This window comes from Sminthopsis crassicaudata, chromosome 4 (genome assembly GCF_048593235.1).
Source record: "Sminthopsis crassicaudata isolate SCR6 chromosome 4, ASM4859323v1, whole genome shotgun sequence".
Taxonomy (NCBI): domain Eukaryota; kingdom Metazoa; phylum Chordata; class Mammalia; order Dasyuromorphia; family Dasyuridae; genus Sminthopsis; species Sminthopsis crassicaudata.
Window position 1 is genome coordinate 266,032,914 of NC_133620.1, and position 72,089 is coordinate 266,105,002.

The window sequence follows — 72,089 nt, forward strand, 5'->3', positions numbered from 1 at the left end:
ATCACAGATTCATTCTCTCCTAGAAAAATATTCACATTCAACAAAAGTGGTGATTCCAAGCAAGAGTACTACCAGATGGCTTAATTTCAAAACAGTAGAGCACTTCCTCCTAGCAGAAAGCTTGTTGCTAACTTGGAGGGAAAGATAAGCTAATCATGGTTGGCAACAAATGGAGCAGGAAATAAGTAGGCACCTTTCAGAGACTGGGCATATATCACTGTATTTACACATCTATACCAGAAGACTTATAAACATTAAGATTGGCTTGAAAAAAATGATGGGGAAATTCAGAAACTTCTAAAAAATGAATTCCACAACATTTACATGCAGAATAGTTTATCCACTTCTAAGGAGGCAGAAGCATTTAACTTCATGAAAAGTAAAGTATAAGTGAAGTTTAGAGAGATGCAGGATTCTTGGCTCAAAAGGAAGAAAGCAGATGAAAGTCAGTTTTACACTGATAGTAAAGTGCTTTATGATGTCTTGGAGATTAATTATGGTCAAAGCTCTGTGGTGCATCTCAACTTCACACATTAAAGCACATACACACACATTGAGCCACATTACTTAGTAATAAAGATATGATCCTAAAAAGATGGGCTAAACATTTCCATAATGTTCTCAAAAAAATTAAATCAAAGCTAAAGCTATTGATCCTATACCACAGATTTGAAGTCAATTTCTCTCTAGACAAACTTTTAACTAAAGAAGAGGTTTTGAAAGTCTTTTGGCTCCTCACATGTGACAAAGCACCTGGTGGCTATTCCAATTGAGATTTACAGAACAGAGTATCTACTGCTCATTTGAAATTTGATCAAAATTTTTCAGGTTATATGGCAAGAGGAAATTATCCAAGAGTTCAAGAATGCTTCAACTGTCTAGCTCTGTAATAATAAAGGAAATAGACTGTTCTGTGACAATCACAGGGTGGGGTCTCTGCCTTAGTCATTGTAAACAAGGTTCTTAACGGAGTTCTCCTCAATATGCTAATTCTTCACCTGGAAGATGGTCATCTACCTAAGAAATAGTGTTGTTTCAGAAAGGGCTGAGGAATAGTTAATATTGTGTTTCCTGCCAAAATGCCAGGGGGTGAAGAGAGATCTTTGTATAACAATCAATCTGACTGAGACCTTTGATACTATCAGTCATGGAAAATTATGGGAAAATTTGGGTGCCCAGAGAAGTTCAACAATATTGTATGTCAGCATGCTTGAATGAATTCTGGATAAGAGATGATGCTCTTGTTCTTTCCCAGTCACCAATGGAGTAAATCTCAGAACCATATGCTTGCTATCTTTTTTTTTTTTAGCATGATGTTTTCAGTAATGTTGCAGGAAATTTTCAATGAGAATGAAAATGGCATTGAAGTGTGCTACCATACCAATGTATATTTTTTAAATTGAAAAAAAGGCTATAGGCCAAGGCAAAAGTGAAGGAAGAATTGGTGCATTCTTTTTTTATTTTTTTTTATTTTTTTTGCTCCTAAATGATTGTGCACGTAATGAAATCTCTGAAATTGAGATGCAACAAAATATGGATCAATTCTCTGATGCTTGTATTGATTTTGACTTAACCATTAACACCAAGAAAACTGTCTTTCATTAACCAACACCATACCATCTATATGTGGAATCATCAGTTACAACAAATGGAGAAATTTTGAATTATGTGAATAAGTATACATTGTGTACATGTAAATGATGAAGTTGATGCACACATTGCCAGAACTAGCCCAGTATTTGGGAAGCTCTGAAAGAGAAAAGAGGTATTAGACTGCCCACCAAACTGAATGTCTAGAGAGTTACTATACAGATTTCATGGTTGTATGCCTGTGAAGCTTGAACAGTGTATCAGCGCCATGTCAAGAAAATGAATTTCTTCCATTTGAATTACCTTAGAAGATTTTGAAGATCACCTGACAAGATAAGGTATCATGCTCCTTTCTTGAGTTAAATAAATAAATTCCATGTATAATATTCTATTATATAATACTTCAGAGTCGATGGGCTAGCCACATAGTTTGAATGCCAGATGTCATGTCTATTAAAAATATTTTATGGAGAACTCACACAAGACAAGCTCTAATATTAAGGTCAGAAGAAGTGATACAAAGACATTTTCAAGGTCTCTCTGAAGGAGGAATCAGTTTTAAGACATGGGAAACACGGGCAAAGGATTGCCCAGAATGGCATGCCCACATCAAAGGAGGCACTGTTCTCTATAAATAAAGCAGAATTGCAGCCGCTTAAAAGAAATGTACACAAATTAAGAAATTCCAAATGTTCATGTGACTATTTGTGCCTGACTTGTGGCAGAGCCTTCTGAACTCGAATTGGTCTCTTCAGCCACAGTTGGACATATTACATAACAATGTAGTGATATCATTTTGGCCTTCTTTGATATTGAAAGATAACAACAAACAAATGATGTATGTATCAAGGTGGGCTACCTTACCAACAATACATTTTTTTAAAGGCTATTAGCCAAGACTAAAATAAAGAGAGAATTTGGTACATGATTTTTTTTTGTTTTTTGTATGTAGATACAAATCTACATGTAAATACATACATATATACATGCATGTATATGTGTATACATATATACATATATGAATATATATATGGTAAGGTGGAAATAATCTAGGAGAGGAGATGTTAAGAGGACTGAAAAGGGCAGATTAAGATATAGCCAGTGGACAGCCCATTTCTCCATTATATGTATCTAATGTGAAGAGAAGTCAAAGAAGGCTCTCAGAACATAAGGTGGACTTCTGGATGAATTTATTGGAGCACCAGCACAAGGATAATATAGAAATTGAAGACATTGATGGATTCTGATCTAAATTGTTGGAAGAAATACATATATTAATGAGATCATAGGTCTACTAGAATGTAGAAGAGTTTAGTAGGTAGAAAACCATAAATATAGATGCGATATATATATATATATATATGCACATATACATATACATATATATATATGTGTGTGTGTATATATATGTTAAATGTTTCCACGTCATAAAAATGTTTTGAATAGCAAAAAAAATCTATATAGGTGTAAGATGAAATTATCTTTCTGAGGCAGGACTTCTTAAACTTTTTCTACTTGTAACTCCTTTTCATCCAAGAAATTTTTACACTGAATCTGACCTAAGGTATTTCTGGCAGAGTTTGTGCATGAGCAGTGAAAAGTATTGGGTATTTAGAAGGCATAGCTAAGTCGTGTGATACAACATGAGCAAGCATTGCTGAAACACCTCAGATTCAATATGTGTTTGATTTTGCATTAAGACTTGATCATTGCATTCAGTAACCTTTTAGTGTTGCCAAATTGTTTGCAACCTCCCCATTCAGTTATGGGACCTCATATCTGCTGTGCTTATTTAATTTCTGTATCTTGGATCTGCTGAGAGACAAAGTTAGGTAAGTAGGAAAGCAGCCAAATATACCTCTTAATCATCACTGATGCACAGAAATGTTTTTAAAGATGGTAAAGTAGGAACAACTTGGTACTAGTTATTATTTGATTCAGGGCCTAATTCACAGCCCAGTCCACTGCCAGCCATAGCCAGTCATGAGATGAATTAGAAATATCTTTCTGAAAAGGGAAGATTGTGAAGAATGCTGAAACTTAGAAAAAAAATCATTCTCAAAGGAAGAATGTAAGAAAAGCCAAGAAGGAAATCATCTGAATCATCTCAGAAGATGGACAAAATTATAGGCAAAGCTATATCTAACTCTGTGTTACTTTTCATTCTCCAACTAATCCATGTGTTGAGAATGAGCACAATCAATCCCATGCCCATCATTATCATTATCCTTAGCAGATCATTCAGCCTTCTGAAGTTGAACCTCTCTGGAAAGCATTGTCCAGCTGTAGTGAAACTACTTTTAGTGCCCTCTAAGATTCTGTGGACTGAATACAATTAATTTCACAAAGTCATTTTTTACCCATTATAGTTAGATTGTAATGTCAAATATCAAATACTAATCTCCTTTTGTAACTGATGCCAACACTGAACAACCTTGGGCTGTACCTATATTCTTACAATAGAATACAACCAAACTAAAAAAATATGCATATTCTAACTCAACTTGGTTCTTTTGTATTATTCTGGAAGTATTAGGATTCCTTTTTAGAGTTAGTTTTGCTAACTACTTACAGAATTAACTTATTGAGCTAAATTATCTCATTGTTATAAATTTTTCCTGTATAATTGTATACATTAGTTCATTCATTAAATATTTATTAAGTACTTATTATAGGCAAATCACTTCCCTAAGCAGAGAGATATTGAGAGAACACATAATTTACATAATTAAGAAACTTACAGTTGAGTAGAGATGATATATTATGTAAATGATCATCATATAAACAGAATAAAATAAATGCACAAAAGTAGTATAAGCAAAGTTTTATAAGATTAGAGAAAGGAGAGGATAAAGAAATAATCAACTAAACTTCCATGAAAGAAGTTATTTGAGCCTTTAAGCATGGGTAGGTTTTCCAATTTACCTTTCACTCCTGGCTTCCTTGGCTGTGAAGGTCCGGGCTAGCTCCTCTGAAGGGCTCAGAATAAGTCCTTGCTCCATGTTGGGCACCAAAATGTAAAGTTTTTGTCGTCTCTCAATTGGAATCCTTCTCTGGGAAGAGATCTCTTTTCGGTAAAATCTTTTCCTCTGTGAGCAGGTTTCTTAGGAAGCTTCTGGAGCCTCCAGCCAGACTCTTTTCAGATCACCGTCTAAACTCAAACTCCTAGTCAGACTAACTCCAGGCTCAATGCTGTCTCTTTTATCCACCCAGAGAATGGGCATGTGAGAACTCAGGGGCTTGTGGGAAAATTACTTCAACCAATGAATTTGCTCCTTTTAAAGGTTGTGTAAACTCCTTTTCAGAAGTTCAAAGGTGTAAACTCCCCCTAAAGTCCAGAACTAAAGGTGTGAATTCTGAGCTAGAGAATTGCCCAGACAACCTGAGTTCTCACTTTGTAATCCTAACACTTGGCTTTCTTCAATATTCAAATTTCGTAGTCTTCAAGTGGCTTTTTTTCTCTTCCCCACTTCCCCTACATACTTCTCTCTGGGATTACCTTTATCCATACTGTATATATCTTGTATGTACAAAGTTGTTTACATGCTTTCACTCTCTTAGAATGTGAGCTCCCTGAGAGTAGGGTAAAGTTTTTCTCTTTCTCCATATTTCCAGAATTTAGCACAGTGTCTGATATTTATATATATATATATATAAAATCACATTGTTATTATTGAATAAAAATGGGAAGAAATTCTGGTAAAGGAAATTCTGTGAACTAAGTTCTAGACATAAAGAAGAATGGACATGACCTTAAATTCTAGAAGCTTATCATGACATCTTTCCCACTCTAAAACAAGCCTCCTTCCCCTTTATTTAGACCTCAGTGGAAAGAGTTATGGCTTCTACTTCAAATTCCTCAAAATTTTGCCATTTCAAAGACTGTTAGGACTTCTACAAAAGAGGTTATGCAGTAGTTGGTAGAAGAGGAGACAAAGATCAGTGTATTTGGTTTCTCATTCACAAATCTGGGAAAGAATTTGAAAGGAAGTGAAGAAAGACTAAAATTAATGACAAACAAAAGCTTTGAAAATTATTCTGTGATTATTTCAAAATACGATTCTTTTTGTTCAGCAAAATAACTGTATGGATATGTATACATATATTGTATTTAACTTATACTTTAACATATTTAACATGTATTGGTCAAACTGCGATCTGGGGGAGAGGGTGGAGGGAAGGAGGGGAAAAGTTGGAACAAAAGGTTTTGCAATTGTCAATGCTGAAAAATTACCCATGTATATATCTTGTAATTTAAAAAGCTATAATAAAAAATTTAAAAAAGAAAATTATGCTGTTTCAGCTATCATTCTATTTTATTTCCCAAATACCATAGATAATGAAGAGTTGAATTTTTTTGATTATTTACTTGACAAATTACAAAAATTCTCATTGATTCAATTCACTACTAAGAATTCTCATCCCATTGATGTGACCACACCCTTTTCCACCTGCTAAAATAAAATTTTTGCCTTCTTCCCAACTAATCCAACATCAAAATGGAGGTTAAAGCTTTGTCATATAAATGACTTCATTAGAACATGATATCTGAATTGTTGTTACCACAGAATGTTCTGGAAGACAGCATAGACCTAATCACCATGAGACCAAGGCATTAGAACTAAAAAATTTCTTCCCAAAGTGAATCTGGGATGAATTCAGCAATCCCCTTGCACGCCAATACCCCAAGGACTTCAAACATAGTGGAACATGGCTTACAAAGCATAAAAGCAAGGAAAATAGTGCAATGTTTCTGTTACCACAATAAAGGTTTAGAGGATTAAAGCCACCCATAAAACTCCTCACGTTCCATTTTGCCTGAATATTTGGCATAGCCTATTTCAGCTGTTTTACCTCTGAAAACTTGAGTGTTTTAAAGAATATCCTTTGCTTTAGGCCCAACTTACTCCCATATAAACCACAATACCTACCTTTGGCTATGGTTTTTATTAGGTGGATGGAAGGTTAAGATTGAATTTTGTTTGAATTTTGTTTTCAGTTAATAACAAGGAGGCTATAGAAAGAGACCACAGCCTAATGGGGAAAAAAAAAAGAGCAAAAGTTTTGGGAGATGTAGCCTTTCACTGCATTTGAATTTTTCTATGCTACTGTCCTCCACCTGTGAAATAAAGACAATAATGACTACCCTTATGCTCACCTCACAGGGATATTATAAATACCAAAGTAATAAACATTGTACTTAATTTCCTATCCTGAGGCTTACAGGACAGATTTTTCAAAAGTACAGAGACATGTGCTTCTCATGTTTAGGTTTGGGAAGAACATTTGTTTGGATCTTTTTACTAATATAGTAGCTTTATGCTCTGTTACTCTATTAGAATATTTGCCATAGCAATTTGGGAGCAGAGTCTGGAGTAGAGAGGAACAGACTGGAGAAATTGTAGATAAATTGGTTATTCTAATAGATTCCCAGGTTCTAGAAATAATCACCACAAACTTCATTCCTAAATCAGCCTTTCAGTGAGAAAAGAAAATCTAGATTTTTTTTCCTCCTTTATGTGTTGTACAGAAAGAACAAGATCTATAAAATCTGTCAAATAATCCTCTGGAGATGAGATAGAAGTCCAGCCTTTTCAGAAAGATGCGTAAAAATTTTCTTTAATGTATCATGTTAGGGACTCCTTTACTTCTCTCTGTGAATCCAGAAGGAGAAAATTAGGGAAATGAAATTCAATTTAATTCAATTCAACAAAATATTTTATTAAGTACTTACTATGAGTAAAGCATGAGGGGTAGAAAGATGAAAAAATAGGAGACTATACTCTCAAGAATGTTATAATCTAATTGAGGTAAAGGGGGAAAAGTGGTAAATAAATACATAAAAATCCTTGATCTTTTCTGGTCCTGTACTCATTGCTAATCAATTTCAGTCTTCTTGTATTTCTGTGGAAGGTGAGTTTGGAATTTCAGGCTGAAGTAATGACTACTTTTTTATTCTTAGGACATTCATCACAAAGACAATATAGGAATGTTTTAACATCCAAAGGTATGTATGAGATATTTAGAACATTGACTTAAGCCTATTACTTTCATACTTTCCACAATAAGCACTCAATAAATATAAATTGATTGAATGATTACCATATCCAACAGAGGATTATGATTCCTTTCTTAACAGAATTAGTAATGTGTAAAGCACCTTAATAACTCAGAAGAGGACATGTTAGCAGGAAGAAACCAGATGCCACCAAATCCATGCAGTTTCTTGGGGAAGACCCACAGGTCCAAGCTACTGAGTTGGATATTTCCCCTAATGGGCTATTTATTCCTTCGAGACTCCAGCCAGCCAGGAGAATATTTATGCGGCAGTAAAAAACTTTAACAGAAGGCCGTTTGGCTCTAATAGTTTCAGGTATTTTCTACACATCTCTGCTCGCCATGTGTCATGTTGAATTATACTGTGTCCAGTATGTGACAGCAGCAGCCTATAATGGGACCCGTATAAGGCCATTTGAAATGGAATGGAATGACCTGAAAGATGGAATGGATTGAGGAAGGGAGGGGTGGGTAAAAGGGGAGAAGGAAATAGAATTTAAAGGGAAATATTTCTTCTGCATTTGGTTACTTGGATTCCAGAGAACAAATTTAAATTCAGAAGAAATTAAGTCCTTCCCAAATAAAGAGTTCTCAGTAAACTCTGAAAGTATTTGTTTAAAAATCTACTGTATTCCCATTATTTCTGATTTTGCTTCTCTGGCAATCAGATTAAAATCGTGCCTTCATAGTATTCTACATCCCAAATTCAGCGTGAGAAGGAAAGAATTCAATTATTTGTTTCACTTTGGCCTTCTACACTCTAAAGGAGATAAAAATATAAGGAAGTATATACAATTAATATTAAACAAAAGAGAATCACACTTATTTTCATAGATAGCTGGACTTGCAACCATTATTTTGAGCCCTGACACTCTGAAAAGGAGCTACTACAGGAAATTCTCAATTATTCATTCTACTGAAGTAAATGGAGTTTCAGCAAAAATAAATAAATAAATAAATAAATAGCCATTATCATATCACCAAACACTTTAGGGGTACAAAGGATAATATTATCCCAGGTAATACAATTTAGGAATGTGTTCTATGTGTCTATATGTATGTATATATATAAATATGTGCATATATATGAATATATATATATATATTTCAACAAGCTGACAGACCTCTAGTTTTAGAGCTAATGTCTCTTTATGCATTGTTTTCATTTTGCTAATGTGCATTCATTCCAGATGATATAGTAGAGGAGTTCTTAATTTTTGTGTATCATTTGACTTTTTATTGCATTCTAATAAAGCCAATGTCTCCTCAGAATTTTTTTCAAATAAATGAAGAACACTAAATTTCAATTAGAGGTTAGTAATAATAAAGATGTATTTTTTCCATGTAAATTAATAGATTCCCTGATATTTATCCACAAACATTTTAGTGAATCATATTTAAGAAATTCAAATCTAGGGATTCAACTACTTCTTAAGAATAATTTCATTATCTGAATGTCAGAGACTGATGTCATTTGACATGAATAGAGAAGTCTTCCAAGGATTTCTTATTGGAACAAATAAAATGACTTGGCTTTATATCCATTTTTCTTTCACACTGTACCTAGGGCACAAGAACTGCCTACTATGTTCTAGGCAATACACAAATAGGGAAATGATATCCTCAAAAACCTAAATAACAACTTTTTCAACATGTTTCTATTAAAAATTTTAAAATGACATTAAAGTCAGCACATGAGCAAAGGGGAAGGAAATGTTGAAGTAGAACCATACACCAATGAAGATTACCAAATAGTTTTCTAAACAGATATCTAACATTAGAACCTAGGAGATATGCAAAAAACCACAGAGATGTATTATAAATTACCATACTCTTATTGCCATAAATTTGGTAACACAACCCTTTTTTTTTAAATCTTAGATCCTACCATCCTATAGTGTGGTCACCTATAAGTAGAAGAGGGTGAGGGATTGGGTAAGATTCTGTACTATTGTGGCATCATGTAAATCTTCAGGGAAATTTATTATGTCCAGTTCAACTCTATATTGCCCATTATTCTAAAGTCCTTTGCTCCCTTAACTTATGTTCTACTGTTTGTATCTTGCCAAGCCCTATTCTGAATTAATGTCATCATATTTCTCTTCTCCACTTTCTCACATGCAGATAATAAAAGCTGAAGTTGGAAAAAGTCACATAAGCAAGCTGATTAGGCACTCTATAAATGTATGTTATCTAATTTTAGCTGGACTCTCACTGTAAGGCAATTTATTCCTATTCTCAGGTAGTCATTCACTGTATTTTCCTGTATGCAAGTTAATTCTTAATTTCCTCCTTTTAAAATGGGGATGATAATAACACTCAGGGCTGTTGTATGAATCAAAACCTTGCCTGACACATAGTAGGCATTTAATATATGCTTATTCCCTTCAATCTCATTGTCCACAGAAGCTATTCCAAATTATTTTCAAAATTCAATTTTTAAATTGTGGATTTAATAAATAATGAATAAAATGAGCCTTTGGAAATACAAAGTAGAATAGAAAAAGAGGATTATACATGAAACTGTCCATTTTTATCATATAAGCTCATTTTTTCTTTTAAATTAATTCAATATGTAACTTCACTATGAAATTTAAGCTATCATATATTTTTTTCTTATCTTTCACTTCCAAATTTTTAGAAAATACTACTTCACCTCTCAACTCTTAGCAATCTTCACTAAACTAAAATTAGTCTCAAAGTTACCAATTGTTGATAAATATGAACATCTTTTCTCAGTCATCATCTTGTTTAAATTCTGATGCAACTGCCCTAGCTGACTATTCATTGCCTTCCTCATTACTTTCTCTTCTCTGGACTGTCATGGAATTTCTCTCTATTGATTCACCTCTGATCTGTCTAACCATTCCTTATTAGTTTCCTTTCTTTGTTCATTATCCATATCATATCCCCTAACTTTGGTGTAACCTAAGATTTTATCTTAGGCTCTCTTCTCCTTATGCTAGTTCACGAGGTAACCCCATCAGTTCTTATGGACTTAATTATCTCTGTAAAGATTTCAAACTCTTCAAAATATATCCATCCCTGGTCTCTCTAATAAACTTTAAGCCCACATCATTAAATGCTAATTAGAAATTTCAAAGTAGATGTGTCATGTTTCATCATTCCTAATTTTTTACATAAAAATGGTAAAATCCTATAAAGTAAGGATTTTATTTTAACAAATCATGTGCAAAAGTTAGCACCTTATGAACACTGAATGGATAATCAATAAATTATCTTGAAGATAACAATGATCTCAGATTTGGTCTACATAAAATAAGTACTAGTTGTAAAAATGAGAATTATCTACTATAATTGTTGAAGGGTAACATGTATCCTACATTGGTTAGGTAGTTTTACTTAAAAAGGTAATAAAACTGTCCTCAAGTCTTAACAGTGGACTAGCACTTGAATAGTTGGGAAGTTTCAACACTGTATTCTTTCTGATAGTCTTTCTATGTTTTAGTTATAATTTGATCACTGTCAAGAGAAATATTCTAATGCTCTTATGAAAGTATATGTCTTTCCACTAAAACAAAACAAAACAAAACAAAAAAAAAAACACTATAATATGGAATCAGGCCTGGCTTTGAATCCTGGCTCTATTAATTTACAACTTGTGAGACACTTGATTTCTGCAAGTCTCAGTTTCCAAATTTGTAAAATAGAATGAATCACCTCCACGATCTCTTCCAGCTTTGAAAAAAAAATTATGATCTTTTCCTGGTTTTGCCTTGGTATTTTAAGCATCAAAATATAAGCAGTGCAACACATTAATAAGTAAGTAATAAAAAACTGTCCAAGGTCTCTTTGTTCTTTATATTGTCATCTGTAAGAGCAATCATTTTTAAAAGCTTTTACTAGATAGCTTAAACAGAATCATGCCCTAATTAAGCTCCCCCTCTTTTTTCCACCATGAAGAAACACACCAGATGAAGCTATTTGATACTCTATGGTTTGTTCAGCTGTATTAAATGCTACTAACTGCTGACTTTTATCGTTGTTAACAAGTCAAGACCAGACTGAATGTCTTTGAGGATAATTGTTTTTATTCATCTCCCTTCTGTATTGCTAAAATGGCAACAATATGTAAATTAAGGATAGATACAGTTGTTCAAAACCATCAGAAACTTTGCTAGTAATTCAGATGGAAGTCAAGTTAAATTGCTAGGGTTTTGAATATATTTCACAGCTTCGCTTGATGAATGACTTACATACTAAGTATTTGGATTGCTGATTTTTAAAATGGATTCCACATTTCTAAATTAGTACTACTGTTCATTAGCACTTACCTAAATGGAAGAGCAGGTGCAGATCACACTCTTTAAAGTCTCTTCTCATCTTGTGCTAGTCTTAGTCTTTTTATCATTCCACAAAAGTAAACCAGTAAATACCATAAGTTTCCCTGCTATTGATGAAGAAAATAATTTATAACTGAAATCATGGCATATACATATATATATATAAACTAAATCAATTCAGAGAATCTCAGAGTTGGAAGGGGCTTAATTAAGAGAACATTTAATTCAACTTATGCGAGAAAAGAAATCCTCCCTATAATGTTTCTAAAAAGTGATCATCTAAAGGCCTCATTTCTAAAATATATATAGGAAACTGACTCAAATTTATAAGAATACAAGCCATTCTTCAACTGATAAATGGTTAAAGTAATGACATTCGATACAGGACAGAGAGTTGTGGGAATCCCCTTCTGGTATGCACAGGTCGTTGGTAAAAACAAAAATTTATGAACCCGAAAAGCTAGACTTGAAAAAGAAGTTTTTATTAGCACTGGGAAATCAACTTTTGCAGGATGACTTCCTTAGTGGCAAGGTACCAACAGAGAAGTAAATATCTAGCAAAGAAATCCTTTAGCAGAGAAAGAGAAAGTTTCTAGCAGAGAAATCCCAAAAGAGAGGTAAAGAAGTATAAGGTCTTGTTAGGGAAATGTGTGAGAGAGACAAAGAGAGGTTAACACTGAAAAAGAATTCATATAAGAAATGAAGCAAGAATTATAAAAAAGAGATAAAATGATTTTTAAAATCAAATGAGAGCACTGGAGCAAAAAAATAGAAAAAAGGAAATGAGAACTATGAAAATAAGAATTGGAAAGAAAATTAACTGACTGTTACAAGAAGGACAAAATCTTACTATGGAAACAAATTCTGAAAACTGAAATGAGCCAGATCGAAGCTGACTGGCTCCATAACACGTTAAGAAATATTTTTAAAAAGTCAAAAGACTGAAAAATGTAAGAAATTTAAAGTATATCATAGCAAAAATAACTATTTTAGAAAATAAATCAAGGAAATGATTGTCTAAAGACTCAGGAAATCACAAAACTGCCCAGATTTCTTAAAAGTAGTAATAACATGGAAATAAAAAAAATCCATTGGTCACCATCCGAAAGAAATTTCAAATTTTAAATTTCCAGGAATATCAGTCAAAATCCAGAGCTCCTGAGTAAAAGGAGAAAAAAAAAAAAAAAAACAAAAACTTCACATAGCCATAAAGAAAGATTTCAAATATGTTTGAACTGCAGAGAAGATCATGCAAAATTTAGCTTTCACTGCTATAATAAAGCAAAGGATTCAGAAGACACTATTTCAGGAGTCAACAGATATTCCAATCAATAATAACTTATTAAGCAAAACTTGTATTTCGGGAGAAATGAATCTTTAAAGAAATAGAGGACTTCAAAGTGGTCCTTATGAAACACTAAAGCTGTGAAAGAACTTCGAAATACACAGGAACCAGGAGAAACCTAAAAAGGTAAATATAAGGAAGCAATTATAAAAGACTAAATAAAGATAAATTGTTACATTCTGATATGAGGAAATGATATATTTATTCTCTGACAAACCTATTATCATTAGAGGTTTTTGTTGTGGTTCAGTCATTTCAATCATGTTCTCTGTGACCCCATTTGACGTTTTATTGTTAAAGAAACTAGTTTGCGATTTCTTTCTCCAGATCATTTTTATAGATCAGGAAACAGAAAAAGAGTTAAGTCACATAGGTAGTAAATGTCTAAGGTTAGATTTGAATTCAGGAAGCTCTTTTTGACTTCAGGTCCACCACTATCTACTACACCATCAGAAGGAGCTATAATAAGACATAGGACTCATGGTTCATTTTGTTCTGTTTAGATAATTATAAGAAAAAAATGGAAGTGAGTGGAGAAATGGTCTAGGAGGAAAAGGGAAGTGAAGAATATGGAAAATTACCTCATATAATTGAGATATGAAAGTAGAAGACTATAAATGAAGGAAGGGAAGAGGAGAGATTTTCACTATTATCTGAATTTGTTAAAAAAAAAAAAGGGACACATATGCACATAGTTGGATGTAGAAATATTTTTTCATTCAACAGGAAAATAGGAAAGAAAAAAGGAAAAGGAGAGAAGAGGATAAAAAGAATATGTAAAAGAAAGGAGTATAGAATGATAGGGAAAAAAGTTAAAAAGAAAGAGAAAGGTACAAAAGGCAAAAACTTTTATGTTTAAAGTTTTCCTAATATCAAACTAGCCTTGCATTTAGGATATAAAGAATAAAGAGTAAGAATTTGTGATTGTTATAAGGTAAAAAAGAATAGGAGGAGGACATAAGCAGAATGCACCAAAGTTAGAATGCTGTATTCCTCGTTTCTTTCACTTTTTTTCAGTGCTTATGCTTCATTTGAAAATACAATATTTAAGAACCCAATATGCTTCACTTAAGTTAGCAAAAATAATTTCTTCTGTGTGCTATAAAAAGCAGGCCTCTAAAAATTGAATTGTACAAAAAAAGGTATTGGGCTCTATTAAAAGAAATGAATTCCTCATCACTGAAGACCTTCAAGCAGATTAATCACTTCTTTAGAAAAAATATTTTCAGTTCCAAATTCTCTCCTTCCCTCAGACCCCTCTTCCATCCAATGAGAAAGCAAGAAATACATATGAAGTCATGAAGAACTTATTTCCATAAGCTGTGAAAGAAAACAAAAGCAAGAAAAAAAATGAAAGAAAACATGCTTCTCTATGTGCTAAGAATTCATCAGTTTTCTCTCTCTCCCTGGAGGTGGATAGAATGTCAATATAAGTCCTTTGGAATTGTCTTGAGTCACTGTTTTGATCATAGTAGTGTCTTTCATAGTTGATTGTCATGTCAATATTGCTGATATTTTGCACAGTGTTCTCCTAGTTCTCTTCATTTCACTTTATGTCAGCTTTAATAATTCTTCCCATGATTTTCTGAAACAATCCACCATTACTTTTTATAGCACAATAATATTCCATTACAACCATATGCTACTTGTTCAGCCATTCCCCAATTAATGAGCATCCCCTCCATTTCCAGTTATTTGCACATAACAATCTTTTCCCATTTTATTTGATTTATTTGAGGTATAGATGTAGTAGTAATATTTTGGGGTTAAAATATGAAAAAAAAATTAGTGGTCTTTTGGGCATAGTTCCAAATTGTTCTCTAGAATGGGTGGATCAATTCTCAGCTCCATCAGCAATGCATTAGTGTACCTATTTTTCCACATCCTCCCCAGCACGTCATTTTTCTTCCCTGTCATATTTGTCAACCTGATAGATATAAAATGATATCCAGAATTGCATTTTTTAACTTGCATTTTTCTACTTATAACTTTAGAGAATTTTTTAAAGATGACTACTTATAACATAATTCTTTTTTCTGAAAACTGCCTGTTCACATACTTTGACCATTTATCAATTTAGAAATGTGTGATGTAGAGGGCCAAGTGTACTTGAAACAAGTAATCTTACAACAAGGTGTTAACTCAATAGAATTAAGATAATGATTTTCTAGTTTACATGTACTTCATACTTAGTATAGTTCTACAAGTTGACACTTACTCTACAAGATTGACACCTATGATGATATACTTATAATAGAGTATATAAGAGCTATGAGATCTGGGAGGAAGACAGACTCAGAGATAGACAGAGAAGACAGAGGGCTAGAGGCTGGAGGCTGCAGGCTGCAGGCTGCAGCCTAGAGCCTAGAGCCTAGAGCCTAGAGCCTTGAGCCTAGAGCCTGGAGCCTAGAGCCTAGAGGCTGGAGCCTGGAGCCCAGACTTAAAGACCCTAGTGGTGGCTGTCCTATCTTCTTCACTTCTTCATTAAGACCAAGGCCCATCTGAAGGTCCCCCGGAAAGCTAGCCAGCCTCAGGGGAAAGGAAACAGACTGTGAAAGAGATAATAAAGACTTTGGACTTTATTCCTGACTATTCTTATGGTGATTATTCTACTGAAAACAAGGTCTACTTGGAGGACCTCCAGAAAGCTAATCAGAACATTATAGGAATGGTTCTTACCTTACAAATTTGTCTTAGTTCCCTATATATTTTAGGAATGACATTATTATCAGAGAAATATGTGATAAATTCACTTCTTTTTCACTTATAATTTTGGCTAAATTGTTTTGTTTAAGCAAAGCCTTTTAATTTAATGTAATCAAAATTTTTAATTTTAACTTGCAACATCTTTTCTACCTCTTATTTGGACACATATTTTCCCCTTACAAAGAGATCTGACAAATTGTTTTTTCTTGCTGCCCTAATTTTTTAAAGATATAGTTGTCAATGCTTTGTAGCATAGTTTGAGATATAGTATTGTTCTTTATAAAGGAAAGAAACAAAACATAGCTTTATAATTTTATATTTTGTTGTAATAAAATTGCTTAAATATTTGATAGAATTTACTTAAAATCCACCTAGTTCTGGAGTTTTTTTTCAATTTGTGATGAACATATTTTTTTCTCTGAGATTGGATTATCCTCTTTTTTATTCTTTTGATCTTAGTATTTTATATTTTTGCAACTATTCATTCATTTCATTTAAACTGTAAATTTTTTGCATATCATTGGGAACATTTTCTGATAATTTTTTCCTCACTGGTTGTGAATTCACTTCTTTAATTTTTTATGTTCAAGATAATATGAATATTGAAACAATATTGATATTATATAGTGTCCCAAAAGTTTTAGTACAATTTTAAGTTCTGGTAGTTTTTGGCCCAGCCTGTACACAAAAACACACATACACACACACAAACTAACAAACCTATCCAATTAGTAAAAAGAAAGACTAAATTGAATTATAAGTGATCTCAACAGTAATATGGTAAATTAAGGCTACTTCAGGATTTTTCTGAGATATATCTAAACAGAAGCTAAACGAGAAAGACATTTTGATTGTAATGCAATAGTAGAGAAAACAGGTATGATAAATCTTTAGAGATTATTAAATGTCTCTCTTAAAGGGTATATTTTTTTCAGCATCAATTGCAGCTTTAAAGTAATTGGAATGTGCTAGGCATTAAAGAACTTATAAATTAAGGTAGATATGAAGACATATTAAAATATCATTGATAAAAGCACAACATATTATAAATTGATTATTTCCCTCTTTTGTTAATTTGTTTACTATATATGGGTGTATAATCAATTCTTTTTGAGATATCAGGAATTGGAATTCAAGGAGATATTCACTATTTGAGGAATGACTGGACAAGTTTTGGCATATAAATGTTATGGAATGTTAGTCAGCTGCAAGAAATGACAAAGTGGATAGTATAAGAGAAACCTGGGAATACTCTTATGAGCTGATATACAATGAAGCAAACAGAGCCAGTAAAATAATCTGTACAATCACAATATTGTGAAAACAAGCAACTTTGAAAGGCTTAAAGACTCTGACCAATACAATGACCAACCACAATTCCAAAGAAATCATGATAAAGCATGCTACCAACTCTAGATATAGAGTTGATCAACTCAAAGTACATATTGAGTGTATTTTTAAAATATTTATATCACTAATTTATTGGGTAAAACCTATTAAACCTACATATTTGGGACAATCTCCAATATATTCAGGATTTCTGATTTTCTCAAGGATATTTAATATAAACTTTTTTTTCAATCTATAACTTTTCTTCTGATGCAAGATGCCTTGATTTTATTTATTTCATCAAAACCTTTTAAATTTTTTTAAAAGTTGAACTATTTTGCCATAAGGACTGATGAAAGTAACTTTTTGCAAGAAAAGTAAAAACATGCACATAGCCAAAGTTAGCAAAAGAAAAACAAAATATTTAATAATAACTACATTGAATTAATAAATAATAAAGTTACATTTTTGAGAATTATTAAATTTACTTATTCTATCAAAATATTTGTAATTGTATTTACATAAATCTTTTTTCTATACTCTGGTATATTAATTTCCAGATATTTAGTGCTTTTTATAACATTAATGGAAATTTTCTTTTTCCTGAGTTTTGTTAGGATATTCAGAAAAGTTGATCATTTTCTTCATCTATATCATTTTGTTACTTCATTAAATCTATTAGTTGTTTCATTTTTTTTTACTTATGCTTAATGTAAATAAATCATCATATTTTTCTGGTTTTATTGCTAAGTACTTGGTTTTCACTTTATTTGATATTGAGGCTTTTTAGATTTTTGAATTACCATTTTGTTATGTATAATACTTTGAAATTTGAATATTTGTAATTTTCACAATTCATTTGTTTTTACTTTTTTGTTATCATACAATCATATATGAGGTTTCTGATAATGTTATTTATTTCCTCTCCATTTATCCCTAATTTAACTTTTTCATTATTTTGGTAATTTGACATTTTCTTTTTATTTCTTTTTTTTCTTTCTTTCTAAACTGAGTAATGATCTTTTGATTTATTTTAGACTTTTCAAAAATCAGCTGCTTTGTTTTCTAGTTCAATTTTTTTTATGCCTTTAATTTTGTTTTTCCTCACTTTAATTTTTAAAATATCTGTTTTATACTTTTCTATGTTTCCTGAAGACTGATTTTCTGGATTTTTGTTGTAGTTGTAGCAGTAATAATAGTAGCAGTAACAGTAATAGTGTTAATTGTTGTTATTATATTAGTCTACTTTTCTCTTTTATTCATATAAATATTTACGATACAAATTTTTCTACAGATATTGCTTTAGTTAATCCCACTGATTTTAATGTGTTGTATAATTGGCACACTATACTTGAAAATAATTACATATTGTACCTTTAGTTTGTTATTGGATCTACTCATTAATTAGTATAGCATTTATTTTTTGTTAAAGTCTATATCTTTTATTGACATTTCCCTTATTAATTATATATGTTGTAGTTCACCAATTATGTTTTTAATATATCTTCATTTCTGTCTTATTTTATAAGTACTTTAAGCCCTAATATTGATCAATTTTTTTAAGGTCCTGTTGATACTGATAAAAAGGTATCTTTAGGATTTACCATTCAGTAATTACCAAAGATCCATCATATCCAGCTTTTTCCTCCCTAATATTGCATTCAAATGAAAATACCTCTCTTTTTTAGCTTCTGCTTAGTTTTGTTTTTTCTGAAAGAGAAATACAGAAGTAGCCTATAAGTACCATATTATTGCTGAGATCTACTTGTAATTCAGTTTAGTTTTTCCATATATTAAGTAGCGGCTATGTTTGTGTGGGAGGGCACATGCACACATGTACATGCATATACCAAAATCAATCAGAGCTTAAAATTGGACTAAAACTTTTGAGACACTCTGTATGTATACTATTAATATTTTAGTATTCATGTTACCTTTAAGCAAAGCAGGATTCGCCTGCTAATTTCTTTTGGCTGAATATATTTTTAGTTTCCTTGTCTGAGATCATAATTGCTAACCCTATTTTTTAGAATTCTGATGAAACATAACAAATTCTATTCCAGTCTCTCATTTTAATTCTGAATGAATCTATATAAGTTTGTTTCTTGTATATAGCAAATTGCTATGTTTAGTTCTTTAATCTATTCTGCCACTCCCTTTTATTCTGTGAATGATTTTAATCCTATTCATGATTATAATTATTTTGTTTTCTTCTCCATCCTATTTTATTATAATTTTTTTCTCTTTTGTTTGGTCTAGAAAAGAAAAAAAGAAATTAGAACTAGGTATCAATAATTTATATTGTTTAGGATACTTTAATCCTCATCTTAGCCTTTTCTTTTTTTATCCCTAAACTAGAGAGAAATTAGTATGTTTGCCCTACAAATGCACTTAGTGAGATGATGATGGCTCATAAAGGCAAGTATTAGATTCATTTCATTGATTCATGAAAAGTTTGAGTGGCTTAATATAGCTAAGTATACAAAGAAGAAGAAGATTAAAGAAACCTCCCTTTGGGATGAAAAAAAAATATTTCTCTGTACAAGTTGTTTTGAAAAAATAAAAGAAGAAACTCCCATTTTGGAGATTTTTATTTCCAACTCCCTTGAGAGGAAGTGAATATATGAATAAACTTGTAAACCTTTCACTTGTGTAGTTGTATTATTGAAACATCTATGAAAGGATCTTAATTTATATAGGAAGAAATTTTCTTCCAAAGGACATACAAGTCTAAGATATATGTCAAGGCACCATTTCACAAGCAAGGTTTTAGTCTTTAAGGCTAAAAGTTCTAAATTATATGCTCGAGAAAAATGAATGAACAAAGAAATGAAGCATAAATTATATTAAGTACTAGGAAATAAAAATAGAAAAATAATATAGGCCTTGTTTCAAGAGATCACATTCTATTGGGGATAAAACATACAGGTTATTTCAATTGCAAGTCAAATGAAAAGAGAATACAATACAAGAGAAAAGTAAATGGGAATTCTGGTTCTTTAAAGTCATTTCTATTGAAAAAAATCATGTCAGGTTTTGATGTCAAACCATTTCACAATGGGCTGGAAGTAGTGATTCCAAATGTTCTTGAGTTCCACAATTCTGAATTATTTCCATCAAAGACTAAAGTGAAATGTTGATCTAAGTAATGATGGTGGTCTGGCTATTATGGCACATAATACTTCCCATCACCCTTTTAAGATACTTTGATGCCTTAGCTAGATTGGCCCACCTCATCTCTCCAGTAAATGATAATTGGTTAGTAATGGGCAATAAAGACAAAATATGTCCTCACCATTTAAAATTGTAGAACAACCAAAGCAGAGATCAAGAAATATAGCTCAGAAATAAAAGCTTTCAGAAAGAAGTACATAGCTGAACAATTTAATTGTACTGTTTCCATCCAAAGACGTAGTGCCACAAGCCAGCATATGACTAACATGAGAGTTGTGCCCTTCAATGAGTTAAATTGGCATATAGTTGAGAAACAAAGAAAAGCACATTTCATCTATCTTAGAATCAGCCAGAGGTAGAATATCTACTCCTATGGGCAAAAAATATCTATTCCTAATTGGGCAAAAGTGAGACCAGGAGTAATGTGCATATTTTATCATTTCCATGTTAGAGGGAATATATTATTATCCTTTGGTAAACCTCACCCGGGAAAAACCGGGAAAAACCGGGAAACCTCACCCGCCCCGGACACAGAAAGGATTGACAGATATGTCAAAGGATTCACCATATGTACTTTAGCAGAAACTGACTTCAAGAATACTTGCCCTTCACAAGATGCTATGAGTTAGTCTCATGTTATTCCAAAATGGCATCTTTTCCTATATACTTTTATCAAAGTTACCCTTCCTTAGCTCTAGTTTGTTTTGAGGGACGCATACCTTCCATGACTCCTTTCTGGTTCACACTTTCCTCTCTCAGTCTGAAGTAGATAGACTTGTTTATTTTAATCTCCTTCTACACTTTATATTTATTTATCTTCCTGAGAACTTCTAGACAAAAATATGCAGCATGAGATACCCTCTCCTATCAAATTCTATGCTTAAAATAGCTTCTTCTGTGACATAGACAATTTTCAATGTATTGATGAGTTTTGCTGATTTGTTCTTCTTGTGTCTTCATCTTTTTTCCCTTTTTTTATTAACTTTTTGTTGTTGTTGTAAGACATGGCTCAGGGACAAAAGGTAAAGAATACAAGAAATCTAAGGAATGCAAAATCAAAATATATTAAAATATTTTTAAAAATAGAAACCTGTCCTCCACCTCTTTTCTCTTTTTTTCTAGGTACTTCTTTACAAATATCAGAGGCCAGAGTTTATTCCTTTTTTTCCTCCTCAATGACCCTTACATGGAGTGGGATTGTTAACACTTCTATATTTTCTCCACATTTATACATGTGAGAGCTGAATAATCACCTAGTCCTTTAGAACTATTCAAGATTATTAGTCTTTGTTGTGTCTTTTTCCACTATTTTTCATCTCAAAGATTTTACTCAATCCTGGTTTTATCTAAAGGAAGTTCATTTCTTTCTGTAGACTTATACTCATCTTTATGAATTGGGTTTTCAGAAGGGATAGTATCTTTGGTGTAAGGCCTTGATAAGCCCTTTTCAAACTTATTCATCTACCTTTGTTGTCCACTTGATCCACCCAACTCTGTAGCACCAAGAAGCTGTAGCTTGTGGAGTGGCTATACCCTGGTGAAATCATGTCAGATGGGCAAAATCAGATTGAGGGCAATTTACAGGCCCCAAACCTGTTAGTGATTTAAGGGAATGTTAATCCAAGGATATGAAATTTTTCTCTAGATAGAGAACAATTTGTTCCAATGGCCATAAAGATGCTAAAGAGATGTTAGAGCCTGGTCAGGAATCAAAAATACCAAGGTCATCCAATGTATCCTGAACCATCACCAGTCATGTTGACTTTTGTCTTGCCACTCGATTTTGATGACTTAGAAAAACACAGTGAGGCTGAGGAGTATTTAACTCTGTCTCATTTAAATCCAATTTGGGCACAAATCAAGTCATCATCTGTGATTCATTAGTCCTTTTTGAAAGCTAAGGACAAACAACTCATCTTTGTAGGATAATTTATCCATGGATGCAAACCTTTTTCTTGACTTTCATTCCTTTGTATTATATTATATGTATTTTTATTTTTTCCTTTTGAAGTGTTCTTTCTTAATTCAAATGATCTTACACTTAAACATCTATGTAAATATTGTATCTCCCTCCATAAGTTCCTTGAGGACAGAAGTTTATACTTTTTATCCCTAATGCTAAATACTAAGGCTTACAAGCACAAGCAGACAACTTAGTTAGTGCTTGTAGAATAGAACTGCAATGAAGTGGATTCTTTTTTTTTTTCTCCTCTCAGTACTTGATTTTAATTTGTTTCTACCTGTCCATTTAAAATATTTTCTCTTTGACTTAAGAACTCTGGAGTTTGGCAACCATTTCCAGCAGATTTTATTAACTAGCACTTTAAACTCTGGTATCAATATTCAGAACAATGTTCTTTTCATTTTCATGAACTACAACATTTGAATTTTTGTTTAATCTTATTTTTTTCTGGCAAATTGGTAACTCTTAGATGTTCTCTCAAATTCTTATTCTTCTTGTCAGCTTTCTCTTAATTGTAGCTTTCATGTCTTTTGACAATATTTCTATATCCTGTATTTTTTATAACAATTCTTACTGCATCACTAAATTTCTCAATCTTGTCACTTCCATTCTTTCCCCACCAATGTATCTACTGTTTTACTAAAATTTTCTGGTTTCTATTCTAAGCCACGGTTTCTCAGTAATTTTTTCCTTATGCAAAACTCAAATTTAATCTCTTTTCTCTTATGTTAATTTATTATTAAATGTTCAAATCACTCTTGTGTACTTGTGGCCATCCTATTTTCTCTTTGGGGACTCTAATTATAAACACAAATAAATATTCTCTCTCCTGGAAATTTCTTTTAGATTTCTCTAACTCCTTGAAATTTGTTCATAATTTTAGGTGATTTGCTTTGCTCATTTCATCTATTTTTCTGCTGCTTTTTGTAAGGATTTTTCTTCTTTTCCCCTCTTTATATTCCTTATTTTTTCTTATTTATTTTAGATGTTCTGAAATAATAAGAGGAAGCTGGACTTATAATCAACATCTTTGTAATGTCTGGGCTACCTTTCTAGGGTCCTCCGAATAGGCTTTGGTCTCAACAGGATAGTCACCACTGGAATAGCCAGGAATACAGTCTAAAATCTTTAGTCTCTCCTTCACAGTCTGTTCACTCTGATTGACCCCTTCACAGTCTGTCCCAGTCTGACTGACTGACCCTGTCCCCAGTTCTCTTAGCCCTTAAATATCCTATTACAATTACATCATTATAGCATATTTAGTATATGCCAACTAGGGTGATTATATTCTTATATATACTAGAGTGATTATGCCATTATATAATACTAGATATATGTGAAATAGAGAACAATTATCTCATCGATTCTACTGACTTAACACCTTGTTATATTTATCACTAAAATTCTCTCAATGTTTTATGTCTATTAATCATGAGATACCATGATTTTCAAGGGATCAAAATTGGAGGCATCAACAGGCCAAGAAAGAAAAACATATAAATAAATGGGCTGCAGCAAATTACCATTGATGATGATGATGATGATGATGATGATGATAATGATTGTTAAGGAGTGTCCACCATATGCAAGGGACTAGGTTAGGTGTTTTATAAATATCTCATTTGATCTTCACAATAAACTTAGGAGCTAAACATTATTTTCCCCCATTTTACAGTTTGGGAAGCTAAAACTGATAGAGTTGAAATTTTAAGTTTTAATTTAAGAATTAATAATAATAATTATATTATGTAGCATATAGGGTTGCTAGACAGTATGTTAAATGTTTTACAATTATTATCTCATTTGATCTTTATAATAATTCTGGGAAGTAAGTGATATTATTATGCCCATTTTAAAGATGTGGAAACTAAAGGAAACAAAAGTTAAATGACTTGTCCAGCATCACAAAGTCAGTATCTGACATGAGATTTAAACTTCGGTCTTCCTGACTTTTCCCTCCTGGAATACTGCCTGTCATAGCAGAGAGGCTTAGTAGTTCAATAAAACTATGAGCTATGGCTGGGCAGGGTTATCCAATAAAGTCAGGTCTTAGTGGAAAGTTCTGACAAAAAGATCCACTGAGGAAGGAAACGATAAATCATCCATTATCTTTGCCAAGAGAACTTCATGGATAATATTAAACCGCTAAAAGATAAAACATCAATAGATGAGCTCCTCAGGTCAGAAGATGTCCAACACATTACTGGAGAAAAGTACAGGACAACTACAAATAGCTCTAAAAGAGTGAAGCAGTTAGACCAATAACAAAAAGATACTCAGCTGTGAATGTGTCTGGTGACAAAAGGAAAGAAAAATGCTATAAAGATCAATCTTGCATAAAAACCTGGAATATAAAATCTATGAATGAAAGTAAGATTGATGTGGTCAAATAAGAGATAGGAATCTTAAACATTGACATCTTGGGTATAAATGATTTTAAATGGATGGGAATAGTTGACTTTAATTCAGGTGATTATTACATATGCTACTGTGGGCAAGAATCTTTCAAACAAACAATAACTTTTATAACCAAAAGTACTAGGAGATATAATGTCAAAAATACTAGATGATATCTATTTGAATCCAAAGCAAATCATTCAACAGTAATATAAGTCTATACCCCAAACAATGATTCCAAGAAAGCCAAAGTTAATCAATTCTATAAAAGCCTACAATGTCCTCTAGAAATAATACCAAAAAAAGATGTCATATTCATCATAAGGAATTGGAATGCTAATATAGAAAATCAAAAGATAATTTGCATAATAGACAAGTTTGGCTTTGGAGTACAAAATGAAGCAGGGCAGAAACTAATAGAGTTTTGTTAAGATAATTCTCTGGTTATAACAAACACTCTCAATGACCTAAGCAATGACTCTTTATGTACATTACCACATGGTCAATATAAAAATCAGATTGATTGTATATTTTTCAGCCAAATGTGGATAAGCTCTATACTGTAAGATTAAAAAAAACAGGTGACTAGCTCAGATCATGAGCTTGTTATTTTAAATTTTAGAGTTAAATTGAAGAAGAAAGGAAAGCCATCAGACCAAATAGATATGACTTAAATAACATCCCTTATGAATATGAAGTAGAGGTGATGAATAAATTCAAAGGAATAGATTTGGTAGCTAGAGTATTATGGTCAGAGATTCACAATATTGCACAGGAGGCAGCAGCAACAACAACAACATTCCAACAACAATAACAACTTCTAATGAAAAAGAACAAAGCAAAATGGTTGTCTGCCAAAAAATTTAGAAAACCCAATAGTGTCCATCAGATAGGGAAAAGTCAGTTTATATCCCAGTCCTAAAGAAGAACAATGCCAAAGAATGTTCAAATTATTAAACAATTGTGCTCTTTTCATAACTCCTGCAAAATTTTGCTTAATTTTTTTTTTTTGCAATTTAGGCTATTGCAATATATGAATCTAGAATTACCAGACGTGCAGGCTGGTTTTCAAATCGGAGACTAAATTGCCAACATTTGCTTTATTATTGTTTTAGCTAAAGTTGTTTTATTTGGTTTTTATTATTTTTACTATAGCTTTTTATTTACAAGATATATATATGCATGGGTAATTTTTTAGCATTAATAATTGCAAAACCTTTTGTTCCAGTTTTTCCCCTCCTTCTCCCCACCCCCTCCCCCAGATGGCAGGTTGACATGTAAAATATGTTAAAGTTTAAGTTAAATACATTATATGTACATATGTCCATACAGTTACTTTGCTGTACAAAAAGAATTGGACTTTGAAATAGTGTACAATTAACCTGTGAAGGAAATCAAAAATGCAGGCAGACAAAAACAGAGGGATTGGGAATTCTATGTAGTGGTTCATACTCATCTCCCAGAGTTCTTTCGCTGGGTGTTGCTGGTTCAATTCATTACTGTTCTATTGAAACTGATTTTGTTCATCACATTGTTGAAGAGGGCCATGTCCATCAGAATTGATCATCATATAGTATTGCTGTTGAAGTTTATACATCTGCTATATTATGGAGAAAGCAAGGGAGTTCCAAAAATATATGTACTTTTGCTTCATTGATCACACTAAAGCCTTTAACTTTGTGTATCACACTAAATTGTGGCAAATCTTCAAGCATATAAGAATATCTGATCATCTTATTCATCTCCTCAGGAAATTGTATGCAGGTCAAGAAGTAACAAATAAAACTACAACATGGAATAACTGAATGGTTCAAATTTAGGAAAGGAGTAAAGCAAAGCTATATATCATCATTTAAATTGATTAACTTATATACAGAGAAATCAGGCAAAATGCCAGGATGGATGAAACAAAAAACAGAACTAAGACTACTGGGAGAAATATCAATGATCTCAGCTGATATCACTCTGATAGCAGAAAGTGAAGACAAATTAAGAAGCCTTTTGATAAGGGTGAAAGAGGAAGGAATAAATTCTGGCTTGAATCTTAACATTGGGAAAAAAAAAAAAAAAAACTAAGATCATGGCATCTGATTTCATTACTTCCTGGCAAACAGAAGTAGAAGAAATGGAAGGATTGTCAGATTATATATTCTTGGGCTCCATGATCACTTCAGATAGTAATTACAGGCATTAAATTAAAAAAAAAAGTTGTTCAATAGAAGGAACACTACAGCAAGTCTGGATAGCAAACTAAAAAGGATTATCTTACCAACAAAGATCTATGTACTCAAAATATATTTGTATGCATTATGTATAGATGTATACACAATACATGTATATGTATGTATATGTAATGTATGACTGTGAGAATTGTACTATGAGAAAAGCTGAATGCTACAGAATCAACACTTTTGAATTGTAGTGGTAAAGAAGAAATTTAAGTATTCTGTAGACAGCAAGAAAATCAAGTCAATCAATACTTAAAGAAATTAACTCAGACTATTCAATGGAAGGACAAATACTGAAAGTGAAACTTAAATACTTTGGCCACATTGAAAATACCAGACTCATTGAAAAAGATCTTGATGCTAGAAAAGATTTAATGCAAAAGAAAAAAAAAAGGGTATGAGGCAGAGAATAAGAGAGATAAATACTGTGTCATAAAAGCAATTAATGTGTTCTTGGACAAACTTTGAACAATAGTAGAGGACAAAAGCACTTGGCTTGCTGTGGTTCACAGAGTCACAAAGAGTCAGACATTACTGAATGACTGAACATCAACTTCTTAACTTTAAACTCAATACTCTATCCACTGAACCACTTAATTGTCTCAACAATGCAAAAAGTGGACTTAAAGAAATGGATAACTGGAAAAGAATAGAAAATAGTAGTGTAGCTAGAATAAAGGATAATGAATAGATATTCTCTGGATGGTTTAATGGTGCTTATGTAATATCAGGAGACAATCTCAAAAAAATAAAAATATAAAATAAATATTTACATATAGATATATATGTGCACCAAAATATGCATATATATGCATTTACATATATATACATATATATATATATGTATATATATGTAATGGAACTGCTCAAGTGAGAGCCATCTTATATTATGCCACAATCATGGCAATGGGCAATTATAACCCATTAGTCTTTTCCTATGTTGATTGCTAGGATGGTCTCTCGTGTGACCATTAAGTTTATTAAGGAGAACATTTAGTGTTCTGAGGCTCAATGTAATGACTGCAATGTCATTTGCAAATGAGTATTTTCTTCTATTGTATTATATCTGCCATCTAGGAGAGAAGACATTTTGTATAGTGCCAAAAGAAAGAATTCAGGAAAAATCCTAGAATATATTGAGCTTTTGACACAAAATATTTTTTCTTGACGATTAGGAGTAATTCAAAGAGAATTGACTTCATCACTGTGTTCAATGAGAGGCTGAATGATCATCTTAAGGAGCATTACTTAGGCAATTTTTGCATATTAAAGAAATTTGAAACCCTCTGAATTTCTTTCCCATTCTAAAATCTATGATTCCACTTTCTCCCTAACTAGAAATACTAGAAATCATCACCCATCTCCTGAATGCACTGAAAGGGAAAAGATACTCTCAATGTCCCTTCCATAATCAAATTCAATAATTATTATTAGTCATCATAGATTTATTCAAATTAAATCTATATCTAACCAGATTAAATAAGTGGTTTATTAAACTATGAGATCACTAAATCAATCAATCCACAAATATAAGATTCTACTATGTAAATCTTACTTGGATTATGGTGAGCACTGAAAGGACTAGAAAAGGAACATTAAGATATGAGCCTTTATCCTTGTAGAAACTAAATTTGGAAATAAAATCCATCCAGGCTGAGTCCTTAAGATGAATCATGCTGGTCATGATTGGCTGCTTCTCACAATAGTGTACAGTCTAAATATGAAATGATTCTCAATTTCATTAGAAAATAACTCCATTTTGACTTCTTAGCTCACAGTTGTGTATCAAATTATCTTCTAGAATAGTTTAGAATTAGCCTTTTATTCCCTTAAGAAGTTGATTGTAAAAAAAAAGCCACAGGATAATTTTTAAAGTTGTTGCTCCAGTTTTTCCCAACTTTAGAAATCTCTGTTGGCTTTTAATTAAGAACTTGCACTGAGACTGTGAGATGAACCAGATCTGAGCAATTTTTTTTCTTCTTTAATGAAATGACACTCATTTCCTTAGAAAGTTTTCCCCAGATTCCCATTGTTCTACTAAAGCAATCTACATAGGCATCTGTGCAGGTGATTGAGTTTTCTATACAATATTGAGATGAAGAGGAGATTCAAGGACAGGTTGTTATACCTTCTTCTCAAATATTCTGGAAGAAGTCAACTCATAGGCATTGTTAGAATGCCTTCCAAGAAGCATCAGGAATTGGGAAAGTAGAGTACCAAGAATGGCATTGGGATGGGGAAAGTAGTCAGGAGAGAAGAGCAAAAAGAGAATCTTAAAAAGAGATTGACAACTTGATACTACAGAAGTCAGAAATGGATAATGATCACTTTTTTATGGGTGACTGTAAAGCAATTTATTACAAAGATAATAATTGAACTTACTGACTTTAAATATCCTTTGCAATTCTGGTATTCTCATCAGAAGTCATCAAATCCAAGACTGTCTTTTTATATGTAAGGAAACTGAGGCCCATGGAGGTTAAGAGAAATAGTAAACATGAAAAGTAAAGTTTGAATACAGGTCCTCAGGTTCCACAATTGCAGATCTCTGTGGACTGAACAATCTGTGGAATGAACAACAATAAGGTTGTATAGGGAACAGTATGGTTATTTAAATATACATCATCAATAACTAGAGCACATTTGGGAATTTCACATAGACTTAGATGGATGTAGTTCACCTCATCCCCAATCTCTGAACTCCCAGGTTTCAGAAATACCAAATTTAGAGCCATGTTACTGATTATATCTTGAATGAATCTTTTAACATCTTTGTATAAGAATACCAAATTTAAACAATATTATTCCTTGAAGAAAAAGACAAGAAATCACTCAAAAACTAGATAATCTAAGGACCATTAGTCTATCAATATAATTATCTGCTGTGTACCAATGAAAAAAAGGTGAATGAAATAAAGACACTAAGTAATAGTTTTATAGTACTTTATTTTTCCAAATACATGCAAAGATAGTTTTCAGTATTCACTTTTGCAAAACCTTGTGTTCCAAATCTTTTCCCTTTTCTCTCCCTTCCCCTCTCCCCAAGACATAAGCAATCCAATTTTTTTAGATATTTCCACATACGACATGCTGCACAAGAAAATACCAGTTAAAAGTAAAGGTAACATGAAAAAAAATAAAAGAACAACCAAATAAATAACAACAAAAAGGTGAAAAACTATGTTTTGATCCACATTCAGTCTCCATAGTACTTTCTCTGAATGCAGATGGCACTTTCCAACACAAGTCTATTGGAATTGTCTTGAATCATCTCATTGTTGAAAAGAGTTATGCACCAGGTAATATTTTGAACGAAGAAAAATGTGAAGTAGAAAGGGAAATCATAGGATTAAAGATTTAGAGTTAAATAGGACTTTACGTTCAACCAAAATAGCCCCAATATTTTTTTAAATGTGGAAACTGAAACACAGAAAACAGGTGATTTGCCCTAAGTCACATAGGTAGTTAAGTGATAAGAATTAAGAGTCAAACCAAGGTCCTTTGATTTCAAAACCACCACTTTCCCCAATGTGACATTATTCTTAACAGCAGTATGTTAGACTAAGACTCATAGTTCCGGGTTCAATGCTATTTTCTGTATTTAAATCACAAATATTCAAGGATTCTATTTGCCCTTATTTCCTTTTTTATTATGAAAAATGTCTTCCTTTAACTAGAATATCAAAAGGTGTTTTTTTAAACTGACCATTCATAAGTCTAAAAGACTCTTCTACCACACCATTTCTAATTTTTTTTGCAAACTAGCCTTAAGCTTAGATGGACAACAACTCATGACAAACTCATTTAGGAATTGTTAGGCACATAGAAGCAGCTACAAAATGTCCTCCAGCATAATGAATAAGGCAATCTCAAAAGACCTTAACTCAGTCAGAGCTTATATATATTTTTTAAAAATTTGTATTCTTAATCTTAACTAAACCAAATAAAATAAGCAGTTCCACATGAATAGAACAGAACATGAATAAGGTGAATCAATAGGAAATGGAAGATGTCTATTATGTATAGCTTACTTATATTTTTAAGTATAAAATAAGTTCACCTTGAAGCTTTCAAAATGGTCCTGCTTATCTGTACTTCTTTATGGTCTTTCTATTCTTGTCTCTAAACTTAAAAAAAGTCTCAATGACCCACCTTTCTTTGTTATTTTCTTTTGACTACCATATTCTTGTCCTTCAACCCACCCCTTCCACTGGGAAAAAAAATGTAATAAAAATGCATAGTCAGAAAAAAAAAAATTCCTGCAGTAGTTATGTTCAAACATGTATGACATTCCCTAGCTTGAGTTCCTCAACTTTCTGTCAAAAAGTGGGTAACAGGCTTCTTCATCTTCTGTTGTTTAGAATGAGTTGTATATTACATTGATAAGAGTTCTCAAATCTTTCAAAGTTGTTTTTCTTTATAATTCTGTTATTGTTTAAATCGTTTTCCACAGTTGTCTCACTTCACTTAGTATTATTTCATATAGATCTTTCCAGGTTTTTCTGAAACCATCCATTTAGTAGGACATAAATTTAGTAGTGGTTTTTCTGAGTCAAAAAATATATACTATGTAGTAACTTTAGGAGCATAATTCCAAAGTGTTCTAGAATGACTGGATCCGTTCCTTAGTCCCACAGAAAGCACATTGGTGTGTCTATTTTCCTGAAGCCCTTCTAATAATTATCATTTTTAAAATCTTTTTATTTTTTGATAATCTTTATCAATCCAGGAAATATAATATAGAACCTTAAAACTGCTTTACTTCTTTAATTATTAGTGATTTAGAGCATTTTTATACATTAATTGATAACAACTCTACTCCAAAGGCTCTAATAGACTATTCATTAGGTTTAGGCCCTCTGTTTCATAGAAACTGGTCTAAGAAAGCACTGCCTCTAAGAGACAGATTAACAAAGCATAATTCATCAATGGTAGAGTTCAATTGATGCTTTTAACATTAGCATTTCTTCCTCCCATTTAGAAATAAATATTATGTATATTAAATTAGAACAAAATAATAATACTAACCTAGATTATTTCTCCCTCTGCCATTCCCAAATATTTATATTTAACTATGTACTGATTTTAGTGACATTTAATGCAAAGATTTTAGTGCAAATATGCTAAATAGAGCTATTCAACTGTGTGATCCCAGGCAACTCACTTAACTTGACTTACCTCAGTTTCCCCATCTATAAAATGAGCAAGAGAAGGAAATGGCAAGCCCCTCCATTATCTTGCCCAACAACAATGCTATCTCCATCTGCTTTGGATATATTATTATTCTGAGAGGTGACAACCTCCTTCCTCTGAGTTCTGCTCCTTTGTGGAAGCTATCACTTCACAAATGTGTAGATATGTCTAGTCAGATCATGAATCCGTTCCCATCTTAACCCAGAAAATTTCTTTAGTTACATCACTACTGTGTATTTCTACACAAATATATAACACATATGTGTGTGTGAATGCTATATATGGATAGGGATAACATGACTTAAGATAAACTATTATTGATACTTTCATAGAACATATATATGTGTTTGTAGTATATAGAAAAGAAGAAAGTGACTCTCTATAATTAAAAATGTTGGAATGATGATTAAAGTGTTTTTGGCATCCCTGTCTAGCACTATATCCAAAGTTAAATTAGATAGAAACCAATGCATTTGTTGGTCCAGTTAGATAGATGACTTGATATAATCAAAAAGTTCATTCAGTTCTCATTTGCACACTTCATTAAAAACTATCATTATAATTACATATATAAATGTTATTTTAAAATAAATATATAATTATACAAGTTATTTCTATTAAAAGAGACCTATGGTTCATTAGCATAAAAAATGGAATTTTTCATATTGATAATTTTTATTTATTTTTTAATTAATTTAACTTTTAGGGTTTAATTAATACGTTTAATTAATTTTAATTTTAAATTAATTTTAATTAAGGATTTAATTAATAAGTCAATATAGCACAAAAGTTTACTTTCCATCAAAGGTATAATTCCTAAAAATAAAAGAGATTACATAATCTGATTCTTTTTAAATCTAGAGAAAATAAGAAATCAAACTATAGTTACCTTTTCTTCATCTCTCCTTAGTTAGGTATTCATGTTACTTCACAGGGCCCACAGATACAGAGAAAGCAGGTAGAAGCTTTTTGGAACTACTACCATCATAATTTTTGTTAATTTTTGGCTTTCTGATCATTAAAATTATCATTTTTTAAAATCATATTTTGATTTTAAATTTCTGTTAAAGGGAAACCTGTTTGTCTTTGTGTTACTAAGATACATTTAAACACTGGTTCCATTTAGGTCAAGCTGTCTTACTCCTAGGATATGTCAATAGACAGTCAAAGAACACAAAAGGAAAGCAAACCTGTTATTTTCAAGATTGTAATCAGTTACTGTACTAAGCAAACATTAAATTACTAAATTTCTTCTTGTATTCAAATGGATCTGAGAAAGCCAGATCCATAAGATTTGGACTAACAAGGCAAAAGACACAAAGCACAAACCTCATAATATTAGTAATTTCCACTTCTAAACTAAAAGGAATGCTACTGTGGTAATCGGACTGAGCTATGCATTTACTTTCAGACTTCAAAGATCCATGATTTCATCTGTGTGGTTTCTCTGTCTAACCACAGAGATCACAAGCCCTCCATACCTTAGACAGTTTAATGAGCTGCTATGGCCAAAAACATGGCCTTCACCAACCTTTTCTCTAGTGATACCTCTTCCAACTTAGCTAGGCAGGTTCTAGGAGAACAAACATTCAGACTGGCATCAGGCCAATATTCAAAGTCTTTCTGAGTATAATCTTACAGAACTAAAGTTCCACTAGCAGAGACTTCAAGAACATAGGTTTTTCTATGCCTCTATGAGACATACTAGAGTAGTACTTTTTAAAAATGCATGTTCTTTCCTCACTATTTATCTTTGATGATTTTATTTAACACACAGATATTGAATTTCAAAATAGTCCAAGAAAAATATAAATTTATGATATTGTTAATATTTTTTTCCTTTCTTAAAATTCCAAATTTGTTTTAGTATTTTTGTTTATTTTATTTCAGGACTAAAGTCACAGGCTAATTAATATATACTATGTAGGTACATTTTATTCCACTATAATATTTATTGGTATATATTAGTAGGGTTTTTTCTTTCTCATGAATCTTCCTTTGATCTATCTGGGTGAATGTTTTCCATTCTTGTTAAACTCTCACTCTACTTGATTAATACCTTTATGGCACTTACTATATCTAGCATTAATTGTCTGTTAGTTACATTTTTTAATATTTTCTACTGGGGTTTCAAGTTATTAATGAGAACCATATTTTAGTCATTTCTATGTCTACCTATTTTCAAAGTGTTAAACATTACATTATTGTTTGTTTTAAAAATAGATGTCAATAATGCAAATGACAGATAAAAATTCCTTTTAATATATACATGTATGTATATATATATATATGTGTATGTATGTATATTTCACCAGCAATTATGTGTTAGCAAGAGTAGAAAAAAAACAATGGCCATCTAGTCTATTACTTATGTTAAAGTTCAGTCTCCATTTCTAAAAAACTACTCCAAGAGAGAAGAAACATGTTGGGAATATATGTGTAGTAGAAATGGGAGTAAGGTAGGAAGAAAGAAAAGAGGAAGAGAAAATTTGGGTGATATCAATGCAATAATCCTAGTTATCATTTGCCCAGGTTGGTGACATTAACATATATAGTTCACCTAAACTGCTCTGTCTGTCAAAAGCTTGAAGTTCGTTCAACAAATACTTAATAAACATCTACAATGTGTCCAAGAACTCTGTAGGTATTGGAGAAATGTAAACAAAGCAGTAACAGCCTTCCAGGACTTTTTACTTTGATGGAAGAAAACAATACATACATAGAAAAATTAAATACAAAATGCATATAGGATAATGTACCAGGAGGAGCAATGGCAGCTGAGAAGAATCAGAATAGCTTGTTTCAAGGGAAACCAAAGATGAATGTGAAAGAAATTAGTAACTCTAGGAGATAGAGATGAAGAAGATTATTCCAGAATTGGATGATAGTCTCTACAAAGGAACAAAAATGGGAAATGGAATGTCATATCCAAGAAAACGTGGGTAAACTGGTTTTGCTGGAAGGTAGAGTGCATAAATCTTTCCTCAAGCATTCACAGAAACATGGAAAGACTTGCATGAATTAAGAAAGAAAGCAAAATTTAGAAAGCAATTAAGTAACAACTATAATAATAAAAATCAAAATAGCATTTTAAAAAGCTAACCAATATCTTTCTAATGAATAAGAAATACATTTCTTTCTTTTCTGTAGAGTGGTAGTAGACTATATGAGCAAGATATTGCATACACTGCCAGATATGATTATTTTGTTAGTTGTTTTTCTTTAATTATATTTTTTATTAAAGGGAAGCTCACTGGTAGATAATCAGGACATTTTTTAATGTTTTAAAGGTTTGATAAAATATTTCTTCAAAGGAAGGAGTATGATCAAAGGATATAAATAGCTCTCAAAAGAACTGCATATTATTTAGTCATTATCTAAATCACTAATAATAAGGGAAATGAACATTAAAACAACTCTGAAATTTCACCTCAAACATATTAAGCTGGCAAAGGTAACAAAAGATAGGAATAATCAATGTTGGAGAGATTATAGAAGCTAAGTACACTAATCAAAGAATTAGAGCACTGAAAGAAATTTTAGTGTCCATATTCTGTTGGAATTGTTAATTGGCAAACAATTTTGAATTCTCATTTTTTGAAGTGAGTAAAAGGCCCAAATCTTTGACTCAGATATCCCAATGTATCAATTGTAGGATTATATTCCAAGGGGATCAAAGGTTAAAAAAATGTATCACAAAATATCCCGTGTAGTACTTTTTTTTTTTTTGTAAAAATGAACTCTACATAAATTAGGTTTCCATCACTTGAGAAATGATTAAACAAACTGTGGTGTACAAATATAATGAAATATTTTTGCACTCTAAGAAATTAAAATTTAAAGAATTCAAAGAAACATAGTCTTATGTTAACTGATACAAAGAGAAATAAAAGATCTATGAAAACAATATATGCAATGCCTACAACATTTCAAACAGAAAGAGCAATTAAATGAAGTAAATGCTGCAAAATTTTAACTACCAAAAGATTCCTTAAAAAGAGTCAAGAAAATACACCTCCCTCATTTCATTGCAAAGATGGGAGGACTACAAGCATATATTGTCAGATACAATGAGTTGGTTAATTTTGCTGAACTATCCTTTATCCTTTTCCTTTTTTAATCTTTGCTAAAGAGAGTTTATTAGAGAAGGAGAAAATATTTTTTCTGAAATGAATTTGAATAGAAAAAACAAAAATCACCTTTTTGTGAGAGACAGATTGAAGGTAGGAGAATGATAGAAAATAAAAAATGATAAAAAAAAAAATCAAGGTCAATTTAGTGGTGAGTCAAAATGAATATATCCATTTGCATGTGAATATATCCAAGAAAAAGTGGATTTGGATCTAAATTATCCAGACGTGCTTAAATTAGGTATTTCTTATTTTCCCTCTTTCATTCTGCCCCATAATGGTTCTGTAAGTTAAAGACTTCTCAGGAGTTATGTAGTATAATGGAAAGAGCTCCAAAAAGATCACTCAAAGAAGACTTGTATCCAAATTCCAGCTCTATCTTTAATAGCTATATGACCCTCCTTTCTCATCTGTGAGAGGTACTACCTACCTCACAGGGTAATGCTATTTATAGCACTTTTAAGTGCTTTGTAAACCTAGGAAAACTCTATATACACTCCTTGCCTACACATTCATACTGCCACTCATTTCTGTTTTACTCCTATTCTTACCTCTGTCCCACCACTCAACAGACACTATTCTCAGGAAAGTCATCAATGATCTCTTTCTCTCTAAATCCAATGGCCTTTTCTAAATCTTCATGTTTTTGTCCTCTCTTTCTTGACCTTTTGATAGCATAGAACACTGCTGATAATTCCTTCCTCCTGGAGCAAGGGTTCACAAATTATGGTCTGTATGCCAAATCCAGACCAGGTAAAATGTTTTTTAAATTTTAAAAATAAATTTTATCATATTTAAAAATGTAAAAAAAATATATTTTCAGCTTGGGTTGTTAAAACAGTCACAGGAAAACAGACTATAGTTTGCCAGCTCCAACTCTAGTTATTCTCTCTGACTTTGTTTTTCATGACACTTCACTGTTATGGTTTTCTTCCACTGTATCAGACTAATCCTTATTAGTCTCCTTTGCTGAATTACCATCCATGTCCCAGTTCCTAATTTTCTTTCTGTGATCCTATAAAATCTCATGGATGAAATCTACATACTAAGCCCTCAACTTTCTTGTTAGTTCCAGTTAAATATCTTCTAATGCCAACTAGACCTCTCTAATTATATGTCCCAGAGGCATCTCATATTCAATATGTCCAAAACAGAACACAGTATACTTACTCCTAAATCTACCCCTCCTCTTATAGGAGGGGTGATCTTTCCATATTTCTATAGAGGGCACCATTATAATCTTCAGGTTAAAGCTAAAATTGATTAAATTTGATTCTTCCCACAGGCCAAATTCTAAGAGTTACCAAAATTTGTCAATTGTATTTCTATATCTCTCATATTTGTTCCCATCTATTTACTATGCAATATGCTAGTTCAGACTTTTATGCTTCTTGACTAAACAATTCCAAAATAAGCGTAATTGGTCTTCCTCCATCTTTCTCCCCTCTCCAACCCATCTTCCACACAGTTATATGCCTTAGTTTAATTGTTTAGTTATGTCTGGCTTTTCTTGACTTCATGGACATGACAGACTTTCTATCTTCCATTATTTCTTGAAGTCTCTCCACATTCATGTTCATTATTTCCACTCATGCAATTCCCTTTTTCCTTTTTCCTTCAATCTTTCCCAACATCAGGGTCCTTTCCAATAAGTCTCATCTTCTCTTTATATGGCCAAAGTATTTAAGGTCCAGCATTTGACCTTCCAGTGAATATTCCAAATTAGTTTCCTTAAGTATTGACTTCCAAGGGCTCTCAAAAGTCTTCTTTAGTTCCACAGTTTGAAAGCATCAATCCTATGGTGCTCAGTTTTCCTTGTAGTCTAACTTTCACAGTTATACACTGTTACTGGAAAAACTATAGCTTTGAATATATGGACCTTTGTTGGCAAGGTGATATCTCTGCTTTTTAGTGTGTGGTCTAGATTTTTCATATTTTTCCTTGCCAGGAGCAAGCATCTTTTAATTTCATGGTTGTAGTCACCATCTGTAGTGATCACTGAGCCCAAGAATATAAAATATAATATTGCTTCCATTTCTTCTCCTCTATTTTCCAGGAAGTGATGGGACCAGTTTGCCAAAATCTTAGCTTTTTTGGTGTTGAGCTTCAAGCCAATTTTTATGCTCTCCTCTTTCACCTTTATCAATAGGTTTCTTAATTCCTCTTCACTTTCTGCATCAGAGTGCATCTGAATATTTGAGATTGTAGATATTTCTCCTGGAAACCTTAATGCCAGCTTTCAAATCACCCAATCTTGCATTTTATATAATGTATTCTGCACATGCATTAAATAAGGTGATAAGATAGGGCCTCATCATAATCCTTTTTCAATCTTAAAGCAATAAATTGTTTCATGTTTGACTAATTTTTGGTTTTTTGCCTGCATACAAGTTCAAGAGACAAAAATATGTCTGGTATTCCTTTCTGTTTGAGAATTTACCACATTTTATTATTATCTACACAGTCAAAAAAATTATTTAGTAGAGTCAATAAAGCATAAGTAGTTTTTTTTTAGAACTCCCTTGCTTTTTCCATAATTTAGAGAATGTTGGAAATTTGGTCTTTAGTTCCTCTTTCTTTTTGAAAACCAACCAGTTCTTCAGATAATTTTTTGTTCACATATTACTGAAGCCTTGCTTGCAGAACCTTAAGCATAAATCTGCTGATTTGTGAAATGAGGATGATTGGTAATTTGAATATTCCTCCTTAGCATTGGGACATAAATTGATATATTCCAATCCAGTGGCTACTGTTCTGTTTTCCAGATTTTCTGGGATATTGAGTTAGATTTTAATAGCATCATCTTTAAGGTTTTAAATAGCTTGGTTGGAATTCCATCACTTCTGTTAGCCATAGTGTTGGCAATGCTTCCTAAAGTCCACCTAATTTAATTCTCCAGAATGTCTGGCTCTAAATTAGTAACTACACCATTATCGATATAAGTGATGTTAAGATTTTCCTTGTATTTTTCTTTTTTATGTTATTGCCACTTCTTCTTAATCTCTTCTCTACTTCTGTGAAATCCCTACAATGTTTTTTGTCTTTTACCATGTCCATTTTTGCATAAAATGTTCCCTTTGTATTTCTAATTCACTTGAAGGATTCTCTTGTCTTTTACATTGATATATTTTCTTCCATTTTCTTGCATTGTTCATTTAAGAAAACCTTATCTCCTCTCACTGGGGGAATTTTGAAATTCTATATTCAATTAGGTATATCTTTCCCTTTCTGCTTTACTTTTCAACTTTCTTCTTTCCTGAGCTAACTATAAAGTTTCAGCAGATAATCCTTTTGCTTTCTTACACTTCTTTTTCTTTTGGAATATTTTTGTTGCTGCCTCCTATACAATATTGCAATTTTTGGAATTCTATCTACCAGGAACTCTATCAGATTTAATTCATTCAATCTATTAATCACTTATAATTCATCTTTATAAAGGATATTATTTATGTCATATATGTTTTATTTGATAGCTGTCTCTACTTTATTCAATTTGTCTGAATTTTGCAATAAGAAGTTCATGATCTGAGCCACAATCGGCTCCACATATTTGTTTTAACTGACTGTCTACAGTTGCTGCATGTACCTTTGGCTGCAAAAGTGCATAATCACTCTGATTTCTCTATTAACTATCTGGTGATGTCCATGTGTACAATTACCTTTTCTGTTATTAAAAAGAGTGTTTGTTATTATTAGAGAGTTATTACAACAAAACCCTATTAGTCTCTGCTCTGTTTCACTTTGTACTCCAAGGTCAAACTTGCCTATTATTCCAATTACATCTTGATTTCCTACTTGAGCATTCCAACCCATTATGATGAATGTGACATCTTTTGGGATGTATCATTTTTATAAGATGTTGTAGATCTTCAGAGAACTGATCAGCTTTTGGCCTTTGGGCATCAGTGTTTGGAGCATAGGCTTATATTACTATGATACTGAATGGTTTGCCTTGGATTCAACCAGATATTCAGTCATTTTGAGACAATACCACCGTAATGTTTCCTCCCCTTTTTATTGACTATAAAGATTACTCCATTTCTTCTAAGGAAGTCTTACCTGTGGATTATATGTAATGATCATCTGAATTAAATTCACTCATTCTGATCCATTTAAGTTCATTGAAACCCAAAATGTCAATTTGCATTTAAAGTTCTTTACCATAGGATTCCAGCCCACTTTTCCAGTCAAATTCCCACATTATTCCCCTTCGTATACATTATATTACAGCCAATCTATTCTGCTGGCTATGTATACAATATGTCTTTTTCCCACTAAAGTTTTTGGAAAAAACTCTATCCCATGCACAGAAAATTCTTCCTCTTCATAGCTATCTCTTTGAACTCCTTTGTTGTTGTTCAGTCATGTTCAGCTCTTTATGAGCCCATGAATCATAGTGTCCATAGAGTTTTCTTAACAAAAATACTGCAATGTTTTCTCATTTTCTTCTCCAATAGATTAAGGTAAACAGATTATAGTAATTTTGTTTATTTTATTTCAGGACTAAAGTCACAAGCTAATTAAAAGATACTCTATAGATATGTTTTATACCACTATTATATATACATATATATAAAGTTATATAATTTATATTATATATTATATTTATATAAAATTATAATTTATATATAACATAAATTATATATATATATATATATATATATATATATGTATTTAGGGTTCTTCTTTCATGAATCTTCCCCTGTTATCCATCTAGTTGAAGTTTTCACTCTTGTGAAATTCCCATTCTACTTGCTTAATCCCTTATACCATTTACTATAGCATGAATTATCTATTAGTTAGGTATATATTTTATGTTTTCTACTAAGTTACAGGTCATTGATAAGAATTATATTTTAATAATTTTTGTATCTACTTACTTCCAGAATTTTGAGCATTAAATTGTTCTTTGTTTTAAAAATGAAAAGACATCAAGAAAATAATGCAAATGACAAAATAAAAATTAATATACATATATGTATATTTCACCAGTAATTCTGTATTAACAGGATTAGAAAATTATAACAATGGCCATCTAGTCTATTACTTATATTAAAACCAGCCTCCATTTCTAAAAAATTATGAAATTCTCCCAAATAATTAAAAAAAAGGAAATGAGAAAAGAGAATTTGAGTGATACCAATGTAATAACACTAGTTATCATTTGCCCAGGTTGATGACATTATCATATACCCTAGATAGTCCATCTAAACTGCTAGGAATCCCTGGTCTAGTAGAATGAAAACTTCTTGACTCACTCTTTTGTATTTTCAGCATCTACCAAAATGCTCTAGGATTGTTCAGTCATGTCTGATGCTTCATAACTCATTAGGGTTTTTTTTTGACAAAGATACTGGAGTAATTGCTATTTCCTTTTTCAGCTCATTTGATGAGGAAACTGAGGCAAATGGGGTTAAATGACTTGCACAGTATCATAAGCTAGTGTCTGAGAACAAATGCAAACTGTCAGAAAGACCCCAGACCCTGTGCTCTATCCATTATACCACCTCACTGCTATCACAATGCCTTTCAACACACTTAATAAATGCTTGTTAATTGACTGATTTAATCTAAAAACTTCTCTAAAACCATAAGGTATTATTCCTTTGCAGAATCCTAACTTTATTTTTTGACTGGAGCCCAATGAAGGATCCATATGAAATCCAAGTCTATGACATTTGATCTGGGCTCCAAGAAGAGGAGCAAGGTGACACCAGTCTCTTCTGATTCAGTCAAGAGCCAAGGCACAGCAACAGCATCCAAGTGACATGCATATCGCATGTATCAAAGCAGTCGCTCAATCTGCACTGCAATAACATTCTTTCACATCTCAGCATGGGTGCTGGCCCTGAGCTGCAGTTCCAGTAATTGACATAGTTGCCCAATGCTACAAAACAAACGCAGAAACTATTCTCATTAGACATCCCCCTGGTTTGCTACTCTGTTATTGAAAAGCCCAAACACTGAGCCTTATACCAGCGTGGCTCTGTTTTTAATTAGTTCTGATGGCACTGGGCTGGAAGCCAAGGGAAAAAATGAACTTCCTGAAATTGAGGCTTGTTGCTCAGTATGTCGCTTCCTTCTTAGAGAGATTGTTTTCACAACATTTTATGAAAAGGGCTACTGACAGAAATAATATAAGTTTTTACTGCTTTTGATTTTTTTTTCATGCTTATAAACGGCAAGCAAAAGTCAGAGAATTTTTTAAAGTTACAACACTATAATTTGGTCTTTTGTGACCCAATTGACTTGTCTATTGATTAAAGACATCCTGCCTGATTAATGTTTTTAATAGCAAAAACACAGGCTTCTGTTAAAATTTTAAAAGCATAAATGTTTTAGTGTTTCCACTAAATTAATTTGGATACATACACCTCTCTCTCTCTCTCTCTCTCTCTCTCTCTCTCTCTCTCTCTCTCTCTCTCTCTCTCTCTCTCTCTCTCTCCACACACACACACATAGACATATATATATATATATACACAAATATATATTACAAAAACATACATATAAAGACACATATTAATGGCCTACATCACTGCAGGCAAGATAAGAACTTAAATGTCTATCTGAGCATCTTCTGAGGACAAGGAGGTAAAGGGCATAAAAGAAACTGAACAGAAAAAGAGACTAAGTCAAATGAGACATTTGAATCATTTAAAAATTAGAAAATAAATATTTGATATCAATATGATTTATCAGTATGGTCATTTTCGCTAATAGTTATGCTCCAAGAATATGAGTAGGCACTCTTAAAAATAACTTCTTAAAATATTTTTAGTCATTTTGAAAAAAAAAACATTTTTCCTTTTGCAAAGGATCTCTTATCTTAAGAAAAGGCTATATTTTAGCCATTTGGAAAGGTAACTGTTTATCTTTTTTTTGGGGGGGGAATCAAATGGAGATGGTGGAGCTGAGATTGATTCAAGATGGGGGACTAGAGATAGCAACTCTGCTATCTCTAAAAAACTGCTTTTCTTTTTTTTTGCTGGGACAATTGAAGTTAAGTGACTTGCCTAGGGTCACACAGCTAGGAACCGTTAAGTGTCTGAGGCTGGATTTGAAGTCATATCCTTCTGACTTCAAAGCTGGTGCCCTATCCACTGCACCATCTAGCTGCCCCTTCTAGGCAACTTTAAACTAACATCTCAAATAAAATTTTTGAGTGGTAGAGCAAATAAAATCTCAGAGGGAAACATTTTTCTGATCTAAGAAAACTTGGGAGGTACATCTCCACTGAGGTGGAGGTCTGTCCAAAGCACACACAGTGGATGGTAGTAGAAGAGGCAGTATCAGCAGCAGCAATTTTGGGTACCTCAGCCTAGAAATGGTAAGGGAATCAAGCAATTGGTCAGAAAGAGACTACAAGGGACCCATTACTAGCAATGGGTATATCTGGTGCTGAATGGCAACTCTATTACCAATATACAGTTTTGAATAATAGTTTTAGGACAAAAAGGAGCACTTGTGGTTGGTCACAAATCTTCTCATAGTCAAAAAATGATTTGAACTTTATGTCAAAATTGATTTGGGTAAAGATCAGGAAAATCATGACCACACTTCTCTCAGAATCATATTTGGAAGGACTAGAAACTTGTAGACCCCCAGAACTATCTGTGAAAACAATGCATGAAAAAGGTGAAAGCATGGGATCCTTATATGAAAAGAGCCCAATTTTGACATAAAGTTCAAAGTCAACCATTAGGCTGAGAAATAAGCAAATAACAAAAACAAAAATAACTTGGCCACAAGAAGCTACCATGATAGAAGGGACTAAAACGTAAACTCCAAAAAAGATCACATACACACACACACACACACACACATACACACACACACACACACACACACACACACACACACACACACAAAGAGAGAGCTTCACCCAAAGCCTCAAAGAAAATTGTTAATTGAACATAAGTCCAACAGAATTCTTAGAAGAGTTGAAAAAAGAGATAATAATGGTAGAGGGAAAATTGGGGAAAAAATTAGAATGATGCAAGAAAAAATATTTTTAAAATAATTAATAAAAGAGGCATTCAAAAAATTAAAAAAAAGAACACCCTAAAAGCAATAGTAAATGGATAACAAAAATTCTGCAAAAGAAATTCCTTAAAAAGCAAAATTGCCAAATGGATAACACTCACTAAAGAAAATAATTCCTTATTATTGTTCTGTAAGAAATGACCAGCAGGATGAATACAGAGAGACTTGGAGAGACTTACATGAACTGATGCTAAATGAAATGAGTAGAACCAGGAGATCATTATACACTTCAACAACAATACTGTATGAGGATGTATTCTAATGGAAGTGGATATTTTCAACAAAAAGAAGATCTAATTCAGTTCCAATTGATCAATGATGGACAGAATCAGCTACAGTCAGAGAATGAACACTGGGAAATGAGTGTAAACTGTTTGTATTTTTGTTTTTCTTCCCAGGTTATTTTTACCTTCTGAATCCAAATTTTCCTGTGCAACAAGAAATTCAGTTCTGCACACATATATATTTAACATGTATAAGATTGCCTGCCATCTAGGGGAAGGGGTGGAGGGAAGGAAGGGAAAAATCGGAATAGAAGTGAGTGCAAGGGATAATGTTGTAAAAAAAAAAAAAAAATTAGCCATGCATATGTACTGGTCAAAAACCAAAATTTATAATTGTGAATAAAAAAAGAAAAGAAAAGAAAGAAAATAACTCCTTTAAAATTAGAATTAAGCCAATAGGAGCTAATAACTCCATTAGACATCAAGAAACAATAAAACAAAGTGAAAAAAATGAAAAAAAAAAAAAGAAGAAAATGTGAATCATTTCACTGAATAAAGAAGTGATCCAGAAACTACATCAAGGAGAAATAATTTAAGAATTAGCAGAAAGCCATGATCAAAAATAAGGCATAGACTGAACCAGTTAAGCCCAGCGAAAGTACTCTGGGAGATGACTATAAACCACTACATAGAATTCCCAATCCCTCTATTTTTGACCACCTGCATTTTGGATTTCCTTCACAGGCTAATTGTACACTATTTCAAATTCCAATTCTTTTTGTAAAGCAAAACAACTGTTTGGAGATGTATACATATATTGTATTTAACTTATACTTTACCATATTTAATATGTATTGGTCAACCTGCCATGGGGGTGGGGGGAAGGAGGGGAAAATTAGAACAAAGATTTGGCAATTGTCAATGTTGTAAAAATTACCCATGTATATCTGGTAAATAAAAATATTAATAAAAAATAAGGCATATACTTCATATTTCAAGAAATAATCAATAAAAATTGACACAATGTCATAGATCTAGAAGGTAAAATAGAAAATTAAAGAATCCACTAATCACCTCCTGAAAGAAATCCCAAAATGAAAATACTCAGGAATATTATAACCAAAATCCAGAGCTCTCAAGTCAAAGAGAAAATACTTCAGTAAGATAGAAAGAAACTGGGGCAGGTAGGTGGTGCAGTGGATAGAGCAGCAGCCTTGAAATCAGGAAGACCTGAGTTCAAATCTGACCTTAGAAACTTAATACTTCCTAGCTGTGTGACCCTGGGCAAATCACTTAACCCCAATTGTCTCAGCCAAAAAAAAAAAAAAAAATAGATAGAAACAATTCAAATATCATTGAGCCACAGTCAGCATCACACAAGATTTAATAGCTTCTACATTAAAGGAGAAGAGGACTTGGAATATGATAATTCTCAAAGGCAAAAGAGCTAAGATTTTAACCAAGAATAACCTACCCAGAAAAACTAAGTATAATCCTTCAGAGGAAAATGAATATTGATGAAATAGAGAGCTTTCAAGCATTCCTGATCAAAACACCAGAGTTCAATAGAAAATTTGATATTCAAACATAAGACCCAGGAAAAGTATAAAAGGGGAAACATGAAAGAGAAATTACAAGAGACTCAGGAAGTTTAACCTATTTACATCTCTGTAGGGGGAGATGATTCACATAACTCCTAAAAACATTGTCATCATTAGGGTAGTTAAAAGAAGTTTGTATAGATCAAAGGCATGGAGATGATTTGATTATGCTGAAAAAAATCTCCCAAAAATAAAGGAGTGAAAAAGAGGGATATACTTGGAGAAGGAAAAAGTAGAAACAGGAAATTTTTCTCACATAAGAGAGATGTATAACAAGGAGCTTTTATAGTGGAAAGAAAGTGAGGTAGGGTGGGCAATGCTTGAACCTCACTCACATCAGAATTGGTTAAAACAAGAAAATAATATAAATACACACTCAATTGTGTACAGAATCCTATGTTACCTAATACAGAAATGAAAGAGGTTAAAAAATGGAAGTGTTGATAATGAAAGGGAGATTATATTAAGGGTTAGAAGCAAAATGGACTTTTGAAGACAAACAATAAAAAGAGAGAAAAGAAATAATAGAAAATGGGACACTGAAAATACATAATAATCATAATTGTGAATGTAAATGATAAACTCAACCACAGAATGGAAATAGATATCAGAGTAAATTAAAAACTAATATCTAACAATATGTTATTTATGTGACATAATTTAAGCAAAAAGATACAAAGAGTTAAATTTTTTAAAAATGGTAAAATGTTTCAGTTAAAGTAAAAATTAAAAAGGCTGGGGTAGGAATCATGATTTCAGACAAAGCAAAACCAAAAATGGATTAATTAAAAGAGATAATCAGGGAAATTACATTTTACTAAAAAGTACCATTGACAATGATGTTATATTTTGGAAAAAATATAACGTTTTTCTAATTAATAAAGAATTGATAAGAGCTATTTCCCAGTTGGTAAATAGTCAAAGAATATAGACAGTTTTGAAAAGAAGAAATCAAAGCTAACTATATCCATATGACAAAAGACATTAAATCACTATTGACTAGAGAAAAACAAATTAAACCAACTTTGAAGTACCATCTCACACCTATCAGAATTGGCAAATGCTGGACAGGATAAGGGAAAATTAGGTACATTAATAAACTATTGATTAAAATGTGACTTGGCTCAAGTATCTTGGAGAACAATTTGGAACTATGCCCAAAGGATTCTAAAACAGTATCCTTGACCCAGAAATATTACTATTAGATCTGTTTCCCAAAGAGATCAAAGAAAAAGGTAAAGAATCTATATGTACAAAAATGTTTATATAGCTTTTTTGTGTTTGTAAAGAATTAGAAATGAAGGAGATCCTCATCTATTGAGGAATAGCTGAATAAGTTGTGGTATATATTTGTGATGCAGTACTATTTTGATATAAGAAATGATAAGACAAGTGTTTTCAGAAAAACATGGCAATATCCACATGAATTGATGCAAAGTGAAATAAGAAGAACTGGGAGAATATTGTACATAGTAACAACAATGTTGTAATGACATTCAACATAAAAGACTTGTTAACTCTAATCAATAAATGATCTAAGACAAATGACTTATAATAACAAAAAAAATGCTATGTATCTTCAGAGAGAAAGAGAGAAAACTGATCAACTCTGAGTACAAATTGAAGTATGATTTTTCTCACTTTTTTTTGCATTTTTTTCAATATAGCTAGAAAGGAAATATAGTTTGTATGATTTCATACATATAAGTGATATATTGATTGCCTTTTCAGTAAGTGGAGGAGAGATGAAATGGAGGGAAAGAATTTGGAAATCAAAATTTTTAAAAATGTTTAAAAATTAATAACTTTTAAAAAATAAAAGATAAAAATTGAGACTATAAAATTATATAAAATATATATTTTATCTATATACACATATATGTAAACATAATTATTTTTCTACCATCAATCAAGTAAAAAAATCCATAATTATATTTCTGTTTTTTATAGATCTAATAATAAATGAAAAATATTCTCCTTCTTTGCTTCTCTTTTCCCATCCTTAACTCTTTTGCCTTCTTATATGCTTCAATATTTCAATTGTTGTAGAAATATATATATATATATATATATATATATATATATATATATATATATATATATATATGTATTCTTTTTTTTTTCCTGAAGCAATTGGGGTTAAGTGATTTGCCCAGAGTCATACAACTATGAAGTGTTAAGTGTCTAAGATCACATTTGAACTCAGGTCCTCCTGACTTCAGGCCTGGTATTCTATACTGTGCCACCTAGCTGCCACCTAGATGCCCACTATATATATTTTTTTCCAAAAGCAGTTATTATTTCTTTCTTTCTTTTCTCTCCTTTTTAAGCAGGAAAAAATTCTTTTTTTTCTTTATAGTCATAATTTTCCCCATGATATCCCCACAATCTTTTTTTGGGGGGGTGGGGCTAAGGCAAGTTGAGTTAAAGTGACTTGCCTAGGGTCACACGGCTAGGAAGTGTTAAGTGTCTAAGGCCATACTTGAACTCAGGTTTTCCTGATTTCAGGGCTGGGGTTCTATCCACTGTGCCACCTAGCTACCCTGTTTTCCCCACAATCTTTGCAACTGAATTTCATTTCTTTTTTTTTTACTTGGGATCATTCAGTGGCTAATTTTTTTCTCCATGTCACACCTTCCTTGGAGCAGATACAATGCAAATGTTCCAAACTCCCAATATGTTTGGTATTCCCACCTAAACTCTTATAATCTTTCCAAGTCAAAGAAAGAAGTTCCCACAATAGCTAAGCAAAGTTGCAGTGGCAGCACTTGTAGGCGTACTTACTCCTATTTTTTTTCTTGGTAGAAAACAGCTTTTTTTCCTCTACTCCTTAGATTATATCTATTTCTTATTTTTTTTCAGTATCCATTATTTCATTTCCTTTCACTTTTTCCTCAAGAGGCCTAAACTGCTCTTTTTTCCTAGTACGGTGAAATTTAAAAAGACAAAATTTATCTTTTTGCTGCTGTCCACATCACAATCAATTGGCAAGCATTTATTAAGGACCTGTTATATGCCACACATTATAATAATGAAACACTACTCATACCACCCGAAAAGCACAAATGCACCAATGTATTTGTGGTCTACTATCAGCAACTTAGGATGTGCAATTAAGATAATTTTCCCTACAAGGGTTTAGCATTTATGTCATGACCCTTAAGGCAACTTGTATTTTGCAGGTAAGGAAGGTAGTCGTTGGCAGATGAAACTTTATTTACATCTTTCTTCCCATATGCATGACATCCAAATCCTGGAAACTTGAGCCAATTAGATCTCTTAAAATCATTTTCTTTCCCACACCATCTCTTTTATCTATATGATAGCAACACTACCAAATGAAAAGTCACTCCATTAGTCATTCATTTGGAAGCTTTCCCTCTATCAGTATAGAGGAAAGTTATTCATTATCACAATAGTAAAAAAGATCATGTTGAAGAAATATCTTTTACCACACTACTTGGCTGGATAGAAAAGAAATCCAGTACCAAGTATCATGAGAATTTGTCCCTTTTTCTGATCAGAAGTGATCAAAAGCTCTCCACCTCATTCATGACTCTTCTTGCAGGGAAGACAATAGACTATTCCAACACCATCTCTCATGGAAGTATTTTGAATATGATGAATCAGTTTGTTATAATGGGAAATTAACTTTTTATATGGAAATTAGTCACTAACTTCCCTCAAAGCATTCTCAGAGTGATAACCCAAGCTTGTTCTTCAGCAAAATAAAATATGTAGTATACATTACCATGATTTCTTAGTGTCAAAGAAGGTGATGAGCATATTGCAAAAAAAAAAAAAAAATGTAGCTGTGAGAAGGGAATCAAGAGAAATTGTCTATATAACCCTAAAAGATCCAGATGTTTCCAAATATTTGGGTAATGTGCTTTTATGGAGTTAAGACTAGCAAATGAGTATCTAGACTTTTCATCCAGGAATTTGAGTGTCATGTAAGAATATAGGAAAAGAAAGAAAAGAGAAGGGATGAAAGAGGAGGAATAAAAGGGAAAATCAAGAGAGCAAGTAAACAAGCAAGAAAGATAATCCACAATTATACACATGTTGTCTCTGTGATTCAAAAAACATGGAACTGACAAAAATAAAACAACAAAAATACTTGTGATATTAAAACTGATGATACTTTTATATGTTAATCTATGATAACAAATACTTCATTAAAAAATTGTACTCACATGCCTCACCATGGCATGGAAATAACTCTGGATTCTTGAAAGCCATACAAAGAGAATGCATGATCTATATACTACAAACCAAAAAGACTTTAAATACAGGCCTAGTCAGAGTATTCTTTTCAAGGATCAATCTAGCTAAGTCTGTCAAGACTCATCACCAAAAGGTTGGTCACTATATGACTACTTGTTTGGTCGTGGTAACTCATGAAAACTATAGGCCCAAGATATGAAAAATATGATAAGATTTTAAATATCTGAGACATTACCTGGAGCAATACAAAATTATATATCCTCAATGTATCATATGCATAAAATTATAAGCTTAGCAAATATTGCATATTTCAAAAAGGTAAAAGCAATTTAAGAAATCTTACACTATTCAAAAGTCTTCATTTCTGCTTTTTATGACTTTTTGCAAGAAAAGGGTAAAAGAGGGTAAAGGAAGAAAAAGGGATAAAGTGGATTTTTCTGATGTGCTTTGGTATTTCAGATATTTACCAGGGCTTCAGGCCACTCATTCATCACTGAAATATATGGAATTTTCTTAATAGTGTGGTCCAGAGAAAGAATTTATTTGGATTTGGTGTCAAAACACCTGGGATCAAATCCTACCTCTATTTGTCTTAGCTAAATTGTCTTTTTTGTTCTGTTCTCCCTCTAGTCAGCATGGTGTAGTAGCTAGAATACTACTCTGAGAGCCAAGAAAATGGAGATTCAAACCATACCTCTGGCATTTCCCAGTGGTCTGACCAGGTTTAGAGATATTTTGAACTTTTCTGAGACTTAGCTTCCCCATGTGTAAAATATGTGTGACATATAACTTATTGTTACGCTCAAAAGACAAGAAGTATGTCAAGCACTTTAAAAACAGTAAATGCTATATAAATGTCATCTCTCTTGGTCTCTGTTTACTAATCTGTAAAATGAAAGTTAAAGATGTAGAAGGTTCCTTCCAGCTTTGAATCTATTTTGTCAAACTTCTACATCAAAAGAGAAATAAATGAGATTGAAACATCCCATATTGCTAAAATCAGGAAATTAATTTTGGATACAACACCTGGTGATCTTTGGGATGTGTCTGTCCCATTATTGTGTTTCAGTAAATATACTCCCCTTTGAATGAAAGACTAATTCCTGTGTCTTAAGACAGGTAGGTGTCTCCCTTCTTCTCTCTTTATCTCTTTCCATGGTCTGGTTCATTCAGACTAGATAATCCTAGTCTGTTAACAATTTATTGGTTTGGAAAAAAAATGAAAGGAAGCAGCACATTTTGATCTATCTCTTGGGGCTAAATATTTAGACAAGGTCTTTCTGTGTGACCTGGGCAAATCACTTAACCTTTCAGTGCCAGTAATTCTTTCTGATGATAAATTGCAAAGAAGGTAATGATTTACATTGGTAAAGAGAGTATGTAAATTTAAGAATTTTTTATATTAATGAAATCAAAAATCCAGTACCTATATCTCTCCTGGTAGAAGTTGAGTAACTTTTTTTTTTTTAACTCCAGCATGTTTGTCTTACCGAAATTACCTGTTTTCATCTGTTCTCCCTCTATTCAACATGGTGAAGTGGCTAGAATGCTACTATGAGAGCCAAGAAAATAGAGATTCAAACCATGCCTTTAGCACTTGCCAGCCGTCTGACCAGGCTTAGAGACATTTTGAACCTTTCTGAGACTTAGCTTTCTCATATGGAATATGGGGCTAATAAATATCTGTGGCATCTGACTCATTGTTATACTCAAATGATATCATGTATGCAAAGCATTTTGCAAACTTTAAATGCTAAATAAATGTCAGCTGTTACTTTTTAGCCCTAAAAACTATTCATGTCAAATATGAACTATTTTTAAAATCTAGTTATTCTATGCTGACATTTTATGATTTATTAGGGAAGTATTCATCAGAAAGGAAAATTTTCCTTTAAGTTTTAATAGGATTATTGTATTGTTTGATGTGATTTTATTATGTCTAGATTTGATTTTTCTCAAAGAAAATAGATAACCAAGTTTTTGATGAATCTCCAATATGAGTGAATCAAAGCATATTAAAGAGAAATTTAAGACATGGTTCATAGGATGTAGATTAGTACTAAAGATGACTTGTGGGCCAAAAGTAGCATATAATATATTGAGACAAGATTGATTTAGTAAAAAAAAAAATAGGCAGATCATTTAACTAGAGCAAGATGGATAGAATGAACATTTCCTGGATATCCACAAAATTGTGGAGAAGGCCTCCAATATATTGCTGGGTCCTCTAAAATGGATGCATGGAAAGATATAGAAAAAATAGCAGGAAGAGAAAGTTTAGAGAAATTTCAAGGGTGTAAGGAGTGGTATAACTGATAAGATTGTGTAACTGTCAAAGTATTAAGTGGAAGAAGAGAAGAATAGAGGTAAGAGTAGAAGAAAATAGGGAAGAGAAGAGGGGAAGGAAGAAGAGAAAGGAAGAGGAAGGGGAGGGAAGACAAGGAAAGGAGATGGGGAAGAAGGGATGAGAGGGAAAGAAAGGGGAAAAGAAGCAAGAAGTAAGAGAAAGAGGGAGGGAGGGAGGAAATATATTTTAATTTTTCCATTAACATGATTTAGTCATAATTATATAAACAAGCTTACCAGTACTACTATCCATTAGACATCACACTATTATTAATACTATGAATAGTCACAATAATAATTGAAAATGCAATTTTCAGAATTAAATTACTGGATTTTTAGGGAACTGAATAATTATACCTAGAGATCTCCTTATCTTGGACATATTATTTTAGCCAATCATTTAATCAGTAAACTAGGATGAATATTGATTTTTCCTTCTAAAATTCTGTACCCATGGAATGAAAAATTATAGCAGAAATTTCCAAAGAAGGGAAGGAAGGAAGGAAGGAAGGAAGGAAGGAAGGAAGGAAGGAAGGAAGGAAGGAAGGAAGGAAGGAAGGAAGGAAGGAAGGAAGGTTACTCAAGCATCTAAAGTAGGCTTTGAACTTGTATCTTTCCTGAATCTTATTTCCAACAATTCTATCCACAAACTCTCTAATTATAACTGATACCAACTCTAGTGCTGCCTCTGAGAGTCTAACATTTTTTCCCTATTTAAGAAATCTTACAAGAATCCTTACCTTGTTCAACAGCAGGCAATGAGGACCTACTATTGTGAAGGACTCACCAATAAGTAAATCTTTACTAGGGACAGGGAAAGAACCCACCAGTAGAATCGATTGCTGCGCTAAAAAAATTCTAAATGACTTGGCCCAGTGCCAGTCTGACAATAAGAGTAGAAATGGCCTTATGTTAAGATACAAGTATGCTTAGTTCTCGTGTTTCTCAGGCACATTTGCATTATTAACTAGATAACCTCACAACATGTGGGTAAGGAAGGAAAATATTACAGCCATAGATTTAATATATCTTTTCATAGAAGCTAGAGCAGAAGGTGATACTAAAGCTTATCTTGTGGGCAGGAACTGTGTCTTCATTTCTGTATTCTCAGCACCTAGCACAAGGTACTCTGAAAAGTAGGGGCTTGGTAGACAGATTGAATCAAACCCACTCACTTTACAAGTGAGATAAACAATAGATTCTCAGGTGGCCTTGTAGTTGCCATGGAGATATGGATGCTAGAGATTTATGCTAGCTGGTCAGGATGGAAATACCTCTGTGATCATTTTGATCCTCAGGGATTAGGTCATGAGCTAGGAGTCACAGATAGTTTGACTGATAGCCTTGTCTCTGCCATTCCTAAAAAGAGGGAGAAAGTAGCTGAAGCTTACAAGAGTTAGCCAGAAATCCTGACTTAGGCTTGCCTAGATAGTTTTCAGAACTTCCAGAAGCAAATAAAACATTTCTCCCCCACCCTTCATGGGAAATCCTGCACACATTTTGGAGAATGGAAGAAAAAAGCCACAGAGGCAAGTCAGTCTTTTCAAGGTCTACCACATGGGAAGTATTTTCTGATCCTTTGGGTCTGATCCTTTCTGAAACATACCTGCCAGCCCTACCATAGGTTAAGGGTAGGTGAAACTAAGGGATCACCTAAAGTTTTATGTATCTCCAGTAACAAAACAAAACAAACAAACAATGAGGGGAAAAAACACTCCACCTTTCAGAACTGAGCTAGAACACAGAACACAAGTCATGCAGCAGAATTGGTCTAGTATGCTACAGGAAGAAAGGGAGTTCACCTGTTTGTCCCCACTACATATGTGAAGAACTTGATTATGACTCAGAGTTCTTCAGCACAGTGTTTTGCCCATAGTCAGCACTTAATGATTTTTTCATTAATTCATTCATTTCTGCTGATATGAAATGAAGTGGTGATCCCATATCTTTCACTGTATGTGGTGTAGGTATGTGCTTTTATATACATTTCACAGTGGAGACATAGTTAACTAAAAATATAGGCCCAATGATAAGGAATATTATAGTTATGTCTACACAGATGAAAGGAATAGGGTGAGAAGAAAACAAGAACTAAATTAAAGTTAAAAAAAAATTTGTAAGATATTCCCTTCCCATTCTATGCCAATGATAATTTCTAGGAAAGCAGAAAATATATAGGGAAATAGGATAAATATCATAACATCTATTTTAGAATAGGGTTTATAAAAGCTTATATATAATATTTTTGGATAGCTTATTAAATCCCACCCTACTGTTGGGTTCAAGAGGAACTCCAACCATTTTGGGCTTCCAGACCTGTGTCGTGAGGTGTCTCAAAAGAACTTGCAGGCTCAAACTTATTTCTAAGTCAAGGGGCAAAGTTTATTACAACTGTAATGCCAATTAAAGAGGGCTAAATTCCAAAAGGAGTTAGAAAATATTCAGGATCAAGAAGATAAATTAAAAAGAAAAATTTAAAGAAAGCAGGTATTTTATAGCTTAGAGGTAGAGTTGAGGAGTAATCTGATTCTGACTTTGTATGTAGGTACAGTACCCATAGTTCCCTGGGCAGATGTGGAGGTAGGTGGGAAGAAAACCTTGAGGAGGTGTGTTTTTAGCCCTGAAACATCAGTAGGTCAAGTGGAAGGAAGCCCAATTTTATTTTTGTGCTTGCATTAACTTCAGGCACCTCATTATTGTTGCTCATTAGTTTCAAAAACCTTCTTATCACTGACCAATGGGCTGTTTTTAGACAGCTAGCAATCTTTGGACTCAGAATCCTGGCTGTATGAAAAAAAAAACTAAGGGAAAATAGTCTAAAGAAAGAAATATATCATTCCTAACTACATAATTCCCAAGGCCAGGTAACCTTGAGGTTATTCCTAAGGGCTATACCACATCACTGACCCATGACTGAGGAGAGTGTTCCAAATTCCTGGTGCTCAGTTATCAGAATTACAAAACACTCAGTCTATCTCTGAGATTTAGAGTTGGTCCATAACGCTAAATAACCAAACTAAGACATCAACAAACTCATGCTTGAACTTTTTTCAGTTATCCATGAGAATTATTGAACACCATTCCATGATCATAAAAGTCATAGTAAGGTGACAGACCATGATTCATTAAAGGGCTTATGTATAGCTTAGGTTAGTCTGAGCAGAGGTCTCCACAAAATGCTTTTGTGATGTTGTATTCCCTAATTATCATTTTTCCAAATAGAGCAAATGTTCAGATTGCATGCACAAACACACAAAGAGAAAAGACATGGGATTATCATATCATTTCGCAACAGAAGAAAACATAGGGCATGGTCCAGGACTCTTAAAGCAAATTTCAATCTCTCTTTGTTCTGAATTATGCTTTCCAGAGCCACGCCAAGCATTTAGTATACCACATCCAAGTCAATTACTATCTCTGATTATGATTAAATAGATCTGATGGACTGATTAGGACTTCCTATTATATTGTCTGCCAAGCTTGCTGAATTCTTTCCTTCATTCTGCTCTTTTACCTTTCATGCCTTCTTCTTGATCAGTAAATTTAGTAACAATAATTTAAAGTGGAACTCCTTCCTAAGCAACTTAAATGGAAGCATTGCTTTGGGACTTGTAATATCAATATTCTTAGACACATGTCCTGGCAGTTTCAAGAATGATTTACTCAAGATCTCATAGCCAGTATCAAAGACAACACTTGAATCCATATCTTCCTGATTCAGAAGCCATCTCTTACCCTCTATTCTACCTACACTGTCTCATTGATATTTTTTAAAAATTAAAAAGTACAACTGTGTAGTCAAAATCAGATGAATAAATGTATGCTACCCTCTTAGGGCCAGTTGGTTAACATTGACCTATACAAAAATTAAGTCATAGTCAAATGTTTGCCTTTTTATAATTGCTAAGGCAAATCATTTGGAATTTATTGAGAATTTCTATTGCATTTTCAATTAATTAATTGAATGTTTGGTATCATGCAGACACAAGCAAAGTTTGCCCTTCTCTATCCAGTGGATTCATCTTAACCCTCATAGGAATTGTAATAATGGATGATAGCAATCACAGTTTTCTATTTACATCAATGTAGGAACCCTACCCATAAGCAAAGGAACTCAGTGCATTAATGACTGGCAGCAATTATTTCAAGGAAGATATTATATATTGTGATTGTCAATGGGAGATAAAGGAGACTGAGGAGAGAGCTGAAAACACAAAATCTAAGGGACTAGTCCTGGGTAGAAACCAAACATACTAGGCTGATGGAGTTAGGCTGCCAAAAGAAGCAGACAAAGCTATACAAGACAGATATACTAGAAAATAAATATGATAAATCCAATTCAATAAATCAACTTTCACTCTTAGATGGTTTAGAATTTAGTATGTGTATGGCACTAGGCAGGTACTTAAGACAGAAAGAAAAAAATGCCACAAATCATTTCCTCAGGGTGCTTATATTTTATAGTTAAGAAAAATGTGACCTATACATAAATATATAGATAATTTAAGATATCAACCATCGAATGTTTATTGTCTTTTCTAGGTGATAGATACTGTGCTACGGATTGGGGATACAAAGATAAAAGTGTCTAACTTCAAAGAAGTTACATTTTAACAGGGGAGACAAAATATATATCTATAGATATAAATAAGACACTAAAATTAACACAAGTTAACTTGGGATGTGCACAGCAGCACTTGAGTACTTGAAGGAAACTGGATTCCAAAGAACAGAGATGCAGTGGGAAAGCATCTGAGGTGTAGGGGAGAGCTAATACAAATATGAGGAATAGAAAGTGAACAATGTGGCTGAATTGTAGAGGGGGATAAAGTGTAGGACAATTGTTGAGATTGGAAGGGGCCAAGTGGGAAAGAACATCAAATGCCAGACAAATTACTTTATATATGAGCATTGAAAAACTAGGGACCCACTGGAGTTTGTTGATTGGGAGAGTGGGAGTGACATAGGCTGATATGTTCTTTAGCAAAGTCATATGTATGAAGGATGGTTTGGAGTGTGCAAGAGATTTAAGCAACAATAATTAGAATATTACAATAATCCAGGGGAGAAGTACTGAAAGTCTGAATCTTAGAGGATGAGGAAAGGTTGCTGTATGAGCAGAGAGGAATGGCTTTATACACATTAAAAATTTATCATGGAAATAGAAATCATTAGTTCGCTGTAAATATGGAGTGATGGACACAAAAGAGAGATCAGATAAAATTCTCAAGAAAACCTTGAGACCCCCAACCAAAAATTAAACTTGAAATACAAAAAGTAAAAGGAGAAATCAATAATATTGAAAGTAAAAAAACTATTGAATTAATAAATAAAACCAAGAGTTGGTTTTATGAAAAAGCCAATAAAATAGATAAACCTTTGGTAAATTTGATCAAAAAAAAGAAAGAGGAAAATCAAATTGATAGTCTTACAAATGAAAAGGGGGATCTTTCCACCAATGAAGAGGAAATTAGAGAAATAATAAGGAGTTACTTTGCCCAACTTTATGCCAATAAATTTGATAACTTAAGTGAAATGGATGACTTCCTCCAAAAATATAGGCTCCCTAGATTAACAGAGGAGGAGATAAATTGCTTAAATAGACCCATTTCAGAAAAAGAAATAGAACAAGCTATTAATCAACTCCCCAGGAAAAAATCCCCAGGGCCAGATGGATTCACATGTGAATTCTACCAAACATTTAAAGAACAATTAGCCCCAATGTTATATAAATTATTTGAAAAAATAGGGGATGAAGGAGTCCTACCAAACTCCTTTTATGACACAGACATGGTACTGATACCTAAACCAGGTAGATCGAAAACTGAGAAAGAAAATTATAGACCAATCTCCTTAATGAATATTGATGCTAAAATCTTAAATAAGATATTAGCAAAAAGACTTCAGAAAATCATCTCCAAGATAATACACTATGATCAAGTAGGATTTATTCCAGGAATGCAGGGCTGGTTTAATATTAGGAAAACTATTAATATAATTGACCATATTAATAATCAAATTAATAAGAACCATATGATCATCTCAATAGATGCAGAAAAAGCATTTGACAAAATCCAACATCCATTCCTACTAAAAACTCTTGAGAGTATAGGAATAAATGGACTATTCCTTAGAATAATCAGGAGCATATATTTAAGACCTTCAGTAAGCATAATATGCAATAGAAATAAACTGCAACCTTTCCCAGTAAGATCAGGAGTGAAACAAGGTTGCCCACCATTACTATTCAATATAGTACTAGAAACGCTAGCCTCGGCAATAAGAGCCGAGAAAGAGATTCAAGGAATTAGAGTAGGAAATGAGGAAATTAAACTATCACTTTTTGCAGATGACATGATGGTATACTTAGAGAACCCCAAAGACTCTGCTAAAAAGCTACTAGAAATAATTCAAAATTTCAGCAAAGTGGCAGGATACAAAATAAATCCACATAAATCCTCGGCATTTTTATATATCACTAACAAAATGCAACAGCAAGAGATACAAAGAGAAATTCCATTCCAAACAAATGTTGAAAGTATAAAGTATTTGGGAATCCATCTACCAAAGAAAAGTCAGGAATTATATGAGAAAAATTACAAAACAGTTGCCACAAAAATAAAATCAGATTTAAATAATTGGAAAGACATTCAGTGCTCTTGGATAGGCCGAGCGAATATAATAAAGATGACAATACTCCCCAAACTAATCTATTTATTTAGTGCTATACCAATCAGACTCCCAAGAAACTATTTCAATGACCTAGAAAAAATAACAACAAAATTCATATGGAAGAATAAAAGGTCGAGAATTGCAAGGGAACTAATGAAAAAAAAGTCAGAGGAAGGTGGTCTAAGTATACCTGATCTAAAGCTATATTATATAGCAGCAGTCACCAAAACCATTTGGTATTGGCTAAGAAATAGACCGGTAGATCAGTGGAACAGATTAGATACAAAGGACAAAAAAGGATACATATATAGCAACCTAATCTTTGACAAACCCAAAGATTCCAACATTAGGGATAAAAATTCATTATTCGGAAAAAACTGTTGGGAAAACTGGAAATTAGTATGGCAGAAATTAGATATGGATCCACACTTAACACCATATACCAAGATAAGATCAAAATGGGTCCATGATTTAGGCATAAAGAGGGAGATAATAAATAGATTAGAGGAACAGAGGATAATCTACCTCTCAGACTTGTGGAGGAGGAAGGAATTTATGACCAGAGGAGAACTAGAGATCATTATTGATCACAAAATAGAAGATTTTGATTACATCAAACTAAAAAGTTTCTGTACAAATAATACTAATGCAAACAAGATTAGAAGGGAAGTAACAAATTGGGAAAATATTTTTAAAAACAAAGGTTCTGACAAAGGTCTCATTTCCAAAATATATAGAGAACTGACCCTAATTTATAAGAAACCGAACCATTCTCCAATTGATAAATGGTCAAAGGATATGAACAGACAATTCTCAGAGGAAGAAATTGAAACTATATCCACTCACATGAAAGAATGTTCCAAATCACTACTGATCAGAGAAATGCAAATTAAGACCACTCTGAGATACCACTACACACCTGTCAGATTGGCTAAGATGACAGGAACAAATAATGATGAATGTTGGAGGGGATGTGGGGAAACTGGGACACTAATACATTGCTGGTGGAGTTGCGAAAGAATCCAGCCATTCTGGAGAGCAATCTGGAATTATGCCCAAAAAGTTATCAAACTGTGCATACCCTTTGACCCAGCAGCACTACTACTGGGATTATATCCCAAAGAAATACTAAAGAGCGGAAAGAGACATATATGTGCCAAAATGTTTGTGGCAGCTCTTTTTGTTGTAGCTAGAAACTGGAAGATGAATGGATGTCCATCAGTTGGAGAATGGTTGGGTAAATTGTGGTATATGAAGGTTATGGAATATTATTGCTCTGTAAGAAATGACCAGCAGGAGGAATACAGAGAGGCCTGGAGAGACTTAAATCAACTGATGCTGAGTGAAATGAGCAGAACCAGAAGATCACTGTACACTTCAACAACAATACTGTATGAGAATGTATTCTGATGGAAGTGGATATCTTCAACATAAAGAAGATCCAACTCACTTCCAGTTGATCAATGATGGACAGAGGTAGCTACACCCAGAGAAGAAACACTGGGAAGTGAATGTAAATTGTTAGCACTAATATCTGTCTGCCCAGGTTGCATGTACCTTCGGGTTCTAATGTTTATTGTGCAACAAGAAAATGATATTCACACACATGTATTGTACCTAGACTATATTGTAACACATGTAAAATGTATGGGATTGCCTGTCATCGGGGGGAGGGAATAGAGGGAGGGGGGGATAATTTGGAAAAATGAATACAAGGGATAATATTATAAAAAATATATATATAATAAAAAATTAAAAAAAAAAGAAAACCTTGAGAAAGGTAGATCATAAAGACTTCACAAAGAAGAGAAGCATTTTCAAATGCATTTTCGGAATGCATTTCATTCATTCAAGGAAGTACTTTGAATAAATGAATAGAGAAATAAAATAGCAAGTCTATTCTGAGGACTGGCTAGTACAGGTAGATCCTGACATTGTAAATAATTAATCTCCTAAAATTGTTGTGAATAAGGAATGTTGCATTATTTGAATTTCCACTGAATATTTTCATATTAATTAATTACCATGTTTTATATGATTATAACTTGGAATGGTGCAAATTGGAAATGGTGCAACAATGAAGCAGTAAAGGAACAGATTCCCAGAAGCCAAGCAAGAGGATGGTATCCAGGAATTGAATGTTTCAGAAATATTTCAGATAGTCAAAGAGCCATAAGATTGAAAAAAAAGCACTTGAACTTAGCAATTAAGAGGTCTTTAATGACCTTCTTAATGAAGAAATAGAGGGGCTAAAGTAACCTCCTCTTTCTAGAATTATGCAAGAAGAAGGAAGAAGAGGAGGAGGAAGAGGAAAAGCAGAAGAAAGAGCAGGAGAAGGAGAACAACAATGACAACAACAGGAAAAAGAACAACAGCAACAACAGCAAGAAGAAGGAGAAGAAGAAGAAGAAGAAGAAGAAGAAGAAGAAGAAGAAGAAGAAGAAGAAGAAGAAGAAGAAGAAGAAGAAGAAGAAGAAGAAGAAGAAGAAGAAGAAGAAGAAGAAGAAGAATAGAAGAAGAAGAAGAAGAAGAATAGAAGAAGAAGAAGAAAAAGAAGAAGAAGAAGAATAGAAGAAGAAGAAGAAGAAGAAGAAGAAGAAGAAGAAGAGAAAAGGAGAAGAAGAATAAAAGAAAAGGAGAAGAAGAGGAAGAGAAGGAAGAGGGGGAAGAAGAGGAGGAGGTAGAGAAGAAGGAAGAGAAGGAAGAGGAGAAAGAGGAGAAGGAAGAGGAGGAGGAAGAAGAGGGGGAGGAGGAAGAGGAAGAGGAGGAGGAGAAGGAAGAGGAGGAGGAAGAAGAGGAGGAGGAACAGAAAGAAGAGGAGAAAGAAGAGGAAGAGAAAGAGGGAAAAGAAGAGGAGAAGAAGGAGAAGGAGGAAGAGGATGAGAAAAAAGAGGAAGAGAAAGAAAAAGAGAAGGAGGAAGAGAAGGAAGAATAGAAGGGAAAAGAGGAGGAGGAAGAAGAGGAAAAGAAGGAGGAGGAAGATAATGAGGAACAGGAGGAGGAGGAGGAGGAGAAAGGGGAAGAGGAGGAGGAAAAGGAGGAGTAAGAGGAAGAGAAGGAGGAAGAAGAGCATGAAGAACAGGAGGAGGAGGAGGAGGACAAGGAAGAGGAGGAGAAAGGAAGAGGAGGAGAAGGAGGAGAAAGAGGAACAAGAAGAAAGATAGTAGTTGTTTGAAAAAAAAAAAAGTCCATGAACCCAAGTGATTCAGTCACAAGGAAAATAAGTTATAAGAATATTTAGATCTTCTTGTGATGAAGCATTTGAATTGTAAAAAAGACACTGAGTAAGAAGCTGACCCAGAAAGAAACTAATCTTTTCCACAGAAATGGAATCTGAACTTCTTTATAAATCCCAGGATCCTAGGATCATTGAACTAGAACTAGGACAAGAAGGAACCTCAGAGGCGAATCATCACATGCTGAAAATGAGGAAACTAAAACCCAGCAAAGGTGAATGATTTACATGATGCAGTATCCAACTCCAAAATGCTGTAAATATGGCTTAATAATAATTCTAAATTTAAATGATAAGGGATCAGGAGAGTTTCTTGTCACCAGATAAAGCTTCTATTTCTTTGCAAGGTAATAGCTTCAACATCTTTATAGTATATAAAATGGAATCATGGTTTTAGCTTGAGAAGGAGCTTTAATAATCATAGAAATCCCACTTTCTCATTTTACACATAAAGAAATCAAGATTGCAAGAATGACTTGTTCTAAGTCACTCAATTAACAATTTGCTTGAATTGTCCAAATGAGGATTTGAACCCAGATCCTTTGACTACTAATACAACATACATTCTACTCCACCATTTTGCCTATAGAAAATAACCTTATTCTACTTCCCCCAAAGCTATATTAGGAAAGTGAATTAATTTATCCCATTTCTAGACCTCTAATTTAGTAAATATTTATAAGCTTTTCATTTTGAATAAGGAACAACTTCCTTTATAATGTATCTTAGTGAGCAAAATGCAGCAGTTAATTAATAAAAGTCCTTGAAACATTATGTGAATATATATATGTATACATACATATATATATGTATGTATATATATATATGTATATATATATATATATATATAATGTCATCAAGTACAATTGAAACTAAGACAACAGGTTAAAATTCTAGAGAGTGGAACTGGTTGGTCATATAAACCTGTTCTACTCAATGGCATTCATTTTTAAGGGTTAAAAACAGATCAACTTTATATCTCTCCTGAGTTACACAAGAGGATAATAATAATGTTCTATCTTTTATGTGGTACCTTGCATCATAAATTACTTTCCTGATTTTATGTGCTATACTGACTGCATTTCTAAGGATTATTTCCCTGGAAATGAAAATCCTTTTTCTTTGTTCAGGACTATAGAACCACAGAGAAGGGGTGGCTTGTGCAATTATCCAGAAAATTAGTGTAAATCTCCCTGAGTGATCCAGATGGTCCCTTAAGTGGTCCCAAATTCACCTGACATTTTTTTTTTAGCAAATCTTTACTGGGCTTTGGCTCCATCATGCTTTCATGCCTGTGTGAGGACTAGTCCTCTTTTATGTATGGAACAATGACAGCATAGGGATTAAGTCAGGTCTACACAAACTAACATGAAAATTGGTAGTTGGGTGTCAGATTAGAACTAGGTGGCCCCTAAATCTAAATCGGTCAGATCAAAAATCTAGTCAGGCACCAGGGATGATTGATTTAAACCGACTTCCTGGGTAGCCCCAGTTTATCAGCTGGCTCTTCACATTCTCTCCACTTGACTTTATGCAGTATGGACCCAGATCCAGCGATCATTTTTTAAAATTAGAAAATACTTTGTCTAAATAGATAATTCTGGCAGTTATGCTAACAATTCAACATCCCTCTAATTTATCTGAAGTAGTCAGATAACTTAGACAAAAGTTTTTTGAGAAGATTTGCTTTAATTATCTGAATACTTGGTTTAATTCTCTCAATAAGTTGTATATATATTTTTGATACAGCTTTGGGATATATTCAGAAAAGTGGGACCAGATGCAGACCTTTAGTGGCATGGATTCAGGATTTTAGATTTTTAAAATGAGAATTCAGTTGGAAAAATAATCTATGAAAAGTACTTTAAATAGTTCTTACAATATGGTAACTACTGTTTTAAAGGCAATAATAATAATATGTAACATTTATTATGTTCTTATTATATTATTATGCACTTATTATGTTCCAGGCACTGTGCTAATTGCTTTACAGTTATTATATCATTTGATCCTCATAAAAACATCAGAAGGTAGGTGCTATTATTATCCTTATTTTAAAGATAAGGAAATTGAGACAAACGTTCTACTCAGGATCCAGTAAGTGTCTGGAATGAGATTTGAACTCAGGACTTCCTAACTCAGGCCCTATACTTTCTCCATGACACCACCTAAAAAGGTTATCAATATTTATGCTGGACACACTGAATGAAAAAATGAGTCTAACACATATGAAACAGTAGTAAATAACATGTCCAAATGACTTATATTTCTTAGTTGCATGTTCAAAGAAAGGTATTATTGCCTACTGGATAGAGGGCTGGCATTCCCTCAAGCATACCTGAGTTCAAGTCCTGGAACTGACATATAGCAGTTGAATGGGACTCTGGGAAAATCACAACATATTTTTACCATAGAAAACTGGAAAATGACAAATCACAGAACAGATATTAGTAAGCATTGGTAGAAAGGGTTTCTTGACTAGGAATTGCATCTGTCAATGAAGCCATAAGATTTGCATAAGACATTTTAAAAAATGCAATTGTGAAAAGATCCCTCCGTTAAACTTTAGGGAACTGGGAATCTGGTCAAAGAACAGTCAGGACAATTAACAGGACCATATTTCTTTATTCTCTCCCTAGTAAATATGGGGAAATGGTTAATAAAGATCATCTTAATGGGAAGAAATTGGATTATTTCCCAAAGGTCATTCAGATTTTATGATTCCTTCAGTGACAAAAAAAAAATGGTAGGTAACTTCAATTCTCTTCTATTTAGTTCAGCTGGAACTTATTCAGCACTTACTAGGTATGAAAATATGCTAAACATAGGGGATACAAAGGAAAAATAAAATAATCTCTGCCTTTATTGAGCTTAGAGTCTATTAGAGAGAAACAACATTCACAGAAATTATATGTACATTTAGGCGTGTAAATACATGGATGCCTATACACACACACACAAATAACGTCAACACAAAGTAATTCTTAGAGAATGTCTTTAAGTACTTGGAATCAGAGCACTAACAGCTTCTGTTGTTAAGAAATTTTCATAGGATGTAGCATTCAATTGATCTAATCATAGAAAGAAGCTAAAGATTCCAAGAAATGAATAGACGTAGGACTGTTGCTCAAACTCTCTGAATCTCAGGACTTCATTTGCGAAATAGATTATAATTCCTAGACTATCTACCTCAAAGGGTCATAATAATGACAATTCTTTGTAAACTATTGTGTTATATAAAGCTTTATAGAATTATTGTGATTATTATTATCATTGTTACTGTGAAATATTCCCATTAGAAATCACAACTGAAATATTTCAATGTACAGTGAGTGAAGAAAATAATTTTCATTGATGAGCAGAGGAACATACTTTAACTTGAACTTAAAATTTATAGACACAATAGCCAAAATTAACTAAATATGTCAGGAAATTAACTAAAATTATTTTATAAGAGCTAGGAAACTCTATAAGCCCATTCAAGAAGAAACCTTATTTGGATTCCAAGAAGGCCAGTGGTATCAGAGGCAAGATTTAAACCAGCCCATTTAGTCACCAGAACCTGCTCTCTACACACTACTCCAGAGATGCTTCTCAAGGTTAAAGTGTTTTTTTATATTTTCAATGATTTTTGAAATTCATATTTGAAAGCTTATTGGGAGAATTATTATTGCTTCAAAGACTGATGATCTTATAATTGTAATCTCTCTCTACAAAAACAGATCAATTTCCCTGCCTTACAAATTTTCATGAGTTGTTTCAACCAAGGAAATAAATACTCCCCAGTCATCCTTTTTTTGAATGGAGTATTATGTATGATTCTTTTTGGATGAGATGTCATGTGGTTAGAGAACCATCCACTGACAAGCCATAAAAAGAAAGGGAGACAAGAAAGTAAAATGTCCCACAGATACCAAAATATTTATGGTAACACTTTTTGTGGGAGGAAAAAACAACAATCTGGAAATACAGTGTGTGATTATTGATCAGAAAAAAATGAAAGAACAAATTGCAACATGTGAATGTAATAGACTATTGTTATATCATAAGAACTGATGAATATTAGTGTTTCAAGGAAACTAAAAGAGTTGCATGAACTTACATGTGATAAATTAAATAAAACCATAAGAACAAGTTAATGAATACAACAAAATAAAGGACAACACTTTCAAAAATAATTCAGATCAATGTAAGGGGCAAATCTTGACCCTTGGGGAACTAATTATGAGTCATTAATTATGTCCTCTTAGTGGAAAGATAATAGATAGAATAGAGGAGCAAGATGAGCTATACTAAGTTGGAAATGACAATTTTTCCCTTTGTTTTAATTGGCTAGACGTCTTTGTTCTAGGAAAGAATTGATATAAGGGAATAGAAAATACAGTGATTTTTTTAAAGTATCAATAAAACATTTTTTGAAGATAAAAGTAAAGACAAAAATCGTATCTTTCTAAGAGGATCAAAGTGTATTAATTGTTTGAAAGAAATTGGCTCCCTCCTTTTGTTAAAGTTCAAAATCATCCTCATATGGGGCCTTCTTTTCAGGTTATTTACAAATGAATGGGAAATTTTTTTTAGGAAAGCACCTCAATAAGTTTCTAACCCTATGGTCTTTATGCCCAATAAAAGAAACTACATTGGGATAAACTTAAGTTTCCTTTTCCTTTTTTTCAAACTTTGATAGAGGCAGCATGAATTCTGGCTTTGGAATCAGGAAGACTTAGGATCCAAATATTTCCTCTGCAATACACTGGCTACTCAACTATGGGAAAGTCTTACAACTTTGCAATGCTTTCCAGACACTTAGAGACAATTTTCAAAGATTCTAGGTTATAAAGTCTCAGGCTGGATCAGGAGAGAAAGTTTTCACACTGGAAGTTCTACCACACCAACCAAATCACAAGTCCAGTTCCCAGTCCAAATCCCAATCCCCAAATAAAACTATTAGAGAAGGTTGTGAAACAGAAGTGTGTGCTCCTCTTTGTACATTCATAAAATAAATAATTAAATAGAAAACATCCATACTTGTCAGATATAAAAAAACATTTTTTAAAAAGTCAAAGAAAAGTTGTTTGTTTGTTTTTTTTTTAAGTCAAAGAAGAAGTATTCACTTCAGTTCTCCTGCACTTGCAGAAGGTGAAGGTTAGCAGCTCATTTTTATTTGGTTCATCTGCCCCTACTGATTGCTACTCTCTGCATTAATATTCCTAACTGATGAACATTGCGGGTGTACTGCTTAGTCAGGATTACACTTACAAACATTAACACTGAGGTATCTATCTACATAAAGCATGAGTAGCTGCTTGTTGCCCTAGGCTTACTTTCCCTAATTGTATTGTTTTGTTGTTCTGCTTGGTTCAGTAAACTGGTTCACTTAATTGTGTAATGCATAGAAAAGAAAATATAAAAACATGTTTTGTTTAGTAGTGGCTTCCTGGCTGGCATCTCTCAACACCTCCAATGCCAGGGAATACTGAATGTGGAAGGTTAATGTGACCTGATTTTCAGGTAGACAGGAAAAACTTATTTGGGGCTAGCAGATTTCTTTTCTTTCTTTCTTTGTTTTTTTTTTTTTTTTTCTCTGTTACTGCCATACTAACTTGGTTAACTAGATCCCTAAAACACTCAGATTTGCTTTCGGAAACTGATTATCTAGGAAGTAAAGAGGAGAGAGACCACTTGTTCTTTTTAAAGTTGCTTCATAAAGAGTCTAGATTTAGTTAAGATCTTTGATTCATCAGCAGTCAAATAGTCTTCTAGCCCTCCAAAGCACTCTTATGAGTTGACTATTTCTTCTGAGCACTCTAAAAGACAGATTCACATCATCAACCTTTTAGGAAAGAGAAACCTGAAACCCAAAAAACGAAGAGACTTGCAGAAAAATCCAGTCATAGAATTCAACTAAATATTTTATTAGTTACCTAATCAATATAGGGTCTTTGGCTCTTTCACTTAACCCTGATGTAAAGAAAATTAAGGTGGCAAATTTGCAAAGATACTTTTTCTAACTTCATTAGGTAACCTTTGTTTTCCAGAGGAACTGAAAATAGTTTAACAATATCAAAACTAAGCAAAAAAAAAAAAAAAAAAAAAAAAGTAAGTAAAATAAGACAAACAGAACTTTCCATCAATTCACTGAGATTTTGAGGGTGTCACAGACAGCACTTATCTTCCAATCGGTAGAAGCAACCAAGCTAAACTTCTATTGAGGAAGAATAATTAGTTAAAATTGAAAACTTGAAATAATTTCCTCCCTACCCTAGCTTCAGCTCAAGTGAGTTCTTCCTGATCAGTGAGTTCCTCACCTCGACCTTCCTCACATAGAGGGTTATGGTGCTTCTAACCTTGTGATACCCAAGTTCTCTCTCCTATAATATCTCTTCTTTGTTTGTCCTGAGTGAATTTAATTCTATTTTTCCTGAGTTCCTGGTTATAGGTCCAGATCAGAGTTATAGGAATTAAAACTAGTTACCTAATCAATACAATCTCTTTGCCTCTCTCACTAGACCTTGATATAAACAAAACTGAGGTGGCAATTTTTCAAAGGAATAACCGAGTTACTTCTGTGTGGACAGATTGGACCGAGCTTGCACTCCTTACTAAAAATAGTGGTTTTTTTCATTGAATAAGAAATGGACTTGCATTTAAATTTCACCTATATAACAAGCACTGTGTTAGGCAGGGCAAAAAACAAAGATAAAAAAATCAATCAATAAACATTTATTAATTACCTACTATGTTCCAGACACTGTGCTCAGTACTACTTTGGCATCTATCTTTAAGGAGAGGCATATTGCATATCACAGATATGAATAACAGCCTAAAATAAGAAATGGATAGAGAAAAAGTCAGACTTGAGTAAAATGTGAGAAAGGAGGGAAAATTATTTTAGGTAGAAGTATCAGAGAAGGCTCCATGGAGGAGCTGGCTATCTGAACATTTGTGAATAACATGGTTAGTGTTGCCTATTTCAAATAAAACCAATTATTATCTAGTCTTATTGGGATTTGGAGTGGATTTTGTAAAAACACAGTTGACTCATTCCACTTATTACCAATTAACTTCTAATGCTATGTGACAGGAGTAATGAATAGATTTGTCCCAAACCAAATCACCTGCAAAACAGTGGCTGGCTTTGTTTTTCATTTTCTTTCTTCCAAGGTAAGTAATCCCTCAAATCTTAGTTTCAGCACAAAAAAGAAAAAGAAAAAGAAGTAAAATACAGACTGTGCCAAAATATACACCAAGCAATGTACCAAAGAATAAGAAAAGGAAAATGGGATTGAGAAGCAATAATAGTATTCCTGACTGCTTTCCATGTCCATTGTTTGCTCTGAGACTTGGAAATTTGGGTAATTAAAGAGGAAGAAGATTTCTTCCTTCAAAATTGGGGATGGGAAATCCGAATGTTTCCCTTTCCCCACTTCAAAGTGCCAAGTATGAAAGCAAACTTGAACACAGGGAGTTGAATCCGTTCATTTTTGGCAAAATTCAGCTTCCTGTTTCTAAGAAAAAGGAAATTCTTGAGGTTTGTAGCCTATCAGATGACTTTTGCCAAATGTTTGGATGAACCAAAGTACAAATAAGTCAGAATGCTGTCAATTCAATTTCCTGTGAAAAGTACATGGGTTTAGAATTGCTTGAGGGAAAGACATATTTTGGATTCTACAGAAGACAAAATGTTTGGAAAATATTTGACACTTCCAATAAGTTCAAAATGGTCACTGGGATTAAATGTGATATCTCTGTAAGAAAATGGTTATACTTTCAATCAATTACCAAAATGAATAAGAGTAACTCCCATTTACTTAGCATTTTAAATCCACAATATCTTTTACACTCATTTCATTTGATTCTCACAATAACCCCATTGGTTGTGTCTTCCCCATTAGGCTGTAAGCACCTTAGGGCAAGGACTGTCACTCTTTGTACCCCAGCACTTAGCACAGCGCCTGGCACATAAATGGTGCTTAATAAATATTTATTGACTATTACTCTAGCAATGATTGAAGCATTCTTTGCAAGTAGGAATTATCTAATTCTTTGTACTTGTATCCCCAGTGTCAAACATAATACCTGGCCCATATTAGGAGTATATTAAACATTTATTGATTGATTGTTGTTTGGCAGTTTTTACCATGCTGGAAAATCATCTATTATTGTCTTTATGACAGACTGTTTATTTTCTAAGGTTCCCTATTACTAAGTAGTGATAGGCCCATCATCAATAGACTGGCCAATTGGAAATAAACTTTGGTTGTAGAAACTTAAAAAATAAAGAGAAAACACAAAATAGTCCTTAACTACTATAATCCTATAATTATATATGTAAATATGTATAATTAATAATACATAAATAAAAATTAATAATAATATATAATAAATAATAGTGAACAAAGAAGAGTGCTTAAAATGTGGGCAAGAAATAAACATAATAATCACATAGTTTTTAGAACATCTATAAACAACTTAGGTTTTGATTTCCTAAATTAATTTGTCTGGTGATGAACAAAGCAACATATTATTGGAGGAAATGAACTTCAATTTTTACATACTTCAGATGAAATCAGAAATATAAGGGAGTCACAATTAAATGGAAAGATGGCTCACAGGTTTACTTTAAAAAGATAAATAGAAGAACTTTTTACAATATGTCCAAAGTTTACAAAAGAATAAATTAAAAAAAACATTTGCTTTATAGTTTTTATTAGAAGATAGAGGAAGAGAGACAAAGGTTTTGAGAAGAATCTATAGAAAGAGACAGACAAGGAGAAACAGGTGAATAAGATGAGCATTAAAAGAGTTACAAGAAGCCAGGGACACAGGTTTTGACATTCATGTAAGACAGATATGTGGCAGTTTGATTGTTGAAAGTGCATAATAAAGAACAGTTGTGTAAAGAAAACTGATAGAATCAACTTGTGAAGAAAATAATCTTTCAGATAAAATATTGAGACATATAAACTGATTTGAGTTTCTCAGATGACTGTATTACACAAACCTCATTGAAAGCAAAGCAGTAGGATTAGCTAGGTAGTACAGTGGATAGAGCACCAGCCCTGAAATCAGGAAGACCTGAGTTCAAATATAACTTCAAACACTTGACATTTCCTAACAGCTGTGTGATTCTGGACAAGTCACTTAACCCCAAATGCCTCGGCAAAAAGAAAGGGAAAAAAAAAAAAAGAAACCAAAGCAGTGACTTGAGTGAATAAAGTCTACAATGCACTATGGTCCATCAGCTCAGTTTTGGAGAAATAAGAAGCAAAAGAAGAATTTTTGGTGAAAAGGAAAACCTAGAGAAAGAGATAGACAAAATAGG